The 64,406-nt window shown below is 36.2% G+C and overlaps 3 protein-coding genes across 4 annotated transcripts; 2 read left to right on the top strand and 1 right to left on the bottom strand.

The window, feature by feature from the left end:
* Positions 1 to 4,666: 4,666 nt before the first annotated feature.
* Positions 4,667 to 13,287, bottom strand: LOC115429777 (alpha-N-acetylgalactosaminide alpha-2,6-sialyltransferase 3-like). Of its 2 annotated transcripts, none has more exons than XM_030149490.1 (5): positions 12,933 to 13,287; positions 12,641 to 12,787; positions 7,578 to 7,990; positions 7,371 to 7,478; positions 4,667 to 5,191 (listed from the first exon to the last, which is right to left on the bottom strand). In XM_030149490.1, exons 1-5 carry the CDS (start codon positions 12,942 to 12,944, stop codon positions 5,005 to 5,007), a joined length of 867 nt encoding a protein of 288 aa, XP_030005350.1. In that variant the 5' UTR covers positions 12,945 to 13,287; the 3' UTR covers positions 4,667 to 5,004. The 2 variants fall into 2 exon arrangements, with proteins under 2 accessions (XP_030005350.1, XP_030005351.1); XM_030149491.1 differs by having other exon boundaries at positions 7,578 to 7,987.
* A 3,974-nt stretch (positions 13,288 to 17,261) lies between these two features.
* LOC115429779 (mitoguardin 2-like) lies at positions 17,262 to 27,469 on the top strand. Its single transcript, XM_030149492.1, is given in 18 exon segments — positions 17,262 to 17,361; positions 18,156 to 18,418; positions 18,593 to 18,803; positions 19,382 to 19,497; positions 19,619 to 19,739; positions 19,830 to 19,967; positions 20,190 to 20,351; positions 20,546 to 20,652; positions 20,804 to 20,916; positions 21,025 to 21,097; positions 21,513 to 21,599; positions 21,969 to 22,067; positions 23,128 to 23,262; positions 23,356 to 23,409; positions 23,508 to 23,565; positions 23,568 to 23,623; positions 23,728 to 23,755; positions 23,758 to 27,469. Coding segments are annotated over 17 exon segments (1,824 nt in total). The 5' UTR covers positions 17,262 to 17,361; positions 18,156 to 18,322; the 3' UTR covers positions 23,928 to 27,469.
* Positions 27,470 to 32,171: 4,702 nt separating this feature from the next.
* dolpp1 (dolichyldiphosphatase 1) lies at positions 32,172 to 38,154 on the top strand. The gene is made up of 8 exons (XM_030150412.1): positions 32,172 to 32,282; positions 32,993 to 33,093; positions 33,238 to 33,322; positions 33,630 to 33,729; positions 34,562 to 34,660; positions 35,457 to 35,585; positions 35,728 to 35,817; positions 36,746 to 38,154. Exons 1-8 carry the CDS (start codon positions 32,207 to 32,209, stop codon positions 36,780 to 36,782), a joined length of 717 nt encoding a protein of 238 aa, XP_030006272.1. The 5' UTR covers positions 32,172 to 32,206; the 3' UTR covers positions 36,783 to 38,154.
* The last annotated feature ends 26,252 nt before the right edge of the window (positions 38,155 to 64,406 follow it).

Here is a 64,406-nt window from a genome sequence, read left to right as displayed (position 1 = left end):
AGGTCTGAACCCAGGCCAAGTCCAGCAGCACCAAAAAGACACAGGTCATGGAGACACGGGGACAGACAGGAGGACACCTTACCGAGGACTCTGGGATATGCACGGACAAAGGATGATATGAGCAAAAAAGTTCTCACCATTTTCATGTCAGTCAGTATAAATATGACATTATTATTTATTTCTGTCCCGTTTAGTGGAAGATTTTAGGTTGGAATTGAAAACTGAAGAAACCATTTCATGTCTGCAGGACTAAAATGAAGTATGATATGCAACAAAAACACGAAAAAATAGATAAATAAAATAAAGTGAGCAACAAAACAAAACTGTAGTAAAGTATGAAACACAATGAAAATGGAGTAAAATATTGTAACAACATGCAAACGTAGAGAAAATTCAGTTCTGCATGAAAATTGAAGAAACCATTTCATGTCTAGTGGACTAAAATGATGTATGATATGCAACAAAAACGTTGAAAAATAAAATAAAATGAGCAACAAAACAAAATTGGAATAAAATATGAAACACAATGAAAATGGAGTAAAATATATAACAGAGAAAAACATAAAGAAAAATTGAGTTCTGCATGAAAATTGAAGAAACCAGGCAGTTATGTGTGGAGGACAAAAATTAATTAGCCTCTTTAACATGCAACAAAATGGAAAAATAAAATAAAATGCAGAACAAAACAAAATTGGAATAAAACATGAAACACAATGAAAATGGAGTAAAATATATAACAAGAGAAAAACATAAAGAAAATTCAGTTCTGCATGAAAATTGAAGAAACCAGGCAGTTAAATGTGCAGGACAAAATTAAGTAGCTTCTTTAATATGCAACAAAATGGAAAAAAAAAGCAGAACAAACCAAAAATGGAGTAAAGAAAAAAAGAAAGAAAAATTAAGTTTGCATGAAAATTGAAGAAACTGGGCAGTTAAATGAGGAGGACAAAAATTAAGTTTAATATGCAACAAAATGGAAAATAAAAAAATAAATAAAATGAGCAACAAGACAAAACTGTAGTAAAATATGAAATGCAATGAAAATGGAATAAAATATATAACAACATGCAGACATATAGAAAATTCAGTTCTGCCTGAAAATTGAAGAAATCAGGCAGTTACATGTGGAGGACAAAAATTTAGTAGCCTCTTTAATATGCAACAAAATGGAAAAACTAAAATATAATAAAAATGCAGAACAAAACATAAATGGAGTAAAATATGAAACACCATGAAATAAATTAAAATATGTAACAAGAGAAAAACATAAAGAAAATTCAGTTCTACATGAAAATTGAAGAAATCAGGGAGTTATGTGTGGAGAACAAAAATTAAGTACCCTGTGCAACAAAATGGAAAAAATAAAATAAAATAAAGCAAAATGCAGAGCAAAACAAAAAATGGAGAAAGATATGTAACGAGATAAACATAAAGAAAATTGAGTTCTGCATGAAAATTGAAGAAACCAGAGTTGTGTATAGAGGACAAACATAATATAAAATACACAACAAAAGAGAAAAAGAGTATCACAAATGATTTTATTTTCCATGTGAGACCCAATATTAAATAAACTAAGAAATAAAATAAATTTAATTTCTAAGAACTCTTGTCATTTAAAAGAAGCGTCAATCAAATTTATAACCTGCATTGATACTAAACACTACAGTACCCATGAGTCTCAGCTGCTGTTGCCATAGAGAAGGGGTCTGAAACTGTTACTTGTTGGACCAAGCTGAAGGTGTTGTAGAACTACAACAGTATGAAGCTGCATACAACTGTGGATGCTGAAATGCATCTGGGAGCTGTAGTCAAACAAGGTCGTAATAATTTGTTGGCAACTGTCTGAATTAACTTGTTTCTGGAGCTGAAAACCTGACACTAAAAACTCAGCTAGAACTAGTTAATCTGTCAGACGGCACAAATAAATGAAAATAATAGCAATATAAAAGTAAAGACAGACAGATTTTTTTTAACGGCACATTTATTCATGTTGACACCAATCTCACAAGTTATGACCAGTGGTCAAGTTACATTCAAGTTTTTACTTTGGACAGTTGACAATTTAAAGTGAACAAAAAGTCATGAAAAAGAAATGTTCAGATAATTCAGATGAGTCATATTTGAAATGCCCATTTACCATAGAAATACTTTGACACAGTAGTTTGCTTTATAGTGCAAATACTATTACAGTCTTGGAGTCTTACTCACAACAGAGGCGCAAAAACAAAAGGCAGCATGCAGCACTTGTAAACAGGCAGCAAATATAAAGGGTAAACATAGACAGGGTCTCAGTTTATTCATTTTTTTGTTTGTTTTGTTCGCACTGAACATAAAAAAAGAACCTAAGGCCACATTTAGACTGCTGGCAAAGTGGCCCGCATTTCAATTTTTTTCATCATGTGACTGAAATCAGTTTTTATTTTTTTCATGACAACGTGAACAGCACAAAAGGCATGACGTCTGATCTTTTCAGTTCCGATTGGGACATTTCTATATGCGGTCATAAAACAGACCACAGATCAGAGTTTTTGTAACAGAAACCACTTAGAATCTTTCGACCCTTCAGTACACACTGAGGGCTGTTTTCTACCTGATCTGTAGCAGAAACCAGATATGTTCCAAACATTTGCAAAAATACTACTAGAGCTGAAATGATTAATGGACTCAAAGTGGTCCAAAAAAATCATTAAACCACAATTCTCCAGAATCAAAGCTTTGTTTCCTTCATTTCTCTGCTGTTAAACATTGGTTCCACTGTTGTGTTTCACACAGATGCTTATTGTGACGCACAAAGAAGCTTCAATTCAGGAAAACTGCAATAGAATATGTCCCTTCAATCAATTCAAGTTGATTAATCGAATCATGAATTTTTGCATTCGCTTCTAGCACCTAATCGATTAATCGGTTTCAGCTCTAAATACAACTACTAGTGTTTGCTTACTTGACTATTTGCACTAAAGTATCTTAGAAATACCAAAAAGCAAAAGCTAAGATGTACAGTCGACTCTCGTTAAACCGCCCGCCGTTATACCGCCATTTTCGCTCACCGCCGACCAAAACCATTGCACAAAAATCCCCAATGCATTATCCATTAGCTACCGCCATTTCCGCCTATCGCCATCCGCCAGCCCAGTTCCATGCACAAACAACACTTATACCATTGATTTCCCGACCGTTATACCGCCAGCGTGATTGCCATCGAGTACACATAAATTTTAACAATGCACTGAAACAAACGCGCCAGACGCTGATCGCGACAGGCTACAAGTAGGTCTATGGAACAGCCACCGTTCATTTATCGCAGAACACTCAGTAGGTCAGGATGTCGGGAAGAGGACGTGGGATTAAGCCAAAGCTTCAAAATGATGGGGTGTCATTTCCCGACACGGTATAATAATGCTTAAAATGTTTCCCCCACTTTAAATGATCCCTTACAACATAACAGAATCAAGATTTATTTAGAAACGCAATTAGAACGGGTTAACGGAGGCAGCATAGACATCATATAGTAAAGACATGCACATTATGGACGCAACCCGTTGTAACGCCATTTTCGCTATACTGCCAATTTGGCCGTGAACGGAAGTTGGCGGTATAACGAGAGTAGACTGTATAATAATTTCCTCCAGAAAGTAATGCAACTAGTACACAGAGCAGGGTCACCAACCCTGGTCCTCAAGAGACACTATCCTGCATGTTTTAGAAGTTTCCCTCTTCCAGCACACCCGACAGGTCGTTATCAGGCTTCTGCAGTGCTTGATAAGAGGCTTATCATTTGAATCAGGTGTAAAACATGTAGGATAGTGTCTCTTGAGGACCAGGGTTGGTGACCCCTGCCACAGAGAACTGCCAGTGACAGACAGCAGTATTTTTGCACATGTATTGAACACTTTGGGTTTCTGGTATGGACTGAGTAGTGGCAACAAATGTGAAACATTCAAGTTAACAAAATAATAGTTCAAATGATATGAAATATGCAGCACCAGTATAACAATGTGTTAGCAAGGATGTTAATTTGACAGCAGCTCAACACAGTGAGGCAACAACAAAAACAATGCAAGGGAAAAAAAAAATCTAACAAAACAAAAAGTGCTCTTGGATAAGACTTGAGTTCAGTAAAAATCTTTCCATTAATTAAAAGTGACCGTTGGACAAAAAGAGGAGCAAATGAAATGAGTGTAATAGTGTGACTGAAACACTGAAGCATAAAATAAAACACTGTGCAGGATAAAATGTAGGCACCGTTATACAGAATAGAGCCCGACTGATTAATCAATTATAGCATTTCACCAATTAATCAACATCGGCCAATATGTAGCCGATATATTCACTTTTTTTTGCTGTGTGGAGATTCTGTCGCTCGCTGCTCCTGTGTGTGTGTGTGCTGCCCGGAGAATAAGAGGAACTTTAAAGCGAGTTAGTTTCACTTTCACTCCTGCTCGAACAATGACGCTATCAACCCCCCACACACACTCACATAATCATAATCACGATATCGGCTAATTATCAGATATCGGCCGATATATTGGATATCGGCTTTTTTTTTAGCCCCAGTATTGGTATCGGCATTGGCCCCAAAAATCCCATATCAGTCGGCTCTAATACAGAAATTAAAAGTTACCAGCTTTAGCATAAACTAGTTTTAGTGTGGCTAAATCTTTCTTTTTTTAACCAGTGTCTATTCTGACACATGGCTCTACATAATGGAAACATTCAGTAATACTGTGAAAACATTAACATGTTGCCAGTGAAAGGCTGCTTAAGTCAGATCTCCTCAGCATATAATCAAAAGCATACTTTGTGTCTGTGTTTGCACTTAACTTCATCCAGCGTCACCACTGGACACCTTTGCACACCAACACTGATCAGCTGCTTTAAAACCCAGCCAAAAAGCAGGTCTCCATCAGTAACAGTGGGATGAAGAAGTGTATACTCAGTCAAAACAAAAAGTATTCAGCAAAAAAGAAAAAGAAAAAAAAAGCACAAGGTCAAGAATCTCCTCCTTCAAAGGCTCCACGAGGGGTGTTTGAAGTCCATCTTGTGACGTGTTGCCCATCTGGCATAGATCGCCTTCTCTGTGATAAAGCGATGACCCCCGCGTTGTGTGTGTTCGTGGACGTTGTACATCCTGCACTCCTTGACTCGGTTGTGCTCGTAGTAATGGTAAGGAACGGTGCTATGATTGGCTTGACTAAGTGAAAAGGAGAAGACAGCAGCGGAAATAGGTTAAGAGTCATCAACATAATAAGTTGTGAGAGCAGAAAAATAAGTGCAGCAGCTTAAGCCTTTATCGGTAAGTGACTGTTTTTGGTAATTTCCGCATACATTACAAGACAGTGACAGTAGCAGTTCCAGTGAGTCAACAATCTCAGGTCCAATGTGGTCTCCAGGGTCTGTAAGGTCCACCTCCGCATGAACAGTGAGTGGACCTGCTTTCTTAGGTACCATGAAGTAATGGTACTAATGTAAGGAATGACGTTCAAAGGGATCATGTGGATGTGGACACGGGTCTGGATCAGCACTTATGTTGGTCTAATGTTCTAAAATACATGATCCTTTCACCTTGCATATGTTTTTCTTGTATTTTTTATAAATACTCTTGGATTTTTTTTTTTTGCCACTTACAGATAAGAAACCAAATATGGTAACTTCATTGACCTTGATTTTCTATATAATACAAAATATTGAAAAATTTCACAAAAGTAATAAAGTCTTGTTATGTCCTCCAATAACTTATTATAGCATAATATACTTGCATCTATCTGTTTTACAACATTAATCAAATTAATTGATACACTTTGTTTTATATAATTAATTTGTAGTCTTGTTTACAATACAGGCTAAACTTCTCTATTTGGATATGAGCATTGTTGTGGCAGGATGGTAAGATTCAAATAAGAAACTAAATCTACATTATTGTCATGTGTATGTATCTGCATGTATCTGATTTCTGTAGCCCTTTGTGCTCTTCACCTAAAGACTGTAGCCAACTGGAGGGATTGCATACACTGCCCCCCCCACCAGAACAAATATAATTCCCTGCATTTGTAAAATATGTAAAAATTCAAAACGTGGGATGTGTAAAGCCAAAACTGAAAGCCAAAAGAAAAACTGATGAGGATGTAAGAACTAGCATTTTTGCCACTTATGAGTAAGGAACCAAATATGGGAACTTCATTGACCTTGATTTTCTACATCAGGGGTGTCAAACTCATTTTAGTTCAGGGGCCACATTAAGCCAAATTTGATCTGAAGTGGGCCGGACCAGTGAAATATTAACATAATGATATATAAAAAAATGTCAACTCCAAACTTTCCTCTATGTTTTAGAGCAAAAAAAAGTAAAATTACGCGATGAAAAGGTTTACATTTACCAACTATCCTTTAAAACAATGTGAATAACATGAACAAACTGAAATTTCTTCAGAAAACTAAGTGTAATTTTAACAATATTATGTCTCAGTTTATCATTTACACATGTACATTACAGCTTACAGATCACAGTGGATCTACAAGTACACAAACATTTAATAACAGGCAAAAATTTGTTAAAATTACACTTCAGACATTTCAAAATGTTCATATTTGTTGAGGTTATTCATATTTTTGTGAAATGTTAGTTTGTTTTAATGTAAATACAGTAAAATGGCATGAAAATGTTTACATTTACAACGTGAAAAATTTGGAGTTGTGAGTATTTATAGATCACTATGATAGTATTTTACTGATCTGACGCACTGGAGATTAAATTGGTCTGTATGTGGAACCTGAACTAAAATGATTAATATCGTCAGTGTAATTTTTGCATTTCACAAATTCATTCCAGGGACCAAACTGGACCCTTTGGCGGGCCGGATTTGGCCCCTGGGCCGCAAGTTTGACACCTGTGTTCTGCATAATAAAAAATGTTATAACATTTTCACAAAAGTCTTGTTATGTCCTCCAATAACACAGTAAGGTTCAGAATTTCAGAGTATTTCTATGAGTGCCCTATAAAGGGTTAAATAATTACTAGCGTGTTGACCCGTGAGGATGCACAGGTTCTAGTCTGGTGGTAGTTTTTATGCTGTTGTGTATTCATGCATGCTGTACCGCATTTGTGCAGCAGTCATCGCCAAAGAGTTGTGGCTATAGCAGCATGATTATAAGGCTATTGTATTCCAAAATTAATAATATCTCCCAAATTATTGGTCCTATAAACTTGCCGTTTCGCTCGTCTGTTCGTTGACCAAAAATACATAAATATGCCAAATTGCAGCAGTCAGCTCTTTCCAGATTTTGTGTGAATCCCCAGACACACACACACACACACACACAGAGGCCACTTTGCTTTTATAATATAGATAGTGTCATAATTTCAAGGGGCTCACCTGCAGTAGTTGTCATCTATCATCCCGTAAACATGGATGCTGTCACACATATCCATAAGCAGAATCATTGTGAAGAATCCTGTGCTGAGAAAGGCCCCCGACTTCATTCTGTACGACAAACATCAGATATTTTGGCTTGAGGGTTCATTTCAATTTACACACATGTAATAAAAGGCCTTGTACGCACACCGTTTACTCATTCTGTACCTGTTTTTTCCAGTTTCATTCTGAAACACAAGATCGCAGTACTGAACTTTCTCTCTGGTCACAGCATAGATTCTGACATTTGGATACTTCTTGGCTACCTTCAGGAGACTATTGAAAATGCGTCCTTTCCCATCCTGCCTCATGTTCCTCTCAGGACCCCAGACTACATACGTAGTGTCTGCGGATTGCTGGAAATAGTAGTACTCATTTTTTAGCAGCAGAGGAACGCTGGTGTGAGACACAACCCGTAAACTGGTGCGACTCCCTACGTCTTTCTCGTAGCCTTTTGTGGGTGCGTTGTTCATCCGGATCACACATTCAATATTGTCAATCTCCTCTCCAACACCAGCTCCTAGCATCTGTCCGGAACTGGAGATCAAGGCACACTGGTTGCAGTGCATGTCCAAGAACTGCTGCAAAGAGACAAAATGTGTGTTCATGCATTGTTACATGTCAGACTTGTATACTCAATCGTATGCTTTTAAATAACATCCAAAAAACACGGACACCATTAACTATTTGTAGACAACAACACTGATATATGTTTATCTATAAAGCTCTGCTGGGTAAACTCCCAGAATACCTCAGAACCCTTCTTCCTGTTAGCTCTAGTACAGGGGTGTCAAACTCTAATTTAGTTCAGGGGCCACTTTCACCCCAGTATGATCTCAAATGGGCCGGACCAGTAAAATTGTAACAGTGAAAAAAATTAAATTACATTATGATAATGTTACATCTGGGTCAAGTCACGTGGTTATGTAGGGAGTGCCCGACTACATTTTATGCTGTAATTCAAAAAGTATTTAAGCTAGAGACATGAATAAAACATCATTTTAAAGCTATTAACCCTTTCATGCATAATGGTCACTACAGTGTACGGTTATTCTGCAGCTGTTCTCTTGTATGATCATGGATTTTGTTGTTTCAGTTCCATATCAGCCAACACTGTGGACGCTTATGCATCATCCCATACACTGCAATTCATTCCATTACTGTAACTTTGCTGTTCTTGATAAACCTGATCTGCAGTGACATGTTTTAGGGTAAATCAATTGTTAATTGTTAGACTGTATTTAAACATTTTGTTTTGCTTTTTAAACAAAAAGCTTTTTGTTTTTTTTTGCATATTATCTCTGTGAAGTGAATAATACCTAGTATTAGAATATGTTAAAATGTAAGAAAACATCAGATTAGCAGCATTAAAAATGTTTTAATTTCATTGTTTCCATATGACTTTCTGCTATTGGGCTTTATATGTATGTGTCTTCGTTTCAAAAATTAAATGCATGGTGTACCTGAGTGGACATTTTTGGAACTAGATGAAAAAAAAAATAGTCGATCACATTGTTTTTTTTTTTTTTTTTCATGCCAAAGGAAAAATAAAAACACTCAAGAAAAAAAATCTTGACTAAGGTTCTCATAATTCATGCATGAAAGGGTTAAATAGTACTTGAAGCTCATAAAAAGAAACAAAAGATAGAGTGCCATCTTTTGCCATAAAAATTTGAAAAACTGCATGGTTATGTAGGGAACAAAAATTAACATCTAAATTTTCCTTTTTTTCTAAACGTTTTAAAAGTGCGGTTGCAAGTGTCTCCTAACTATGAAAATTTGCTGAGATGTTCTTTAAGGTGTCTATTTTGATAAACTGTGGATGCATTTTTTAATTTTTTAAACATAACTATGACTTATGGCAAGAGTTTTGAAGAATGGAATGGTTATGTAGGGAATTAGGAATTTCGTTTATGTAGGGAAAGAAAAGACAGGTATACAGTTTCAATAGTTTATTCAAGCACTTAGTAACAAATTTATACATTTTTATACATATTTATGACTAGGTATACAAAAGATACATATTAGCTGTAGAAAGTGATTCATTAAGCACATTTAGTGTACATTTAATGCTCAGTAAAGTCTGATCTACATCGTTTCATTAAAAATCTGAATAACATGAACAACTTGAAATGTCTTAAGAAAAACAAATGCAATTTTAACAACATTCTGCCTCAGTTTATCAGTTTATCATTTACACATGTGCATTACAACTGACATTACAATTACAAATACACCAAACATATAGTACCAGGTACAATATTGGTAAAATTGCATTTATTTCTCTTAAGACATTTCAGGTTGTTCATATTTGTTGAGGTTATTCACGTTTTTTGTAAAAGGATAGTTTGTTAATGTAAACATTTTCATGTAATTTTACTTTTTTTCCACTTAAACAAAGATAAAATCTGTAGTTGTCATTATTTGTAAGTTATTGTGACATTATTTTACTGATCTGACCCAACTGAGATCTGTATGTAGAACCTGAATTAAAATGATTTTTACACCAGATTGTTAATATCTTCAGTGTAATTTTTGCATTTCACTACCTCATCCTACTGGACTGTAGGACTGGACCCTTTGGCGGGCCGGATTTGGCCCCCGAGCCACATATTTGACACCTGTGCTCTAGTAGTTTTCATCCATGTTCTTCCAAGTGGTTGCTTTTGACTGTTCCCCGAGTTCTGACGGACTTTGGAAAAACTGCATTTTCCTGCCATGCACCATGGTCAGGGAATAATCTTCAAAAACTCTTAAACTACAAACATTCATCTTTGTTAATGATTTTAAAAGTATCATGGAGAATGCTGAGAAGGAGGAATGTCACTGTTTTTCTCGAGATCATTATGGTTGAATAATTGTTCATCTGTTTTATTGTTCATTGTGTATCATGTAGCCTATGTGTTTTATATACTTCTGACTTTCATGGCTACTACCTTGACCAGGTCTCCCTTGCAAAAGAGTTTTCTAATCTCAATGGGACTTCCTGATTAAATAAAGGTAAATAAAATAACATTTGGTTTTGTTATTATAGCATAATATACTTACATCTATCTTTGTTTACAACAATCAAATTAATTGATAGACTTTTTTTAACTTAATTTGTCGTGTGTTGTTAACAATGCAGACTAGACTTCTCTATTTGGACATGGATATTGTTGTGTTAGCATGGTAAGATTCAAATAAAAAACTAAATCTACATTATTGTCATGTGCATGTGTCTGCACAGCCTAATTTCTGGAGCCCTTTGTGCTCTTCACATCAAGACTGTAGCCAGCCGGACAACTGAACAAATATAATTCCCTGCATTTGTAAAATATGTAAAATTCATAGCATAGGACATGTAAAGCCAAAACTGAAAGCCAAATGAAAAACTGATGAGGATGTAACAACTGCTGTTATTTTTTTGCCACCTATGAGTAAGGAACCAAATATGGTAACTTCATTGACCTTGATTTTCTACATAATTTCACAAATTTCACAAAAGTAATAAAATCTTGTTATGTCCTCCAATAACACACTAAGGTTGAAATTCCGAATGTCAGAGTATTTCTATGAGTGCCCTATAAAGGGTTAAGTTATAATAGTGTCATAATAAAGCGGCTCACCTGCATCGGCCACACACTGGTCCCCCCACTAGAACAAATCTAACTCCCTGCATTTGTAAAATATGTAAAAACTCATACTGTGGGACGTGTAAAGCCAAAAGAAAAACTGACGAGCATGTAAGAACTCCTGTCATCTCAACGGAGCATCATTCATAATTATCAAATGAGTCTAAATACTACAGCACCCATGAGCCTCAGCTGCTGTTACCATGGTGAAGAGGCATCAAACTGCTTTGACTAGATGAGAGTTTGTTGGAACAGGAGAATATGAAGCACTGTGATTGAATGTTTGCTTGAAATGCATCTTGGGACTTGTAGTCTAATGTGGCTTTTAAACATTTGATGATAACTGACTCACAGTGTTAACCTGAAAACTCAACACTGAAACGAATCAGTCCCTCAGATTAAAATAAATTAACTAAACTAAACTGAGTAGAAATAAACAATGGCCTGTTTTAAAATTTCTGACAATTTGTTTACTTTAGAAAAAATATTTTTTTCAGAATAGAATAGAATAGAATCAGGTTATTCCACGTCTATGGAATGACCTGCCTCTACACTTATGGTCCACGGACTCTGTAGAGAGCTTTAAAAAACACCTCAAAACCCTCCTGTTCAAAAAGGCTTTTAGTTTCCCACCTGACCCAGGGCCACCACAAACTGATTACACTTTATGTATTCATCATAAAGTACTCCATGTGTTGTCCCCCCCAGTCTCTCTATCGCTCTCTCTTTTCTCCTCCTTTACTCTCCCTCTTTAACCCCAACTGGCCAAGGCAGACGGCCATCCTTCAGGAGTCTGGGTCTGCTCGAGGTTTCTGCCTGTTGTAGGGAAGTTTTTCCTCGCCACTGTCACCAGTCATAAGTGTTTGCTCCTGGAGCATTCTGTTGGGTTTCTGTAAATTGGCTTAAAATTTGATTTGATTTGATCTATCTCCCCTTTATGTGAAGCACTTTGTAACATATTGTTTTAACCCTTTCATGCATGAATTATGAGAACCTTAGTTGAGTTTTTTTGTTTGTTTTTTTTGAGTGTTTTTATTCCTCCTTAGGCATGAAAAAAAAAAAAAAAAAACAGTGAGATTGAGGGTTTTTTTTTTCACAGATTTACAAAAATGTCCACTCAGCTACACCATGAATTTTATTCTTGAAGCAAAGAAACATGTATTTAAAACCCAATATCATAAAGTGATATGAAAACAGTGAAATGAAACCATGTTTAATGCAGCTAATCTGATGTTTTCTCACATTTTAACATATTCTAATACTAGTTATTACTCACTTCATGGAGATAATATGCAAAAAACAACAATTAACAATTGATTTCCACTCAAGAACAGCAAAGTTACAGTAATGGTATGAATTGCAGTTCATGAGATGATGTCCACTGTGTTGGCTGATATGGAACTAAAACAACAAAACCCATGAATATACAAGAGAGTAACTGTCCACTGTAGTGACCACTATGCATGAAAGGGTTAAAAAGTGCTATATAAATAAAGCTCTACTTACTTACTTACTTATTTCTATATTATTATGTTATTATTTTACTGGTTCAGCCCAGTTTAGCTGAATGTGGAAGTGAACTAAAATGCTGGTCTCCCAGGGTCAGCCTTGGCTCACCTGCTCCATCCTCGGCTCTGTGATCCTCTCATAGCCGCTCAGGCCGGTGCTGTGCGCAGCTGGAGCCGAACTGTCCCGTCTGATCACATGTCCGAACCACAGGAGGAGACTGAGGCTCAGGCTGAGCAGACAGACCCACAGGAGCCTCTACACCCACCGGAAAGAGCAGGGACAGAACCGTGTCAGGGCTGATCAGCGGATAACGGACATTATGTACACACATGTGGAGGCTGGGTAAACAACAACAACAACAACACACGCACAGTACATCAAATAACGGACCCGCTGTTACCTGTGATTTCATATCAAGGCCTTTGTGCAGTGCCCTGGTTCAGTGAACCCCACTTCCAAACTGCCTGAACACCACCACGGTCGATTCATGATCAGCAGATTTCATTCTCCTCCACTTCTGCTGTTAGTTTTCCCACAGATCCTTCAGTCAAACACGGATCCTCTCCATCTCCACACAGGCAACAGGTCCGTACTGTTCCGGTCTCATCCAAATTATGTTGGAGTGAATTTATCGAGAAATCTCCTCCGATATGTACTGTTATCTCTCCAGATTTGTTGACACAGTGGCCTACTATCGCTCTGCAGCCACTATCCGCTCCATCAACCTACGCTCCCCCTCATGTTCAGACACTACTACACTTCCGGTTTGTATTTTTCATAGTAAAAGTATCACAGCGGCACAAAAAAATAAGAATGTGAAAGATAGATGCCTCAGAAAAGCTGAAGTAAACTCAATCACTTCAGTGCAAACGGAAAAACAATCCTCTAGTGATGTGACGTTCACGAACGAATCGAATCTTTTGAACGGCTCTTTGAAATGAACGATGGGAACCGAGTCTTTGTAAAGAGCCGTTCATTTTTAATTTTTAATTTATTTATTTTTTAAAGAGGGAGTGTCTGATTGCCTGCCAATTTACCAACATACTGTTCTTCATTCATTATCTGAACCTGCTTTATCCTCACTAGGGTCACGGGGGTTGCTTGGAGCCTATCCCAGCTACATAGGGGCGAAGGCGTACCCCACCAACATCAGTGCATTCTATGCCCACACAACCGCCTCCACCAATGTCTCTGCCTCCGACCGCTTTGCTGCCTCAAATTTTGGGAAAGAACGTTTTGTCAAGCTCCTAGACCAGTTGCACAACCCCTTGACCATTGATCTCTCTACATATAGGAATCACTTTCCTGCCAGCAGCAAGGAGCAGCTGCAGGATTTGAAATCCACTGTTGATCTTCTAACCAGCATCACCTTCTTCAGGATGAAGGTCCAGGAGTTACAGTCTCTGCCCAGAGCCAGCCAGGTGGTGAGGGACTGCGTCAAGGCCTGTCTCAACTCCACATATGATTACATATTCAATAACTACTGGACTGGACGTTTTGCCAGTTCATTGCAGGGCTGACATGTAGAGACAAACAATCACTCTCACGTTCAATGTATGGGCAATTTAGATTAACCAATGAACCTATGCACCCGGCCTCAGTACTACCCGGAGAGAACCTATGCAAACACGGGGAGAACATGCAAACTCCACACAGAAAGGTCCCACCCGTCGACTGGTGTTGGAATTGAACCCACGACCTTCTTGCTGTGAGGCACGAGTGCTAACCACTGCACCACCGTGTCACCCCATACTGTTCTTGTTCTGAGAATTGCACTATAGTTCAGGTATTTAAGTAATTGCAGTGATTAATCAGTGTTGTGTTTTGTGCAGTTTTTTCCGTTTGTTTACACACATTTATTGTTCTTGTTTTGAGGAGAATAAAATGTTATTTCATAAGAAAATGTTTTATTTTCTTCTTCATTTTTAGGCTACAGACTAGTCCACATAATGTACCATGATGTTTTTGGTCCAATTCCAGCATTTGCCTAATGTCACCTCTCATGTCATGGATTTAGCCCACACATTTTAACTAGCTATTTTTTTTTTTTATGGTAAGATAATATTACTGCCGCGCCAATTAAACACCTTTAAAATGTAATGTCAATCACCACATGTAGCCTGTTTAGTCATGAAAACATTGGTGTTTCAAAATAATGCAAAAAACATAAAAGAGCCAGTCTTTCGAATGGCTCTTTTCAGTGAACAGCTCCTGATTGAACGGCTCCCTTCAAAGAGCCAAAAGTACCATCACTACAATCCTCTAAGTCACAGGTGTCAAACATGTGGCTTGGGGGCCAAAACTGGCCCGCCAAAGGTTCCAATCTGGCCCGCGGGATGAATTTGCAAAGTGCAAGTTAGGGCATCTCAAAAATGATATCATAATAACCTATAAATAATGACAACACCATTTTTTTACTCCTTGATTTTAGTGCAAAAAACATTATATTATGAAAATATTTACATTAAGAAACTATACTTCAACAATAAAATGTGAATAACCTGAACAAATATGAACAACCTGAAATGTCTAAAGAAAATTAAGTTCAATTTAACAATATTCTGCCTGTTACTAAACGTTTTGTGGCTTTGTAGATTTCATCTGTAATGCACATGTATAAATGATAAGTCGAGGCATAAAATTGATCAAATTATACTTATATTTCTTAACAAATTTCATTTTTTTCCAGGTTATTCACATCCTTTTTGTTTGGATAATTTGTAAATATAAATATTGGCATAACTGAACGTTTCTTTTTTTTTTGCACTAAAACAATTTGGAGTTGTCATTATTTATTGGCTATTATGCTATTATTTGACTGATCCGGCCCACTTCAGATTAAATTGGACTGAATGTGGCCCCCGGAAGAAAATGAGTTTGACACCCCTGCTCTAAGTGCACACAGTGTCTGTACTGAGGTAATGAACTGTCTACGTATTATATTCTGAAAAATAAAAATACACAAACTGGAAACCGCTGTTCCGTGTTATTATAAAGAGTATTTGTCTCTCCTGTGGGTAAATACTATATTCATACTTGTAAGTGGAAAAACACAAACCCCTCCTTTAACTTGTTTGTGTGTGATGTTGTTAAATATTACAAATCTCTTGAGTATATTGTAAATATGTCCAAAAAAAGCCATAAAAGTTTATTTTAGTTTATCTAAGTTCTTGCTGTTTTAATTGTATCTTGCCTTAGTCCTTTGTGCTCTATTGTCCAGTCAGATTTATTTATTTGTTTTTCTTTCTGTTTCAGTATTTTCATTCCAATTCAAATGTCTTAATCTTTTTTGTTTATTTTGTTTCAGATAGTTGTAATAGTTGTGTTTAACCATTCCACCACCAAATGCATTTCTATATAACTCTTCTGTAATATTTTTCCCATTCTTGTTATGTAAATTTGCTTTGTGCCAATAATAATAATAATAGTAATAAAATGTTTTTGTTGCTTTCAAGCTCTACTTGTAAAACTATCAAAATTTCATTTCATTTCATTTATTAATTCCAGTCTAAATGATTGAAAAGGAGCAGGATGAAGAAAACTTATAATACCTGCCCCTTTCTTGAAACATCTGCATACATCAGATACATTGCCATTATAGCTATTACAGTAAACAGTTTACATGATAGTCAAAGAAAAAAAAAAAGAAATCCAAAATCTGTAAGTAAAATTATTTCATTACATGCTTTTATAAAGCTTCTCTATTCTCTCCTTATATAACCTCTTAAACTGAAAAAAAATATTTGTACAGCTCTTCTATTCCATTGCCAAAGAATTCCACATTCTGACACCCACAACAGAAATATACATTTGCTTTACATTAGTCCTTACCCTTTGCTGTTCAAAATATGAAGTCCTGTAAAATAATATAGCCGTTGTACAGTGTGGTGCTGTAATGCAGTGGAGATAAGTGCTTTTTCATTGAAGTCAATGTCACGATGGCACAGTGAAAGGCTTACATTCTAAACCACTGCTGAATAAAACTCTAAATACTAAAGTACCAAAAAGTAGAAGTGCCTGCTGAGGCCTATTTCACATTAACACATATTCCACTTATTACTGGTGCATCAGTGGATCGTTTTAGACGTTGCCCCTGGTAATTGTGGGTAGCTTCATCTATTAAAAATAAAAAATGTAAAATAAACAAATAAATTAATTAATTAAAAAAAAAATAGTTGAAGAGTTTTTTTTTTTTGTATTCACAACACGAGTGTACAAAGCAACTAAAACTACATCTATTTGCAGTCATTCTAATGGAGCACAAAGTACAATACTTTTTCCAAAAATGTGGTAGTGTAGTAATTCAGTTTAAGTCAAAATATCCCAAAATAATAAAAGAAATGAAAGTGAAGAAGCTAGTCAGATGTGTAAATAATCCAATAATGTAAAACATTTTAATAGAGGCAGCAGAAGTCTGTGTGCACAATCCTGACCAAACTTTCACTTTCTAGGATCAAAAAGTGGCTGTACAGGAACCTGATATTTAGTCAGATTTAATCTGATGCAAATACTTACATGACTAACTTAATTTTCTTTTAAATATATCATTATTTTAAACCTTGTGTCAACTTTCTCTTCTGTATCCGGTCAGGTACAGTGCTTTATGATCTTCGACCTGATTGGACCTTTAACACCATTCTCCCGCCTACCTTCATTCCAATTGGCTAACAAATGAAACAGCCTTCCATGCGCCGTCAGTCATTGGTCAATGGCGGTGTCAATATTCTACGTTAATAAAACACCGCCCCCCAGCCAAACGCTAGTGTGTGGTTTATCACTGTCTGTGACACGGGAATGTCCTTTCCTGACGCCTTGGATGCCGACGGTAAGTACGTATGTTGGGGATTATGCTATTAGTTGTGTCGGTGATGAGATTTGTACTGCGTGTCTGTAGCCCGTTAGGTGTCACCTTTAAAAGCTTATGTCCTGTTGACCCGGTGATGTTGTGATGCGATGCTGGCAGATCAGACAGTGCTAGGCTAGCTACTGCGCTAGCTAATGTTAACTGGCTCGACTGTGAGGACTGTTGCCTGTTTTTTTTCTGTTAAATTTGGCCAGTCATTAACAAAAATGTCACAGACTTCAGACTTGCTTTACAATTATGATGCAAAAATTAGTAAAATGTTGACAGGGTCCATTCAGGGCCTTAACTGCTAACCAGTTAGCTTGCTGTGTCCTGTATAGAGTCAGGTCTGTTTCAAGCCACAGCTTATTTCTCATTATTAATTTTGTCCCGTCTGTAAGAAAGAGTAATTCCTTTTGTCACATGTTAGCATAATCTGTAAAGTTAGGTTAGGCATTTTGGGATGAAGTAAGTCTACCACGCTAGCTGTAGTTCACCTGCTGCCTGTCATTTTCTGTAGTTGTGGATAGGCTCCACTTCTGGCTACATACCAGACTGTGCAGATAGTTAAGAAGCTGGCAGCTAGTCAAGTTGCTCTACTACTTAACAGTTAATGCAAGCTTAAACCATGAACGTTTGCAGTGTAATTAAATACCTAAAGGGGTTTCACCAAAAGTCAACTGTAGAACTGTCTGGTAATAGTGTGTATAGCTGTGGTCCTTTGACGTAGAAATGAAGAGTATGCTAAGGTGATTTACAAAATGTTTGTCTTATCTGTAGGACAATAAAACTTCAGTGAGGCATTGGATCAATGTGGAGTACAAGTTCAGGAGTGAATGAGGGCAGACAGCTCCTCAGCAAGCCCTGAGCTGGCTGACCTCAGAACAGAAAGAACGCCTTTTTGTAGCTGAACAAAAGTCAAGGAGCTTGGATTTCTGATTCCTGAGATGTCCATGAAACGAGCAGACGGGATGTCCATCGCTCAGGCTTTGGCCATGACTGTAGCAGAGATACCGGTGTTTCTCTATTCCACCTTTGGACAGGTAAACCTCTGTGCTCATGCACCGTTAAGTTTTGCATCTTGTAACATTTGCATGTAGCCCATGGATAGACAGATGGACATACATACAAATACAAATAAAAGGAACATGTTTTGACTAAATTCTTATGTTGATAGTCATCCTTACCTCTATTCTCACTGTTTCTCCTGCTTTCAGTCTATATTTTCTCAGCTACGGCTTACTCCAAGCCTAAAGAAGGTGCTGTTTGCCACAGCGCTGGGCAGTGTGGCACTGGCTTTGACAGCTCATCAGTTGAAGAGGCGAGGGAGAAAAAGAAAACAGACAACTCGGGGGAAGGATGGCCAGAAGACTGTAGGAATTCCTGAGGTGCTGATTAAAACAGGAAGGCCTTCATCACTAAAGAGAGGTGTGCATACCATCATTTAACACCAGCCACATTAGAACAGTAGTGGAATCTTAGTGTGACTTTATAGGTTGAGACATATCATTCATCTTTAGCTCAGTAAACTCCTTAAAGCACCTCTTGGATCAACAAACTCATGAAAAGTTGTCTTTTCAGAGGTATGTAACTGTAGCAGAAAAGAGGTGCTTTGAGGATATGATGATCCTACAAAATCTTATACATTGCTGTAATGCAAATAGTATATGAAGTATAAGTATACAAAACAGTTATAAAAAGCCCAACCTTAAACATCTACAGTAGTAAAATGCTACATACATAGTAATGCAATATAGATGAGATGAAAGATGATGAGCTTTAGATGATTTAATGATGTAGAATAATGTGTAATGGCTTAATCAACATCAGCATCAGAATGGGAAGGTTCAAAATGATTTTAAAACAAAGTCAAATAACTCAGTTCACTGCCAAGGAAAGATGATTTATTGTCGCTTCTACCATTGCTTTGGACATATTGTAAATATAATGTACTGTTACAGCTCTTAAAAAAACATGCTAACAAGAGAATGTCTTCCTCTGTATAGGGCCACTCACAGGGCGACAGATGATGAGTCCTAGCACTCGGAGCAATGACACCATGAGTGGGATTTCTTCCCTGGCACCGAGTAAACATTCAAGTTCCTCACACAGCCTGGCATCTGTTAGTTCTAAAAGTTTTTTTTCCATATTTTTTTGTTGTTAGATTGTATTATACCCCTGGTAAAATTTTTGATGGATGTTGGAACTGTGTTTTGTTCATTTGTTTGTTTTGTCTGGAGCAGATGCGGGTTCCAAGCTCTCCAAATCAGTCTGCAAATCCATCTACACCCTGGGAGGCAGAACCGGTCGTAGAAGAGTCGGGGGCTGTAGAAGACGCAAATGCAGAGAATCTTTATCTAATGGGTAAGCAGACACGTACTGTAAAGTCACACTTGCCCTTGTTCAGTTCTGGCTTGTCAGTATGGTCAGATTACAGCATTATTTTTCCAAAAGGGATGGAGCTGTTTGAGGAAGCTTTGCAAAAATGGGAACAGGCTCTGAACATACGGCACCACACTCACTCGTCCTCCAGCAACAGCCTTGCATTGCAGGGGCAATGTGTGCAGATGTTTCCAAGGTAACTGTTGTATAGTAACAGACTCCTAGAAAGAATATGACTACTGTTTAGTCCATGTACAGAATTATACAAGTACAATATTAGTGCATTTGGCATGTTTATATAGTAATTGAATCATGTATATAAATAATAATAATGGATTGGATTTTATATAGTGCTTTTCTAGACACCCAAAGCGCTTTACATTATTGATCCATTATTCATTCGCTCGCCCATTCCCCCTAAAATGATATTAGAACATCTCAGATCCCTTGTATTGTTTTTCCCTCTTCGCTTATAGGTTGAAGACCGTAATAAAGTCTTTGCTGAGAAGTTAGAAACCCTACTGCACAGGGCATATCATCTACAGGAGGATTTTGGCAGTAGCATCCCAACAGACAGCGTACTGGCAGACTTTGGTAAGACAGCAGGTTTTCTTAGTGGATACAGGAAACTCAGACACAAGAACCGTGAAGAGGAAAGAAATTCTGATCATTGACTTACGTTGGAGGGAGAACTAGAGAGAGCTGCATGGCAAAAAGAACTTGAAAACTTGTGATTTTCATTCTTGCACAAGGTGTCAGTTTGTTTGTGGTGTGTGTTCATTTGGCAGAAAGTGAAGGAACCCTTATCCTGCCTCAAGTGGAGAGTTTCCACAGACTGCAAGATGATGATGCTACTACTGTTACCTCTGACGACTCCTTCTTCTCGGCTGCAGAGGTTAGATAAGATCACTGATTTCCAGACCCTACTAGAGTTTCTGTATTGGAAATATACTAATAATATACTGAAATGTCTTACAGATGCAAATGCTGTTTTTGTGTAGTACATGAACTGTGCACAAAGATCTGTGTGTTTTATGTCTGTGTAGTTGTTTGATGCCATGACTCTAGATGAGGTCTACCAGCCACTGAGGCCGGCAGCGCTTTATGAGGAGGCCTTGGCTCTAGTGCATGAGAGTAAAGTAGCCTACAGGTCTCTAAGGTAACTAAAGCATAAAGTCTTCATCCAGATACTAAAGTCTACAGATCTGAAATACTCCAAGAGCAGCAGAAGGTTTTATTAAGTTTTATACTCCTCTCCCTTCACCAGGACTGAATTACTTGAATGTTATAGTGACCAAGATTTCCTTGCCAAGCTTCACTGTGTGAGACAAGCATTCCAGGTTTGTTCGACCTTTTTGTTTGCATTGCGAAAATGACTGTGATAAGATGTCCTTTTGTGAGTTAATGTGGAAACCTACCTGAAAAAGGAAGGGTCAATCCTCTTGCTTTAAAATATTTTATTCTTGACCCTTGATTGGTGCAAAACTGTCTTCATCTGCACAGTATTTTACAGCACTAGTAATTACATATAAAATATCTATTGCATGCTGCCATGATTGCAAACATTTGGGTGACCTCTTAATGAAAGCACTGTCTGCAGCCCAAATCTCAGAAATACTTTATAAAAAATGTTCCCTGAAGGATTGTTACTAAAGAGTAAGAAGGTCATTCAGGACGTGGTTTTCATCATCTAACAGTGTGATAAAGAAACATATTCAGACTTTAGTAGAAATCCGTAATTTTTTTTTCTTACAGGTTCTGTTATTGGATGAAACTCACCGTACATTCTTCATGGAGACTGGAAAGCAGATGATTGCTGGGTTGATGGTCAAAGCAAACAAGGTAAAACATCAGTTTACCTTAACCACTGCACAGTAAATTGAATTGCAATGTTGTACTGTTCAATACAATCACAAAGGACTGCAAGGTCATACGTTTGTTTGATATTTGCAGAGTAAAGCTCTGTCCTTTCCTACATTTTAACACCACATTTTTATTCATTTTGGTTGTATGTTTATAAAATTTTAGATTCAGTGTTTCAGAATCCATTTCAAAATGGGCCCTCATCTGTGCATTTTTCTTATTAACCATACAAATGGATGTGGATTATATAGTATATGTAATGACTGTAATCATACATTTTAATTCAAACAAACGGGACACCCTTTAACATGTTCCTTATTGATCCTTTTGTTTTTTCCTTTAACACAGAGTCCAAAAGCCTTCCTAGAGAGTTATGAGGACATGCTGCTGTACACTCAGAGAGAGGAAACCTGGCCCATCACTAAGATGGAGCTGGACGGCCGAGGGGTGAGTAATGTTCTCGTCATTTGGTTTTTCAGCTTGTTGCCTGTGCTTTGCTGAATGCATGTCACTAATGATTAAATTAAAATCTGTAAAACTAACTGAAACCTTGCAAAGGTTTTCTTCTAATTTGTTGATATTACTCATCAGCCCAATGGCATACATGTCGATCAGTTTATTTGTGGGCATGCTCTTACACAAATTCAAAATGCCTAGTTACTAGCCTGAATTAAATTTTAATTGATGTCCAGCCAACAGTTGGGTCATGCTGTACATAACCAAGTACAGTGGTACCTTGACTTAGGAGTGCACCAACTTACAAGTTTTCCAAGTTACAAGCCGTCACTTACGTGATTTATTTATTTATTTTTATTTTTTTGCTTTGAGTTGTGAGTCAAAATCCTAGTTATGAGCGAGCTTCAGATACACTGCTGCTAGTCATCGTAGCCAATAAAAAGGAAAATGTTGGAGCACAGCTAGTAGGCATCCTGGTGCCAGATCCTCCATGTCTCTGCTCATCATCTTGAGGAGTACTGACGGGTTCCTCCTGTCAACCCCATTTTTATATATCCTACCAGGCAGCTCCGGGGCTACATGAGGCTCTTTCATCTTTCTGCTGAGGCTTCCTGTGGCGTTGGAAAATTACTGAGTATTTAGTTTAAACTTATATTATTTTAGTTTGTTAGTTTTTTAGTTTTAGTTTTTGATATTAGGTTCAATTAGATATTACAGGTATTCTCTCCTGCCACACAACAAAGTTCGGTCGCTGTCCAGAGTGGAGGTGCTGAAACGCTTTGCCGTGTATCTGGAAGAGGTGAAAAGAGGTCGTCCAGAACATATATAGATTAGAAATATGTTTTGGATATGCCAGACATTATCTTGACATATTTTGACTTACGGGGCTGGAATGGATTTGTTGCATTTTAATTTATTTCAATGCGAATACTGATTTGATATACGAGCAAATTGAGTTATGAGCTCAGTCATGGAACGAAGTAAACTCGTAAGTCAAGGTACCGTTGTAGTAAATTAAACCGTTCCTTTTGATATAACTCTATCTCTGCAGGTGGTGTGCATGAACTTCTTTGACATAGTCTTGGACTTTATCCTGATGGATGCATTTGAAGACCTGGAGAGCCCCCCATCCTCTGTGGTAGCTGTGTTAAGGAACCGCTGGTTGTCTGACAGCTTTAAAGAGACGGTTAGTTAAAATACACCCATTCACACAGAAATACCTTTATCACATTGGGGTTTGTTCCAAGCTCCTATACTTACAGTTCTGTTATTTCGTTAGGCTCTGGCCACTGCGTGTTGGTCTGTCTTAAAAGCCAAGAGGCGTCTTCTCATGGTGAGCTTCAACAAAATTTAAAACTGAACAGTTCATTTGTTTCTCCAAATGTGTTTTTTTTTTTTTTCAACATTTGTTTCTCTTCATACTCCTGCTAGGTCCCTGATGGTTTTATCTCCCACTTCTATGCCATATCAGAACATGTGAGCCCAGTTTTAGCTTTGGGTTTTTAGGACCGAGGCAGCACTTAAGTGAAGTGTGCACTATCTTCAAGGTGAGGCATGCAGTTCCAGTGTAATTCATTAACGGTCCATATAAATTACACTTGAAAGAAAAAAGAAAATAACCAATCATCTCTCTTTTTTTTCTCATCTGCAGCAACAAATCGTTCAGTACCTTAAGGATATGTTGATCATGACAAAGTCCGCTTCACCTCTACTCAGTGTCTGGCTGAGGACATCCTGAACCTGTCCCACCGCCGCAGTGAGATTCTGCTGGGGTATCTGGGAATCGATGGTCTTCTAGAGCTTAACGGAGCCCTGCCCAGAGACACAGAGGGATCCTCAGGGCTCCACTAGGATGACTGGTGTCCACATGGCCAGTTGTTTGGGCTCGTGCAAACTGAAAACATGGGTGGGGGGTGACAAGAAGGCGGGGAAAGGCACGGATGTTGCAGCAGTAGCATCCTTTTATGAACGGAGTGAACCATGTTCCTGTGGCACACAGAGTACCAGCATCAATCCTTCATCTGTCATCTGCTGTTTCCAAGGATAACGTATTTTCATCAGACCCACAGTGTCACTGGTAAAGGAGACAAACTCTCAGATAACACCCCTCGCTTGCTCTCTTATTATTGGCTGCTGCGTTGAGAGCGCCTATTGTATTTGTGTAATTTCAGGCGTGTTGGGACTTGTCTGTCTTGCTGGTTAACACTGATACTTCTTAAAATCATACCTATCGTACACTGACAGATCACTGGGCTTTCTACGCTAAACACCACATTAGTCGAGTTGCCTCAGAATCAGAACCTTCCATTTATCACCTCTGCAACCCGGTTGAATACCACAGTCTTCATTATTCTGAGTGTGGAGGTGATATTTGTGCATTTGTATATTTTATATGAAAGGGGGAAGGATATTTATTAAATTCATTATCATTTTTGTGAGTGTTGGCCAACTGAAGACTTTTGGTGCTCGATGAAGGAAATTATGTATTTGACTGGCGATTTTAATTCTGATTTTGATTTAACTATTCAGTGTGTAATATTTAGGAGGATCTAGTTGCAGAAATTGAAAATAATACTCATAAATATGTTTTTATTAGTGTATAATCACTTGAAAATAAGAACTGCTGAGAATGAGCTGTTGATATTCACTTTTCATGGAGTCCTCAATGTACTGTTTCTTCAGCAGCTCATAATTCCTCTTCATCTTAACATTTTCCAGCAGGTGTGATCGTGTATTAAGGTGCATTACTCTCACCTAATATGAGTGTGGACCAGAGTCAATAACCCCTTAAGTCACTTTCACTTTGGAAAATGTTTAAAGAAACAGCAGCACTTTTTTTCACTTAACTTGAGGTGGTTTTTGCCTTTATTTTCATGAAAGTAAATGCACATAGAGGAAATTGAAACACTTTTTTTTCTGATGAATTCTGATGTAGCAAACAACTCAAGTGATTGACCAGCTGACTGATCAACTGTTTGCTACATCATCCCAGGTAGTCTGGAAAAAGTGGAAAACATGTCATGTGGGACTGATGAAGAAACCAAATTATTCCAGCATTCATGGAAAAGGGGCATCATAGCTATTTTAGACAGAAAACAACTAAATGTTCTGTCTCCACTGTCTATTAGATCCAAGTGTGATATAAACCAACAGTGCCACCTGCTGGTGACACATCAGCCTACTTGGCTCTCAAACCAGGTTATAGTAATGCATTATTTCCATTTTTAGTTTTTGCAACTTTTCAAAACTTTAGTAGATGAGTGATTTGTCTCTATAGAACAGGGTATGTATAGATGTAATCTTCAGTTTTACCACTAGATGCCACTAAATATCACACTGAATCTTTCATCAGGCAGTTCAAGGGTTATAATTCCCATTCCTCTGATCCTCAAACTACAGTTACTGCCCCTTTCTTGATTTTTTTTTTTTTTTAACTTGAATTGCAAAGCGTTTGCTCACTTCAGTGTTAAAACATCTTCACAGAGATGACAGTAATACAAGTTCTAGACTCATCCACAGTTATAAAAGCCGTGACAATGAGTATATAATGGGTAACGCATTACCCTGTGAGGCTTTAAACAGCAAATACCATTCTTACAGTGCTGTTTCAGCCCAGTTGCTTTAATTTTTTAATCACATTATACAACTTTATAAGACTTGATTCAAATATTAGAGTAAATCTTTTAGGCAGAATAATCTAAATACAGACTACTAAGTCTGCTCGCACTCTATACCCAGTGACTTCTAGAGCATCAGTGGGTATAACGGGATATAAGACAATGCTTTCTGTTGAGTTTCTGTTCATTTTCTTTGATTATGGACACATGGGCATTTTTCATCACAGTACTGACAGAATTGAAGAGCGTCCCAACAGTAACTGAAACGGTGCCATGTAGTCATAGCAAGGATGTTTTTTTTTTTTTTTTCATTTTTCTGATTACATGAAGTGCTATTGTGAGGTGGGACACTGTACAGCCAGACTGTAACTTGCGTAGTAAGTGCACTGATTACCTCTGAGCCAAGATAAGTGGAGTTTTGTTCATTTGTTTTCTCGGCAGCATAAACAAAGATGACTACTGTACAGGCGTATTTTAAGCGATACAGGAAATGTCCAAAGTGGATCGTCTTAATGAAATAAGGAATATTTGTCCTTGACAAAAGCAGACGTTAATACTATATGTATGTGCAGTTCAAGGCATTTTGAATCTAGTCGCTGTGCATGCAAACAGACAGAGGACTGCTTTTTGTTACCCAGAATCCTACAGATGTGTTCTGTGATCTTGATAGGCTTGCTCATGTTACAACACGTCTCTGACATGCAGAACATTTATTTATTTCTCTTTCTTTTTCTTTTTGTTTTTGGCGCTATAGGAATATTTTTGTCAAAGATGATCCAAGTCCAACAGTAAAAAAAAAAACAAAAAGAAAAGGGCCTTTACAGAAACTACCAATGTGCAGCTTTATTTTTTTAAGCAATTTGCACTTTATCAGAAACTACAGATACAGGAATGTCCCAGACCCCTTTCTTTTCTTCTCTTTCTTTTTTTTAAATAAGCCATTTGACTGTACAATCACTGTTATCATTATTTGACTGATGTATTATTCATAGTAGAGAACTTTAAAAAATGTACAGAAGAGAAACTTATCTTTCCCAGATCACTATAATACTTAAATAGTTTTATTCTGATAACTATCACAGGTCTTTGTTATATCCGTCATCATTTCAGGTTCAAATGTAATGTTACTGCTTTGTGGTCCAACCCCGATGAACTGCTTTTAATCCTTTTTCACCTGTGTTTTAGTCCTGTTAGTGTAGAGCTTCAAGCATATATGCAACAGTATGTGTCTTGCAGGTTGATGCAACTATTTCTAATAGCAAAATGCTGATAATAGTTAATCTTGAGTTTTAAATTGGTCTGCTTTTGTATGTATGATGTCCTGTGATCAGAAAAAGGAACTCCCTCCATCAGACTTTGCATCACTGCATGTTTAAAAGTGTAGATTCTCTGAAAAGCATCAAACAATATAGCCCTAAAGCATTTAGACGCAAGCTCAGCCCCAGCTAGAATCTAAATAAATCCCAATTAGAAACACTTTTAAAGGAAATATTTCGGGATTTAATCATTTCAACCTGTATGTTATCAAGGCATTGACTCTCTTTCTTAGCGTAATTTCAATAGGTTAGAGTTTTTCAGGGATCTCAGATGGCCAAAATGAAGAAAGGATTTTTTGTGAAGGTTTTTTGCTGTACATTACAAGTGTCCTACTCATGCCTTTTGTCTCTTTTCTATTGTGGATTTATGCCAGCACAAACTGTACGATGATTTGATTTTTCCATATAAAATGTTATTTTTTGTTATTAAAATCTGTTCATTATGCCTTTTCCCAAATCACGATGTGTTTCTTTGTTTTATTTTCAACCCAGGAATTAAACTTTCCTTCTGGACAAAATTATTTTGTTACCGCAGTAGAGTAATATTTAATAAGTGATCATTAAGTAAAAGCGCAGTGTGACATTAAAGAGTGTATATTGGTGAGTAAAATGGAGAAACTGCCTTTTTATTTTCATGAATAACAATGGTCAACAACAAATTTATTGTTTAAGTTTTTTGAGCTGATTTGGGATAATTTTGGTGTGCTGAATCCAAAAATCACATTAATTTTGCTCAATCAGGTCAACTTTCTGAACTATGCTACATATTGGCTTTTTAACATTTTTGCTTACATTTATGGGCATTTTCACATCATATGATACAAAATTCTTTCATATTTCTTGCAATAAATGAGTTCTGAAGATTTTGCTTTTGACAATTTATGATTGTTTTTTTTAATATTACAGGTGAATGAAATGGCTTCGACTAGAAGATCTTGCAAAAATAAGCCTGATGTATTCTGCTACATCTGCAGTGAATACATAATAAATAATAAATACATCCTGTTAGAAAATGATTTTTTTTTCTCTTAAAACCTATTTTGGGTGAGAACTATATAAAAAATCAGCTGATAAAGTCACAAAAATGTAATCAATTTTGTGAGGAGATCAAATTTTTCAAAATCAAATTAGCAAAAAAACCCTGAACTGATTGAGAAAAACAGATGTCATTTTTGGATTTAGCGGTGCAAAATGGTCCTAATTCAGTTGAAAAAACCTAGACAACTTGCAAAAAACTTTTTTTTTGTAACCCAGTGTAATTAAATGTTGGCTGTAATATCAGTATTGTCCACAAGGGGGCAAACACCCTGCACTACATTATATTAATCTCTGCCATTATAATTCTTTCATTAGCACACATTGAAAGCCTTTCCTTTGAATATCTGGCTCGTTAAGGAAACAACTTTGCTCCTGCATTCATACTTCACTTTGCACCTGAAGATAAGGGTCATATTGGATTTTTTTTGGGTTGTTTTTTTAATATTTGGCTGCTTTTTAACCATACATTGACAAAGTACAGAAAGGCATGAAGACAGTGGGTCAGTCACTGAAAACTAGCAGCGGTTGCTCATTATTCTGTCTTTGTAACAATGTCTTATGTGCAGAATATTTAATCAAAAACATACTGTAGGCCTATATATTAAGTAGTCCCACCATATGCACATGTGACTGTACTTCAGAGGGAATTTCTCATTTTATATTTATAGAAGTGCATGAAGCACTCTGACATGAAAGATACACACCTCAGCCATTTCATCCTCTTATGCCTATAGTTATAGATGGCGGTAGTTCAGGTTCTGCTGTTTACTTTGTGCATCCTGTTTTGCAGGTTTGCTCACTTCCTACTCATCACTAACTTAATGTGAGCTAGACAGAACCCAGTGGACGTATGTTTTTTGTGCTGTGTTTGTTGGTCGGTACCCAGGCTCTGTCACTTCTACTTGCTCTGAGTTGTTCTGCTCTCTGCTGGATTGTCCAAAACTTTGGGTCAGGATCCAAACTGGGTCACTGACCTCTTTTTATTGGGTTCCCAGCTGGTAGAACAGAATGAAAAACAAAGCTATGATATGACATCACCTTTGTCTAATTCTTTTTTGCTAAACTGGATTGTTCAGTTGTTCACTCTTTTACAGTTGAGGGAATGAAAACATGATGATGCTTGAGGTCTGTGACTGCCTCATGAAAGCCATTAATAAACGCAGAGGAGATACTGAATGTATGCCAGGTGGACAGGGAGTGAACAAAGTGGACAGTATTGAAGCAAGTTAAATTCATTTTTCCTGAGCAAAGAGAAGCTTCACAGTGGAGAACTAAATATATTGTTTTTTGTATGTATGTTATCATTATTAGACTGTTGACCAGTGGTGTTAACATTACTCATCAGTATAGGCTGCGACTGGCAAGTGTCCCATTTATAACTCATCTAGACTGAGCTGAGAAAAACCTTTTCTTTCATTCATTTTAATGCTCTTTTGAAAATAAAAAGTGTGTGTGTGAGAGAGAGAGAGAGTTTTTTTTCCTTTAAGACTTTATGTTTCAATTTTCAAATAAGCCTCTGAATCAGCATAGGACTTATGAACTAGTCCAAGGCAGAACAACACACAAACATCAAAGCCCATCTACTCACCCACCCAAAGGCTCAAAGAGAAGGTAAATAAATAAAATAAAATAAAATAAAATAAAATAAAATAAAATAAAATAAAATAAAATAAAATAAAGAGAAAAAGGGGCACAAAGTTAGACTGTCTTTTATCACGAAAAAAAAAAAAGATTAAAGTCTGATGTATAATGGTTGTGTTAATAGTCTGTTTTTGTAGACAGTTATATGATATGATGGCTGAAATTAAAAAAAAGAAGGAATGAAGAAGTCTGCTGGAAGGAGATAGCTTGAGTGTGTGTGAATTTTGACCAACTTTTTTAAACATACTTTTTTCTGTTAACAAGGCAAGGTTAAATTCTGTTTTTATGTGAACAAGAATTTTTTTTTTTTTTTTTTTTTTACTTTAGTTTATTAATTCAGTTATATTGTATTTTTAGTTGTTTTTTTCTTTTTTTTTTTCTCTGTGTATTGTTCATTTCCAGGGAGGTATTCATATAAGCCGTTTTTGGATTCTATCCTCTCCTGCACAATGATGTTACTTGTTTGAATGTTTTTTTTTTTTGTTTTTTTTTTTTTAATGTTTTGCTGTTTTATGATGTGATAAATAAATAAATAAATAATAAAGAGAAAAGAGGACACACTTTTAGACTCTCTTTTATCACAAAAAAAGAAAAAAAAAATGAAAAATTACAGTCTGATGCATAATGGTTGCGTTAATAGTCTGTTTTTGTAAACAGTTATATGGTATGATGACTGAAATTAAAAAAAGAAGAAATGAAGAAGTCTGCTGGAAGGAGATACCTTAAATGTGTGTGAATTTTGACCAAGTTTTTTAAACATACTTTTTTTCTGTTAACAAGGCAAGGTTAAATTCTGTTTTTATGAGAACAAGAATTTTTATTTATTTATTTTATTTTTTAACTTTAGTTTATTAATTCAGTTACATTGTATTTTTAATTTGTTTTTCTTTCTTTTTTTTTTTTTTTCTCATTGTGTTGTTCATTTCCAGGGAGGTATTCATATAAGCCTTTTTTGGCTTCTAACCTCCAACAAACCCTGAAAATTTCATCAAAATCTGTCCATAACTTTTTGAGTTATGTTGCACACTAACGGACAGACAAACAGACAGACAAACAAACAAACAAACCCTGGCAAAAACATAACCTCCTTGGCGTGGGGGGGCCCACGGGGGGGGGGGGCACTGATCAGCCTTGGCGGAGGTCTGCGCTCTCCGAGTGCTTTTCTAGTTAATTCTTTTTTCCTTGTTGTTTCTTTTTTTTTTCTCACTGTATTGTTCATTTCCAGGGAGGTATTCATATAAGCCTTTTTTGGCTTCTAACCTCTCCTGCACAATGATGTTACTTGTTTGACTGTTGTTTTTTTTTTTTTTTTGCTGTTTTATGATGTGATAAATAAATAAATAAATAATAAAGAGAAAAGAGGACACACTTTTAGACTCTCTTTTATCACAAAAAAAGAAAAAAAAATGAAAAATTACAGTCTGATGCATAATGGTTGCGTTAATAGTCTGTTTTTGTAAACAGTTATATGGTATGATGACTGAAATTAAAAAAAGAAGAAATGAAGAAGTCTGCTGGAAGGAGATACCTTAAATGTGTGTGAATTTTGACCAAGTTTTTTAAACATACTTTTTTTCTGTTAACAAGGCAAGGTTAAATTCTGTTTTTATGAGAACAAGAATTTTTATTTATTTATTTTTATTTTTTAACTTTAGTTTATTAATTCAGTTACATTGTATTTTTAATTTGTTTTTCTTTCTTTTTTTTTTTTTTTTCTCATTGTGTTGTTCATTTCCAGGGAGGTATTCATATAAGCCTTTTTTGGCTTCTAACCTCCAACAAACCCTGAAAATTTCATCAAAATCTGTCCATAACTTTTTGAGTTATGTTGCACACTAACGGACAGACAAACAGACAGACAAACAAACAAACCCTGGCAAAAACATAACCTCCTTGGCGTGGGGGGGGCCCACGGGGGGGGGGGGGGGGGGGGCACTGATCAGCCTTGGCGGAGGTCTGCGCTCTCCGAGTGCTTTTCTAGTTAATTCTTTTTTCCTTGTTGTTTCTTTTTTTTTTTCTCACTGTATTGTTCATTTCCAGGGAGGTATTCATATAAGCCTTTTTTGGCTTCTAACCTCTCCTGCACAATGATGTTACTTGTTTGACTGTTGTTTTTGTTTTTTTTTTTTTGTTTTTTTTTTTGCTGTTTTATGATGTGATAAATAAATAAATAAATAAATAAATAAATAAATAAATAAATTCAAATCTGATCAGGAAAGTCTCTAAATAGTGAGTATCAAAAATGCAAAAGACCAAAATTAATTGACGGATCATGAAAAATCCAATTTATTGAATGAAGCACAGTTCGCTCCTTTAATATTGAATGCTGGACTTTTGCCTCTGTTTTCTTCATTCAATATTTCTTCTCTATGGGCCAAACATCTCATCGGCTCCGCGTGTCTGTGATTGGTCGGTCGCTCTGCTGCCGGGGCCGGTTTGAACACCCAGCTCCGCTCACCATTGGTCAGACACGTGTCTGGGGCGGGGCACTGGGGCAGCCCGGTTGTGTCCGGGTAAGATGGCGATGCAAGAGCAGTGCTCGGCACCACCTCAATGGCGGTCCATATCTCTGACACACGTAGAGTTTGCCGAGGGTAAGTCAATTTAACATAGTTGTCAAAGTACCTGAACTCTACTAATCATCGGACGTTTTCTCATTTCGAATAGTACGTGTGTTTTGTCGCTACTGAATGTACACGGCCGTCGGCGATATTGCCAAATTGTGAGCTCCGGCAAAACGCGTTGCACAGCAGGGAATGTAACCCGGGCTGCTAAATTGTGAGACAGCGACGCATGCGCACTCGCCTACAATGGCCACAATGAAGGCTAGCTAGCCTACTAGCAGTCTCAATTCCGTCAATATTTTTGTCACTTAAGAGCTAGTAAATATCATATGTCCTGCTAAAAATATTAGACGAAATTTTAAACAGGCGGGGAAGCAAAATGGTATTCAAGACTGTACTGAAACTATCTAGCAGTTTCACCTGAAAGGAATGGAGTCAATGCTATAGCTAACGATCTAGTTAGCTCGTTGGCCTGTTAATGATTTGTCCAACTAGGGTAAAACACATAGCAGTGAGCAGGATTCAGATTAATTAAATAAATTATATTGTCCATTAATATAGCTTGGGGTAGAGAGCCTTGCCTATACTGCACCACCTCACTACGTTTAGCTATAGTTAAATATTTGACGCGTCCGGGTTGTATATTTCACATGCTAGGTGATGTTTGGACTTAAATATTAGCTGATACCAGGGCTTATGGTGTCTGTCCCATTAACGCCTGTGTTGTGTCCCTGTTTTAGGTGATCTCACAGGGCAAGTACTGGCTTACATCACTCTCCTGCCCATAGCGATTCTTGTGGGTTTTGTTACTCTCATAGTGTTTAAACGGGAACTGCACACGGTAAGTTATGCACTTTCTTAACAGGGTTTTCAGAAACGGGGTCACATTTAGTGACAGGACATAATGATTTCTGTGACTCCTGGTGGTTAATCACGGATGATGTTGAATCAGGTGAGTTTGAAGTGTTGTTGACCTGTTTTCCAGATATCATTCTTTGGTGGGATCGTCCTAAATGAAGGGGTGAACTGGGTGCTGAAGCACATCCTCAGAGAGCCTCGCCCATGTGCAGGTGAGAGCAGGAACAAGCAGTTCACTGAAACACAGACTTGAGTAGGTCTGGCTGTTTGCCAAGGTCATTACTGTTAGCAGGATATCTTTTAACACACCGTAACAGTTGTTCAGATGCAGGAAATCTCTTATCTGACTGATCATAATGTCTTTGGGTTGTGCTGTGATTAAAGCTATTCTATTGTTATGCATCTAAAACTATTATCTTGTTGAAATTTTGTGTTTTCTTACACAAAAACAAAGAGTAGAGTGAGCATCTGTATTTTAAATGAATATTCAAGTCTGTAAATGTTCCTGTCTTTCTGCAGGGGCTCATTCATCTGTTCCCACAGAGTATGGGATGCCCTCCAGTCATTCCCAGCTTATCTGGTTCTTTGTTGTTTACTTCTTTCTTTTCCTTTATTTAAGGTGAGTTGTTTTTCTTTTTCTTTCTGCTTGGGGACATTTAAGGGTAGGAAGGTACAGCTCTCAAATTCTCAGAAGGACAACAAAGTGCAGTAATCTATACAGTAGAAACTCTCCATTGTCTCAGTAACATTACGCTTTGTCCACATTGTGAGGGGTTTGTGCTACATTTACACCTAGTGTCCACGCTACTCTAGCCTTTTAATCGACCTGAAACTGAAACGCTTCCTGGCCCCATTTTATTTTCAAAACTTTGGGGTTTGTTATAATGTGGACTAACAGAAACAAAGGCTTTGGGGAATTATGATTTGCTCACCAACTCTCCAGAATTGAATTGGAAAATCCAAATGTAGATCATCAGTAAATACATACCTTTCCCTGATTTTTTTTTTTTTTTTTGCAACAACTTTCATGTGCCTTTTCTCTGGAATGAAACAAAATGTCAGCCTTGACTACCAGCCATTAATTTGTCATGGAAACTGAATTACAGGCAATTCTGTTGTCTCTGTTAACAGCTGTTTTGCAGTTAAATTCTGCATTTTTTCATGCTACAACTAAGTATGTTCACAGCAGGCACGCTATTTCAGCAAATTAGCAAAAGTTGTCCAGTGGTGTTATCTACCTTCTTGGTCATGCATTGTGTGTTACAGGTGTGTTAGAATGACTATACAACTTTTGCTAAAATTCTTGCGTGGACATTATTTTAACATGAAAACCTATTACAGGAATGTCTTTGCAGTTCCTATGCTTTATCAGTTCTGAGATTTTTATTTATTTTTTTTCAACACATGACATTGATGCCATAGTGCAGACTCATGTTTTCCTATCTTTTCAGAATGCATCAAACAAACAATGCTCGATGTGTGGACCTACTATGGAGACACATACTGTCCATCATCCTGTTGGGCATTGCCTTATCAGTCTCATACAGCAGGTAAGGGACAGACTTCTGCTCTAAAATCTGCTGCAGTTAAAGAATAGATTAATCCTCTGAGTTCTAAAATTAGGCCGTATGTTCATTATTTTCCAGGAGAATGAAGGGTACAGGTCTGGTCATTATAAATAGTTCATTCTCATCCTGTACCGCGCTCATTATGTGAATACATCATAAACACTTCAGCTGTTTGTAAAATAGGTGGAATATAATGACGTGGATATTTTGTCATTAAAACAACAATGATGATGTGTCGACAGACGCATTGCTTTTGTGAATGTGAACATAATGAAATATTTTGCGTGTAAAGAGCATTTTTTCCCCCTGGAGATAATTGCGCAAAAGGAGGTAAAATATTAGTTACGGGTTCATCAGGTGGGTTAAAACTCAACTCCCAGCAAATGATGAAGTTATTATGGAACTTTTTGTTGCCATATTCTCATATCTGTCAAAATCTGTCACAGTTAGGAGCTTGTTACTGCCTTTGAATACTTAAAAATGTGCAGTTATTGTATAGAAATTTATGAAGCATTTATATCAAACATCCTGGAATGTCAACCAAGTCATTTGCGATAATTGGAAAATGCAAATGTTGTGCGTAATGCCTTTAATCCAGAAAAAATGCATCTCCTGTGTTTGCCTGTATGGGCAGTGTGGCAGCAGCAGTAGTGACATTTGATTGAACGCATCATCTACCTGTGTATGTCTCTGACTTTTTTTGTGTGTACTTATTGTTGTAAGCGTGTTGTATTGTTGGTGTTTGGTTCAGCACTGTGTTGTTCCTCATTACTTTCAGGGTCTACCTGTTGTATCACACCTGGAGCCAGGTTTTCTATGGCGGAGTGGCTGGTAGTACGATCGGTATAATCTGGTTCTTCTTCACACAAGAGGTGCTGACACCATTATTCCCCAAAATAGCAGCGTGGTAAGAACTGTTCTCATTTCACTGCTTCTTTCTCATGTCACTGGGGAAGATAATTTCATTCACTGTCTGAATTCTTCTATAACTGTCTTATCACACGTTTACTAATCTTTCCTTATTTTTTCTATCCCATGACCTTTGAAAGGCCAATATCAGAGTACTTCCTGGTGCGAGACACAAGCCTGATCCCCAACATCTTATGGTTCGAGTACACAGTGACCAGATCAGAGGCAAGGTAAGAGGACACCTGTCATTCAGTAGTAAATACTAAATATTAGTTTGAAAATAATTTTAATACATTATTTCAGGGTCACTATTTGGCAGGGCAGATTCTGTTACAAGAGTGCACTTTGTCACTCAGCATGTTATACCATTTCCTAACTTAGGTATTATTATTTATAACCTTCAAAAGGGAACTCACAACCATAGCTATGAACCTTGTTCGTGTTTGCACAGCCACTGCTCTCATGATGTTTATTACACAATAGTAGTGGATCCATGATCAGTCGAGTTATGAAGCAGAATACTCATGTTCATTTACCGCTCATTAGGGTGCTAATTGCTAGCATGCTAAGTGTTTCTAGAATATACATTGTTTATAACAGAGCTGAAATTATCCATCATTTCTTGTCAATGCTCATTTATTGTCAGCAACATCACTGGAGAAATACAGGAAAATACTAAGATCAAATAAGTACTAACTGAATTTACACAGAACTTGAATGTGAATGACAAGTGGTGGCACATGATCAGACAGGACACCCATTTGTACATTTTTGTAAATACATTAATTTGATGTTAAATTAAATTTGAATATTTCTGATGATGATAGTAAATTGTAGCAACCTAGTAATAAATGTCAAATGAAGTTGAGAAGCTTAAATACTGTTGATAAAGGACAGATCAGTAACCCATCTGATCTGAGTTCACAGTGACGTTCACATGAACTCACTATTTGGCAACAAACAGGTCACAATAATCCTTGTTCTGTAATGCGTTATGATATCTTACTAATGTGCATAAAGTCTATATAATTCATCTGTTAAATTATAACATTTTAAACTTCTAAAGTCATTCTAAAAATCATCTTATTGTAAATTAGTACCATAACAGGTTTTAGGCTGTTTTTTTGCCTAATCCAGGTATTGTCTTCTTTTTCTTAGGAACAGACAAAGAAAGCTTGGAACAAAACTTCAGTGATCTGCACAGTACTCTTGTGAAACTGAGTTTAGGACCACACACATGCACATACACATTCATGCACACAAAACACAAATGTTAATAAAAAAAAAAATAAACAAAAAAAAACATTGAAAAACACACTGGAGATCCATCTTTTGGACTGACGTGGTTGCAAGGAGTAAAGGGCAAAACCGTTTACAGGTGGCGAAAGAGTGCCTGGACCTGGCCCGGAGCCTATAGCCTGAGCAAGTCCGTCCACACGCCTCTCCTTCTTGTACAGCTTGCCCAAAATGCTCTCCAATGCATGCAAGACTGTGCAAGAGGCATACTATTTAATGATAGATTAATATATATATTTTAACTATAAACGCACGCTGACAGTAACAGTGTACTGTAAGAGATTCAAAAGGCCCAAAAGGAGGCCTTGGTCAAGTTTTAAAACAAATTGGTGGGCGTCCTTACAGCATGTACTTAGTGATTCCTTTTTTTAAAATCTTCTGATGGATAGCAGGTGGGAAGGTGTGGGGACGGGGGGGTTGGTTATGGTTAGGATTAGGGTTATGTGGAATTAACCATCTTTTTTCATTGTTATATAACGAATAAAGAACAATTTCTTAAATTGGTTATTATGTAATATACGTGAAAATTTGCACTTTGTGAAATTTGCAAGTAAGGAAACAACTAACACTAGTTAAATGTTAAGACCCTGCCCCCGGTTTCCCCCATCAGTCTTTGCTTTGTGTCTATGACTGTCAGTCCTAATATATTAGACTCCAAAGCTAATTTGCAAGCAGTGTAAATTTAATGTACCTTATAAACTATTGAGCGTTGAGGCTGTGTTTTCCGCTCCTATCCATTGAGAGACTGACTCATAGCAGCGGGTTTCAGTTGTTTTTGTTGCTGAACACACTATGGACTGAGACGGTGTTTTCTTATTGCCTCACATACAGTAGCAGCCTGGGAACAGAATTCTGGGAAACAGTTATATCTCTTTGTTTTTTTTTTTCTGTCTCTCACTGTTTAGTATCTTATCTTGTTTTCTGCTGTTGCAGAGAACGTTTTCTTTTTACCTGCATTTTCCAAGACAACATTCCATATCATTTAGTGAGACAAAATACATAATGACCGCTGAGGAATTATGTTTTCTTTTTGTATTGTTTTTGAAGAAAAGAAAAGAAAAAAAAATCCTCGGGTCAGTCGTAGCATGTGATTATGCTTAATTCCTCATGGCCCACGGCAGCTAATGATGAAAGCTGTCAAGTGGGGATCTGAAGCTGATTTAAAACTGTCATATCATTAGCTCCACAAAGGGAAGTAGTTCTCTTAGAATTTGTTTTTTCCATGTGTAACCTATGTCAGGCTGAATAAAGATGTGTTTATGTACAAAAAATGGGTCAAGTGTCATCTTTTGTGGCTGCATCTTTCTGCTTTCAAAGTATTACTGTAGCTATTGAGCAATTACTGTATGTGATAGTAGGGATTATATCTTTTATACGTCAGTAAGATGCATTGTAGAAACTGCATAATTTGTAAATGAATAAAACAGGTTAAAGATTGTTCAAACATGAAGTTACGTTGAACATGTGAACTAAGTCATTTGTAGATTCAATTTTCACCATTTTAAGAAGGAAAAAAAAATCAATAGTAGATGTAAATATGGTAAGCTGAAAAAAATCTATTTTACCAACTTTAAAGTCAGTTACTTAGAATTTCTAATTTTGCATTTTTCACAATACTATTTTCTTGTGCAACCTGATTTGATTTAACTGAAAAGTTAATTTAAAAACTACTAAAAAGATGGCGCTGATGAACAAAATGAAGTAAATGTACAAAAAAAAAGTATGTACATTAATTTTTGATCTCTAACTTCGGTACATCTATGTTAATATGCCAGGACTTGGTAAATCTAAATAATGTTTGTAGACAATGGACATCTTGACAATTTTTGAGAAAACATGCAATTAACTTTTTAAAATACATTTTAATGAATGATTTGGAACTTTACATCTACTCAATAATATTAGATGTTGCCGTTTCCATTATTTTAAAGTCAATAACAATTACTTTTGTAGAGTGTATGTGTGTTTAAACACTACAGTTCTTCACCGAATTACTGTATTAAAATATAAACTGTGATTTTATATTGACAAATTAGAGATGTATTTGAAACTGAGAGTTAGTGGTGTACAAAAGAAAAGACAAACTGCAGGTAAAATACATTTTGTACACTAATGCAGCAGATAGACCATGTGATATTATTGACATAGATGTCAAGAGTCCATCTCAAAAGTATTGTGGTAATCTGTAATCTGTAATTAGTAATTGTTAGTTAGTTATTGTGTTTTGTCATTTAGTTGCACTATTATGGTTCAGGTGTGTGTGAGTGAGATGGGAGGAGTCAGTGAGAAGGAGAGTGAGTGGAAGTTGGAGAGTTGAGAGTGTGTCTCTGAGAGTAGCCGTGTTTAAGTTCAGTAAACTTCCTGAACGTCACTCCTGGCTTCATCCTCGTGTGAAACTCTCCGGGGTGTTACAGTATGTTCAAGAGAATGTCTTACATGTTTGCTGACTACATAAGTTAGAGCAGGTGACAAAAAACAGCCAATCACCATCATGCATTTGTGACCCCAGTGACTCCTTTTGACTTCTAGATGATAAAAGATCTGCTTCATTTATTAAACAATCCATCCCCTCTTTAATTTACTTCACAGATCTTTCCTCAGGATACACACCACACGATTCCTGAACAGTTTTTACCCCACAGCCATAACTACACTGAACAGTGAACTGAACCACTAAAGTACAGACATTTTTATTTGCGCTATTTGGTTGCTGCATACATTGGTACTGATGTGTGTGTGACGTACTGAGTGATGTGTGATGTGACTGTGTGATGAATGAAGGAATGTGGATGTGTGAGTAAATGAATGGATGTTGATGTGTGAGTGATGCAGATTTTTCTTTTCATTATATTTTTATAGTTACTGTTATTTATGAGTCTGCATCCTGATAGTGCACCTAAATTTCAATGTACATTTTGTGTAATGACAATAAAGTATCTTATCTTACCTTATCTTGTCATACTTTCTCTTCTCTTCTCTTCTCTTCTCTTCTCTTCTCTTCTCTTCTCTTCTCTTCTCTTCTCTTCTCTTCTCTTCTCTTCTCTTCTCTTCTCTTCTCTTCTCTTCTCTTCTCTTCTCTTCTCTTCTCTTCTCTTCTCTTCTCTTCTCTTCTCTTCTCTTCTCTTCTCTTCTCTTCTCTTCTCTTCTCTTCTCTTCTCTTCTCTTCCCTTCTCTTCCCTTCCCTTCCCTTACCTTACCTTACCTTACCTTACCTTACCTTACCCACACCCTCACCCACACCCATTGCCAGGTACAACTGATGGAAACCTTCACCTATTTCCGTCTTTCCAAGCATCTTTTCCTTATCTGTACACTTACACATGACTTCTTTTGTCCATGCGAATCAACAGTATGGGTTTGATCACACATACATCTTTATTCAACTAAAAATATCAGTTCTCACTGTGCACTAATGTTAAATTTGGATGTAGTCAAATGTATATTGTGGAGATATAAAATAATCAAATTCAACAGTACACATTTTTAACTTTAGCTCTGCATAACGCTGAGAAATCCTGCAAAGTGCACGAATATTGAACCCATCACAGCACTGACATCCACTGGAGGAAGCTTGTTCGTGCAAGATGTGAAGCTTAATGTGGTGCAAACTGAAATCATAAAATAAAACTAGAAAAGCACTGAAATTTTCATCCAAATCTGTCCATAACTTTTTGAGTTATTTTGCTACCAAACAAACACACAAAGCAAGGTGATCACCATACCTCCTTGCGGCGGTAACTACTGCTTCATATCTGTATAATATATTAAGCTGTCAACTATTATCAGAATGTAATGTGTTGCCTTTAGATTAATTAATATGTGACTACATTAGTGGTAGTGTAGTACATAGAAATGATTTTGAATCTAAGACTTAAATATGAGATGTTCTGTGTTGTGTTCTTATTTATAAACATTTTATTAAGTAGATTTTCAGGTAGCTGTACTTTATTTATTTTTGTGGGCTTTTTTTTGCCCTTCTATCCATATTTTAGCGAACATATATATATTTATTTCTTCTTAATTTTTCAAAAACACTCTTGTTACTTAAGTTTTTACACATTTATCATTGCTATGATTGTTTTGAGGCTGTTTCTAATGACAATACTCAACATCAAGACTGATTTCAGCCTACATGGATGTGGCAGTAGTACATGATGAAAAAGATCATCCCTTGGGTGTATCACAAAAAATGACCAAACATAAGACAAAAGTCCCTTAAAAGACACACCAAGATGTAACAGACAGTAAATGGAGACTGAATGTATTGAGTTATTCACAGTTTTTTTTTTTTTTTTTAGTTTTTTTTTTTATTTTATTTGATTTGAAGTTAGAACAGTTTCAAAGTCTTCACTTCACATAAATATTACACAAGGGTCAGTTTACATTGCACACAGACTGACTTTTTACCTTATACTTTGATTACATTTAGTACTTTTTCACTTTTACTGCAAAAATAAGTTAAATCCCTATTTCTGCTTTCATCAGTTTTCTTCTATATGAGTATCTTCTCGTCTACTTGAGGGAGTTTTATGAATGACTTTTGCCACCTGTGTCCATGAACACAATATCATCATTTACTATGGACATTACATTTACTAAAATAAGTAAACATACAATATTAAGGTATTGCTTTTCTTAAGGTACTACTTAAAATGTTATAATTTATCAGAAATGTAGTTCAACAATTTTGTGGATGGAGATATTATAAGATCATTAATCATAATATCACAGACTGTTTTCAGACTGCAGGAAAAAGTGCAAGTGACTGATCTTTTTACTCATATAAAACAGAGTCAATCCACCTGCAATGTGATCTTTTCAAACCACTTAAACATGTGGTCCTGAATCAGATACAGATCTGATCCTCTGCAACTATGCAAAGCCTGAACAGTCAAATCCAGATTTATGCTACTTTCATGTCATTTTAAATGGAGATTTGTCACAATTCTGCAAGAAAAGTAGTCAGTCACATGCTATAAATAAGTACAAATACAACATATTAAATTAAACATTAAAAATAGGTTCGTATAGGTTAATTCTTTTGTTAATACCCCTGACCATGGCACTCCTAATGCTAATGCTAATGCTAGGTACTATGTGTGTATTAGGATGGGTAAAATGCAGATCATATTTCCCAGAAGATATAATAAACTAAAATAACCTTTAATTTTTAACCATTATCCAAAACTAACTCAATTTTTCAATTTTGATTTGTGCCTCTTCCATGTTGGTCCTAAATCCGGTACAGATCTGATCTTTTGCAACGTGGCCTCAATCTGAGCAGTCAGATCAGATGTGACTTTCACATCTTCAGATTAAGATTCAGAGGGGAGTCCGTCAAATACTATAAAGTAACTCAAATGAAATAAACCTCAAACAGGCACAATGATAAAATGAACCCAATAAATGTCATATAATAGTAAAGCCCTAACTGTGACCATTTTACTGCACAGTGGCTACTTGATAGTACTTACATACTTTTACTTGAAAGTGAGATTTAAATGTACAACTTTTACTGGAGTATTTTGGATAAATACTTCTATTGAAGGAAGTTATCTGAGTACTTAACACCACAGTTTTAGTGCATGTAGCTCAGCTCAGGACCAGGACCAGGACCACACATGAATCTGATGTTGGCCACATTAACCCATAAAGACCCAGTGCTGCTTTTGTGGCAGTTTCCAAATAAATTTTTCTCTATGTTTAACTTTTCTTAAGTGATTTATTATAATTTATTATGATATTATCTGCAGTATTTTGCATTTTTTCAGTGAATATCATGTATTTTCCTGTATTTAATTAACTGAAAGTGTAGATGTTCATAAAAGCTCAGATAAATGCAGAGGGTTATTATATCAGAAACAGAGAAAACTGAAGAAAAAGTGACATTTTCATCAAAATCTATCAGTAACTGAACATAAACCAATTGTTTCTATCCACTGTCATCTATCAAACTCCATGGGTTTTATTGGTGACTCAATGTTGTAGAAGATGACAGTGTTTCCACTTTCACTACGGAGCCTCTGAACGTCCAAATGGGTCATATCTGATGACCATCAAAAGATGACAAACTGTATTTTACTCATATTATTTACATGTGTTGATATGATCAGTGGATCGACAGGTATTAAACAGTTTAGATCAGTAGATAGTTTTGGTTGGCAGTGGCTGTTTGGGTCTTTATGGATTTAAAAAAAAAAAAAAAGCAAACAATCAAAGAAAGAAATCAGATCTGAGCCTTTAGTCCAAATGGAGCATAAACGCAGACAAAGAGTAGAAAGGTTTTGTTGAGTAACCTCAGGACTGGTTTCAAAACACAAATACTTGTTACTGATAGTATCATGATCAGTTAAATACACAGTTCAGAGTCTAACAGAGGCCCTGTCATCCTCCTCAGACAGAGATGATTCTAAGAGTAGAAGACACCACTTCCATCAACACATACTTGTACTTTTATCTCGGCATCTTAATGACTTCATTGCATGGTGCAGTTCACCTGAATCACATCTGCATTCATTATTGACTGATGTACTCAGGTGATTGGAATACATTTGAAGGGACTCGTAAACGTAGTAAGTGAATCCAAGAATTAAACTTTGTTCAACCAGTAGTGTTGGATTTAATTGGTTCTCCAGGGAACCAATTAAATCTCTAATCAAACAGCAGCCCTTGTTTGATTAACAAGCTGAAGCTGCTGTCCTGCTTTGACTCCTCCAGTCGACTTGTTTATTTGCATTCGATATGTGTCGTGTAATCCTCTTATAGGTTTCATTACTCACATCAACACACACGATGACCATTTTTCCATTAGTTCTCACATTTGTGTTTTTTCCCCTTTTTCTGAGGCTCTAGATGAGAAATAAAACACTTTTGTGACTTTTTTCCTGGCTTTTTTTGTGTGTTGGATTGTGTTTATTCTGATTTGTAATTTGTATTAAAATCTGGGCACAAAGAGCTTAACCAATAAAGACCCAGTGCTATTTTTGTGGCAGTTCCCAAATGAATTTTTCTGTATATTTAACCTTTCTTAAGTGATTTATCACCATTTATTAACATATTATCCTCTGTATTTTGTGTTTTTTCAGTAAAAATCATGTATTTTCCTATATTTAAGTTACTGATCATGTAGACGTTCATTAAAACTCAGATTAAAGTTGAGGGTTATTATATCAGAAACAGACAAAACTGAGAAAAAAGTGACTTTTTCATTAAAACACATCATGCTGTTTATGTCTATGCTGACGTCAGCACATGCACAGACGTGATGACATCAGCTGGATCGATGCCAAAATAATCTATAATACATGCGAGGGGTGCGATTTTTTGTGCCTGGCACCACTTGTTCTCTTTATTTAACCTTTCTTAAGTGATTTATCACCGTGTTTTATAACATTAATCTCTGAATTTTGTGTTTTTTCAGTGAAAATCAGGTATTTTTCTATATTTAATTAACTGATGATGTAGATGCTCCAATTAAAGTTGATGGTTATTATATCAGAAACAGAGAAAATTGAAGAAAACGTGACTTTTTCATTAAAATATATCATTAACTGAACATAAAATAAGTGTGTCCATCCACTGTCATGGATCCAACTCCATGGCTTTTACTGGTGAATCAGTGTTGTAGAAGATGACAGTGTTTCCACTGTAACTATGGAACCTCTGAACGTCCAGATGGGTCATATCTGATGACCATGAACAAAATGACAAACTGTATTTACACCAATTATTTACATGGATTGATAGGATTAGTGGATCAACAGGTATTAAACAGTTTGTATCAATCATATTTGGGTCTTTATGGGTTAAAAATGTGTCTATGTTGATGATACGATAGTGTCAGAATCATTCAAGCCAGTCCAGTTTGTACTTATCTTGGGTTAGATTGTTTTTTTTCTTTTTTTTTTTTTAAATACTGCTGCATATATGGTAAACTTTCAATGTTTATAAAATGTCCTTGAAGCAATTATAAGCAGTAATGTCTGAAAGTGTAAATGACATGGTAGTTTCTGAATGCACTGTAGAAAAATAATGATGTAAGATGGCACTACATTTGAGATTTGGATGGAAATTCTTCAATCGGCTTGATGTTAGAGAGTGAATTACAGCTTCGGTCACATTTGTAAAAGAAATGTCTTTTTTAATAAACGATTACAGCCCAGATGTTGTAATGTGTAAAGCAGAAAATCATAAGAGGATGCATTTTTTTTGGACTAACAACTTGTTTAATTCTTGGGTCCGCTCTAAAATGTAGCCATAATTGATCTTTTTAGGTTCTTTTTTTTCTTCTTCTTCTTGTTTTTTTGATGGCATCCACCTAAAAATTTATTACAACAAACACTGAAGTTGTCAGATTTTACTGACTGGCAAATGTCTGCCAACAGACACTGGCAAGTATTTCAGAGCAAAATCTCACAGGACATCGACAGCAGCTTTGAGTGTGTTCGCGCTTAGACATGGAAACTGTTCAACAGCTCTGCTCAGCCTAGTTTTAGAGAAAAAAAAAATACACTGTGGAGCTGTAGGTCTTTTACTACATTCACATACTGTTGTGTAAATGCACAGACTATTAAATCACAAATACTTCCTGCAAGACGAGTTCATCCACAAGGTTAAAAATGAAGTGATGTTAACCAGCTGTCTTACCACCTGTTTTTGATATATTACATTTATTGACATGCATATTAAATCCATTGGAAATTTTAAAACAATTGGATGCATTTGAAGAGCACAGATCACATGGATGAACCCACAAAGACCCAAACATCCACTGTCAACCACAGTCACCTACTGATCTAAAATGTTTAAAACCTGTTCATCCACTAATCCTATCAGCACATGTAAATAATTGGTGTAAATTGCAGTTCGTCGTCTTTTCATGGTCATCCGATATGACCCATTTGGACGTTCAGATACTCCGTAGTTACCATGGAAACACAGTCATCTTCTACAACATTGATTCACCAGTAAAAGCCATGGAGTTGGATCAATGACAGTGGATGGACACACTCGGCTAATGTTTAGTGAATGATATTATTTATTGAAAAAGTCACTTTTTCTTCAGATTTCTCTCTTTCTGATATAATAACCCTAAACTTTGTAATGTAATTTCCTGTAATTTCCATGTAAATCTATAATTTCCCAGTTTGGGATAAATGACGTACATCTATCCATCTAACTTTAATCAGAGCATCTACATCATCAGTTAATTAAATATAAGAAAATACCTGATTTTCACTGAAAAAACACAAAATGCAGAGGATAATAACATACCATACCATACCATACCATACCATACCATACCATACCATACCATACCATACCATACCATACCATACCATACCAACTTTATTTATAATGCACTTGAAGAACTTTACAGCTGGCCAAAGTGCCGTACACGAAACATATACTCAGTGCCAATGAAATCACAACACTTGAATGTGTTTTATATTTCCTGAGCTGCATCAATATGTTTAAGTTTCACCTGTATAAGATAATCCCAGACAATTTCTTAACAACCTGAGACGGGTTGTGCTATTGTCACGCTTGAATGAACTTGTCTGCATTCATAAGACTTGTTTTTCTCATTGCTCAGCAATGAACTGCTCAACTTAAGGAACTGTGGTCAGTTAAGGAGTGGTCATGTTCTGTATATAAAGGCAAGCTGAAAAGCACCAAAATCATTTGCAATAACTCAGCGATGCCTAGACTGACACGTGACCAAAGATGCCATGCTATGGGGCTCCTGGAGGCTGGAATCTCTGCTCGGCAGGTGGCGCGCCGTTTTGGATGCAATGTGTCCACCATAGTCAGGATGCAACAGAGGGATGAAGAAACTGGCTCAACTGCAGACAGACCTGGCCCTGGACGAGCACATGTGACCACGCCACAGCAGGACCGCTACATTGAGCTGCAGCACCTCCAGGACCGCTTTGTGACTTTTGGTTTTGGGGGTCCTTAAGTTTCTTTCTTTATCCTTATTTTTTGTCAACAAATTTGGATGTGATTTTTTATTTTTACTGTATTGAAATGGCCTATGATTAATTCCAAAGAGCCTATGGAAAAAAAATCCTCATCGATTTAAAAAAATATAAGAATCTTCAAGTGTTGTGTTTTCATTGGCACTGAGTATAAAACAAGGGATTAAATAAGTAAATACATAGAAACAGTGATAACACAGGGTGCAAAGTGGGCTAAGAACAACAAAATACAACTATCATAAAAATAAAGACAAATTAAAATCTGATAAAAACAGCATAAAAAATATAAAAAAGAAACATGTCACTCACTGATTAAAAGCCAATGAGAAAAAGTGCGTTTTTAGATGTGATTTAAAGACAAGCAGAGACTAAGCCTGTTGAACATCTGATGGCAACTGGTTCCACAGCTTTGGGGCGGAAACAGAAAAGGCATGGTCCCCACGAAGCTACCTTTTAGTTTTTGGAACCACAAGCTGCAGCTGATCTGCTGACCTGAGAGCACGAGGGGGGGCGTAGGGGTGGATCAGGTCAGACAGGTAAGAGGGGGCAAGACCATTCAAACATTTAAAAGCAAATAGAAGAATTTTAAAATCAACTCTAAAACGCACTGGCAACAAATGGAGTGAAGCTAAAACCGGTGTGATATGCTCATGTTTCCGTGTCCCTGTTAAAAGCCGAGCTGCAGCATTTTGAACAAGCTGCAGTCGGGAAAGTGCATTTTCACTCAACCCAGCATAAAGTGCATTACAATAGTCAAGTCTAGCAGTTACAAAAGCATGGATCACAGTTTCAAACAGATCCCTAGGCAGAATTTATTTTACTTTTGCAAGCTGTCTTACGTGAAAGAAACTAGACTTGACCACACCACTAATTTTCGGTCGAGTTTAAGATTGGGGTCCATTTTAACTCCCAAATGTTAATGATAATGTTATAATGAATGGTGATAAATCCCTTTAGCCCTATCAGCGGGCCAAAAAAATGATATTAATATTCATCTACTATAAAAATACAATAAATCAGGACAATGAATGTTTTTTTCAACTTTTGCTGAAAGTTTAGACCCTAATGTTAATAAAAGTACATCAAAAGTGTATTTTAGTGCAAACTTTAATGTTCAAACATGATTTTTAATCTTTGTGGGGTGAAATATACGCTATTAAAAATCTCCGACACAAACAATTAATTTATGCATATCATCGTCAATCCAGCCAGAAAAAAAACAGACGAGGATAAAAAATTCTAATTTCTCTTTTATTTTTTTTTACAGTTTACTCAGGCATAGTAATAGATACAATATTTTAGACAATGGGAATAGATTCTGTGAGGTCTCTAAATATCCATAGACACCAAGAACATCCATATGAACCTTATTATTGTAAAGTAATTCTTCATTTACTTTGGGTATGTCTTTTTAGGCGTTTTTCCCCTGAAAATATGGTCAGGGTTAAACAGGTTAAGAAAGGTTAAATAAAGAGAACAAGTGGTGCCAGGCACAACAAACCCCGCCCCTCGCATGTATTGTAGCTTATTTTGACATCGATTCAGCTGATGTCATCATGTCTATACACGTGCTGATGTCAGCATAGATGCAGACAGTATCGACAAATTTCAGCCATTATAAGTAAATGGGAAAAAAAAAAAAAGATTTTAAAAATTCATAAAATTTCTAACTTTGACCTACTTTTCTCATAATGTAATCACATTTATTCTGGGTCACTGGCAATCTATTAACCCAGTTTGGTATGAATTCAACCAATAGTTTTGCTGGTAAAGTGTTAAAAAACAAAGAAACAAACAAACTGAACCAAAAGCAGTAGTTAAAAGGGGTTAAAATTAATTGGTGTTTTGCTGATGCGTCAGGACTCAATTTCACCACTAGATGGCAGCCAGTTTACATCTGAAAAGTGTAAAGAGAAGAGCACAGATTAGTTTAGTGACACATTAATCACATTAATACTGTAAGGTTTTGTGTAACTCATACCCTCAACACCAGACATCTTACACATCTGAACACCATCTGGTTATCAGAAACCTCATCAAATATTCATGTTTTCAGCTAAACGGAGCACAACATAATTATTGAACTGCCCATTAGAGAGTTGTCATGTGCTGCTTATCAACAGGTTAGATGTGAATACAACTGGGGAGTTAATTAAATGGTCCTACAAACTAAAATCAATTATGTATATTATTTATATATAGGGTTCACAAAGTCCTGAAAAAGCTGGAAAAGTCATGGAAAAAAAAGAGTAAATAAATGATGATGATGATGATGATGATGATGATGATAGTTTCTCACCTTTTGGTAAAATTAGCTGTCTGGTTTTATCAAAATAAGTCGAAGTTTTTTTTCTTTTTCCATTTTTCCTGACGTAAAAATCAACTTGACAACCAATTTTAAAGTTGATATTTGACACATTTTCTTTAGTTTCAGGAGTAGCCTTGACCCCAGAATCTACTAGTATTAAAATTCATAAAACAAGAGAGTGAACCTGTCAGATTTAGACACTGCTGAGAAAAGTTAAACAGGGGGTCAATCTTGGAGTTTTTCTATGGTTTGTGAAGTGTTTGGGTGCTGCAATTATTTTTGTTGCCATTATTTGGCTAAAAACTGTGTATTTTTTATATAATTATGAATCTATATTATACTACATTATTACAATCCTTTGAAAAGTGCTCATTAGCTTAATAGATTCTTCATATTTTAATTAAATTTGAAAGCAATAAAATAGGGACCGATCTGAATATTCACATTAACTAAAATCCATTAATGTTTGTGTCCCTAAAAGTTGTGAAATATTAAGAAACGTATATTATTGATCATTGAAAAAGCATGAAGAGTTGTCTATAAATATGTGTGGGAAGTGTGTTTAGAGCAAGGGTGTCAAACTCATCTTAGGTCAGGGGCCACATAAAGCCCAAAATGACCTGAAGTGGCTCGGATCACTAAAATAATAACATAAGAATATATGAATAACATCAATTCCAAAATTTGTATGTCTAACTTCTGTGTTTTAGAGTGGAAAAAAAGTAAAATTATATTATCAAAATGTTTTACATCTACAAACTGTCCTCTTAAAAAAATGTGAAAAACATGAACCAAAACAAAAGTAAATTTATGAAGGAAAAAAAAAGTGCAATTTTAACAATTTATGCCATTATTTGGCCTCAGCTTCTCATTTTCACATTTATTACAACGTACAGATCACAGTGGATCTACAAATACACAAAACATTTAATAACAGGGAGAATATTCATGCAACTACACTTAATTCTCTTCAGACATTTCAGATTGTTCATATTAGTTCAGGTTGTTCACATTTTTTGTAAAAGGCTAGTCTGTAAATGTAAAAAATTTTGTGTTATTTTCGTTTTTTTTTTTTTTACAATAAAAAAAAGAGAAAAAAATTGTGGTTTTCATTATTTATAGGTTATTATGATTGTATTTTACTGGTCTGACCCACTTTAGATCGAACTGACCTAAAATTATTTTAACATCCTTGATTGTGAATTTCTTTAGTGTAAGTTTTGCATTTCACTAATTCATCCCACGGGCCGGATTGGACCCTTTTGGCGGGCCGGTTTTGGCCCCCGGGCTGCATGTTTGAGACCCCTGGTTTAGAGGCTGTTGTAAAGCAAATGAAAGAAGGAAATCACACAGAATTAAAGACCCATAACGTCAATCAGATGTTGAATGAATTCTCTGAATAGGAGCTCCAAAAAAAACAAAAAAAAACCAAAAAACAAAAATGTGTTTTTTTTGAGATCTCATTGACCTTGATCTTTGACCTTCGGCCACCAAACTCTAACCAGTTCATCCTTGAGCTCAGCTAAATGTTATTGCCAAATCTATAGTATTTAATGACTTTAAGCTCAACCTTAATATGCATATTTATTCTTAAATGCAGCTAAAATGAAAATATGAAAAACAGCGTGTGTGTTCTTAAATGTTACGATAAAGAGGAGTAAAGTAGTCTTTTATGTATGAAGTAGAAGTTGTACCTTTAATCCTATTAGTCTAATGCTGCCTAAAACCATTTAAAAGAACCCAACACACAAAGTAAAACTGTCATAGCATTTGTTTTAATATACTTTTAACAGGAGGAAGCAGAGTTGTGAGAAAAATAGTGCAGTCTCATAGCAAAAGCAGACACAAATCACATGTTGACACGTTCTGCTGTGTTTTATGAAGAAACAGATGCGTAATGGCCTTGGTTTAACACAGGACAAGATGAATGTAAAGGTGCCGTTTTATGAGAACAATACACTGAACATAAACAGATACTTATTCAGCATATTACTAGCTGCAGGGGGAAAAAAAGCAATAACTAAACGATGGATGACACAAGAAGAACTGACAATAAATAATTGGATAGACAGAACCATGTGAATTTATAGGATGGAAAGAATAACCTTTACTGTAAATTTGAAGATGGATTTTTTTTTGTGCAACACTGGGAGGGATGGGTGAGATATGTGAAGCCTTTGAGATCGGATTTTGCTGAGATGAATGCATGAATATGAGCCCAAAATCCTCTGAAGGAAAAATGTTTATGTGTTTTTATTTATCTTTATTTATACATTGATTCTTTACTTTGAGATCCTGTATGCCAGGACCATGATGAGCTGCTGTAAATGTTTTTGTTTTGTTTTTTTACACCTACTCTCTGGATATGTATAGTTTGTGTATTTGTACATTTTTTTCAATGTGTGAAAAAAAATCTGAATTCTTTCAATAAAAAGAGAATTAAAAAAAAAAAAAGAAGTAGAAGAATACACTGAATCCTGTGCAGCTTGGTGGATCTTTCTGAGTAGAGTTTATAAATGTAGTTTATATATTTTAGATTAGACAGAAAACCAGGTGTCCCAACAGTAAATGTGTTTTGTTTTCAGTCAGACTTCAGTAGGATTTTGAGTTTCTGGGGGATTTCGCATTCTTTTCAGCCAAACAGGACACATTTAATTATATCTAACCACCACATGATGAGTCTTTCATCCAAAACAGCAAAATAAACACAGTTCATCTGCTCCTTAGTCTGACTCTACATCTTCCTTTGAGTACGAGACAAAGGACACACAGTCCTATTGCTGAGCGTGCACCTGTGTTGATAAACTTAGTAACCATGACAGAGCTTTGCTTTGTGCAGCCAAAAAGATGAATTCCTTGCACTGCATAAGTCACATGACATGTATTTTGAGGCAAGTAGAGCATGTAGGATAGCACTGAGCTGTGTAACATAATGTAACATGAAAAAATCAGTTAAACCCTTCTATAACACATTGTAAAAGTACTACAATCAGTAGCTACTACCCAACATGCAGGAATAGTGTATATTGCATATAATGTATGTATATGTACTATATGAAAGGCTTATAACCAAAGGGCCGAAGTGGCATTTGACCAGGGTTACACACACAAAATTTGATTTGATTTGATTCAGTGATTTATTCTGAACATGCAATGAAAATTAACACATATGTGAACTAGCAAAACATACATAATAATACAAATATCAAGAATCATAACAATTTTAGGCAGAAGAACAGCACAATAGTTCTATTTACATGCCCGAAAAGGGGTGGAAAGAAGTGCAACTTATTTAACCCTTTCATGCATGAATTATGAAAACCTTAATTGAGTTTTTTTCCTGAGTGTTTTTATTCCTCTTTAGGCATGAAAAAAAAAACAATGTGATTACCTCTGCCAAGGAGGTTATGTTTTTGCCAGGGTTTGTCTGTCTGTCTGTCTGTCTGTTTGTCTGTCTGTTAGTGTGCAACATAACTCAAAAAGTTATGGACAGATTTGGATGAAATTTTCAGGGTTTGTTGGAAATGGGATAAGGAAGAAATGATTAAATTTTGGTGGTGATCGGGGGTGGGGGGGCCCACGGGGGGGGCGCAGACCAGAAAATTTCATCAAAATCTGTCCATAACTTTTTGAGTTATGTTGCACACTAACGGACAGACAAACAGACAGACAAACAAACAAACAAACAAACCCTGGCAAAAACATAACCTCCTTGGCGTGGGGGGGGCCCACGGGGGGGGCCACTGATCAGCCTTGGCGGAGGTCTGCGTTCTCCGAGTGCTTCTAGTTGAAATTTTTTTTATGAACCTATTTTTCATGGTGTTACAAAAATGTCCAGTCAGCTGGACACCAATTTTTGAAGCAAAAAAACATGTATGTAAAACCCATCATCAGAAAGTGATAAACTGCGTGAAAACTATGAAATAAAAACATTTTTCATGCAGCTAATCTGATGTTTTCTCACATTTTAACATACTCTAATACCAGTTATTACTAACTTCATGCAAACAATATGCAAAAAAAACCCTTTTTGATTAAGAAAACTGTTGATTACAGGCTAATAACAATTAGCAACTGATTTAACACATGTTACAAAGTTACAGTAATGGTATGAATTACAATGTATTATGGGATGATGCATAAGCGTCCACTGTGCCAGCTGATATGGAACTAAAACAACAAAACCCATGAATATATAAGAGAAGAGAACTGTCCATTGTAGTGACCAGTATGCATGAAAGGGTAAATCTCACCCCCCTCCCGAAAATATTATTAATAATAATATTCATTCACTCATTCATCCATATACACATACACATATTTATACATATACATATACACACAACATACAAGTACACATAAACGCATACAAATACACATATAATCTTTTACCCATGTGTTTCTTTGTAGGGGTGTGTATTGGTAATAATCTGGTGATACGATACAAATCACAATACTAGGATCACGATACGATATATCACAATATGTCATGATACTGTTAAAAAGGCAATTTTTTGTTTGCTTCTTTTTTTAAATCATTATTTCCTTGAAGAATTGAATGACACCAGAAATATGCACAAATACTTAACACATTTTTATTTGATCAGAACAGGATCTAATGCTATATCACAACATTTTCCTGTGTTCAAACTTAAATTAAGTTTTACAGACATTACAGTTTAAGATCCTGTTCAAATGTTCATATTCTACTAGTTCAGAACTAACATCAGAACATTATTTTTGTGCAATCCCAACAAAGGAACTAACATTATTTAATAAAAGAGTGTTAAATAATAATAAATAAAATAGAAACAAAAAAGAAAAACAAAAATGAACCTCCACCATATCTGCATTTGAATAAATACCTAAAAATATCAATACACTACTTTTAATATCGATACAGTATTGTGAAATGAAATATCGTGATATATTGCAGAACTGATATTTTCTGACACCCCTATTTCTTAGTTGTGCTGGTAAATAAATAAACAAATAATAACTAACCCAAAGAAGGAAATATATACATAAACAACAGTGAACATGTAAAGAAAATGCCCATGGTTGATATGACAGTGTGTGCCGACTTCAAGCTGTAATCATATAATTTTACAAATACATGAATAACAGTGTACTTAATGATTAATATTTTCATTTATCACCCCCAAAAAAAACTATGTTTATAAATTGGGAAAAGAGTCAAAGGCATCTTTTTCGCCCCAATGTTTCACTCCATTCTGAATATAAAACAGGAGCATCTGGTGACAGTACAAAGCATTAGATTAATGTGATTAGAGACTAAAAGAAACACCAACCCATTGTGATAAAATAAAAAAATAAAAAAAATCACTTGAAGAACTCCTTACATCAGGTACTTCAGTGAATGATAGTCATCTGAGACTGTTAGCCATCTGTGTGACTGAGAAGATCCTACAGGTGTCTTTTTTTTTTTTTTTTTTCATAATAATACAAAATTAACAGTAATTTTCATTATTTTAATGATACATGATTTTTATTCAGTATTTAATAAGGTACTACAAGTGAGTCTGCTTATGACCTTTTGGCACCAGATGGCTCAGTGTTTTAAACACTAAGTTCGTTGGTGTTTGATTAATAACTATAAAATGACTGATAGCTCATTTATGTACTTTTGGCAGAATAATGAGCTCATCAAGAGCTTTTTTTTTACACAGATAAATATATATATAAATATGCAGTACATTTCCATTTCAGCCAAAATGTCACTTATGCCCATCTGGTTCTGAGCCCTTGATATAATATAATTTAATTTGTATCCTAATTAATGTCCTTTTTTATGTCCTTAATGTCAGTAGCTCCACTCCAGACCTTTGCTTGTTTTTCTGCAGATTCTCCACCAGAGGGCAGCACACACTGACCTGCTCTTACTTACTTGATGGTTGAAGTTATCATTGGTTGGTTCAAGGACAAAGCAGGCATTTAGAGGACAAAGATGATTAAAACTCACACTGTGAACACTCATCTGGCTTTGTGTGTCTTTTTTGAAGTGTTATGTAGAGTAAAAGTCAACTCATACTTTTTCTAACCTTGTGATTGATATAATTAGACAAAATGTAATAGATGATATCAGACTTGGATTGAGTGCAGAACATCTAAATGATATCTCTGTTAAGTTTTAACACCCTGTGTGTTGAGATTCAAGATATTCGGAAGTTTTTCAATTTTTTTCCCCCTGCTTTTATCTTTATTTAGACATAACGAGAATAAGTGAAGGGAACAGCAGTGCGAGTGTCTGTCAGGTCCTGATCCTGGACCAGCTGGTGAACTCATGCGTCTATTTTTACACAATATGGAAGTTGCACTAATCTTAATTTCAGAGGATAAAACACTGACACAGTTCTTCAGCTGTGGCCCGGCACTATTTATATCAACCATTGTGCCCACACTAAATATGTTTAACATCTGCCTCTGTACACCTGCTTTTTGTGACATCGCTTGTTTTTCTGAGTTTTACTTTCATATGTGTCACTTTTACATTTCAGAAGGCGCTCTAAACGGACTGTAATGCTGCAGATTAGTGTGAAAACTGCACTGCGGTACGATTGAAGCACATCACTGGTGTCAGTTGATAAGAGAGCCGAGAAAATCAACTTTCCACAACTACTTCATTAACCCATAAAGACCCAGTGCTACTTTTGTGGCAGTTTCCAAATGAATGTTTCTCTCTATGAAACCTTCCTTAAGTGATTTATCTTGATTTATTACTTTATTATCCTCCGTATTTTGTATTTTATCTGTGAAAATCAGGTATTTTCCTGTATTTAACCCATAAGGACCCAGTGCTACTTTTGCGCCAGTTCCCATATGAATTTTCCTTTAGATTTAACCTTTTGTTAAATGATTTATTACCATTTTCTATGCCATTATCTTCTGTATTTTGTATTTTATTTGTGAAAAATAAGTATTTTCCTGTATTTAACCCATAAAGACCCCGTGCTACTTTTGTGCCGGTCCCTAAATTAATTTTCCTCTAGATTTAACCTTTCTTAAATGATTTATTACCATTTTCTATAACATTATCCTCCGTATTTTGCATTTTAGTTGTGAAAATCAAGTATTTTCCAATATTTAACCCATAGGGACCCAGTGCTACTTTTTAGCCAGTTCCCAGATGAATTTTCCTCTAGATTTAACCTTTTGTTAAATGATTTATTACCATTTTCTATAACATTTTCCTCTGTATTTTGTATTTTATCTGTGAAAATCATGTATTTTCCTGTATTTAACCCATAAAGACCCGCTGCTACTTTTGTGCCAGTCCCCATATGAATTTTCCTCTAGATTTAACCTTTCTTAAATGATTTATTACCATTTTCTATAACATTATCCTCCATATTTTGCATTTTATTTGTGAAAATCAAGTATTTTCCAATATTTAACCCATAAGGACCCAGTGCTACTTTTGTGCTAGTTGCCAAATGAATTTTATTCTAGATTTAACCTTTCTTAAATTATTCATTACCCTTTTCTATAACATTTTCCTCTGTATTTTGCTTTTTTTCAGTGAAAATCATGTATTTTCCTGTATTTAATTTCTTGATCATGTAGATGTTGGTGGAAGCTCATATTAAAGTTGAGGGTTATTATTTAAAAAACAGTGAAAACTGAAAAAAAAAAGTGAATTTGTAAGCAAAAATATCAATAACTGAAGGCCAAATTAAGCATCTCCATCTACTGTCATTGATCCAACTCCATGGGTTTTACCAGTGAATCAATGTTGTAGAAGATGACGGTGTTTTCATGTTCACTATGGAGCCTCTGAACGTTCAAATGGGTCATATCTGATGACCATGAAAAGACCACAAACTGTATTTAACACCAGTTATTTACATGTATTGATAGGATTGGTGGTTCAGAAGTTATTAAACATATTAGATCAGTAGATGTTTTGGTTGCCAGTGACTATTTAGGTCTTTATAGGTTAATTCACTGATCATGTAGATGTTCATAAAAGCTCAGATTAAAGTTGAGGGTTATTATATTAGAAACAGAAGAAGTGACTTTTTCAGTAAAATATACCAATAACTGAACATAAACCCAGTGTGTCCATCCACTGTCATTGATCCAACTCCATGGGTTTTACTGGTGAATCAATGTTGTAGAAGATGACGTTGTTTCCATGTTCACTACGGAGCCTCTAAACGTCCAAATGGGTCATAGCTGATGACTGTGAAAAGACGACAAACTGCATTTTACACCAATTGTTTACATGTTTTGATAGGATTAGTTGATCATCAGGTATTAAATAGTTTAGATCAGTAGATGGTTTTGGTCACCAGTGGCTGTTTGGGTTTTTATGGGTTAAATAAATTCTGCACAACTAAAGTCAAGAATACTTTGCAATTAATCCATCTTCTGATATTAGTCTGGCACTTAAATCCTTATCTATGGCATCCTCATGCATTCCTCAAAGTTTTGTCCTCTTTCCCTTTTTTCCAGTTCTTTTCCGCTGCTTTCTTCTACCACACACTTCCCTCCTTTCCCAGCAGCCGCAGGCCAACTCTTTTCCTTCAACTATCTTTAGTTTCCTCACCATTTCCTGCAGCTTTTTCCACTTAATTTTCTACCAACGCTTTCCTTATTTCACAACAAAACCCTTTTTTCCGCATTCTTGCAGCATCCAGTGTCAAGGAACATTTTCAGGTGATGGTTTCTCTTACATCCAAACCCACGTGCCTATATTTGTGTTTTTGCGTCTCCAGATCATATCCATAATGTAACTATTAATGCATTCACCTTTCCATTTTCTGCAGTGGCTCTCCCATCAGTTTTTCTATTATATAGAGGATCACATTTGTGGAATTATTCCATTCACCCTGCAAAAGAATCTAAATCCCTCAATAAATATAAATGCAGATTTAAGACCCTTCTGGTGAATAATGATGCTTGAACACACACAACACACCCTGCTATGGCCGTCCCCTTTCTCCTCTTCTTTCTCAGACAACACATATAGCTTTTTTCACTCATGTTATTAATTTAAATGATTGAAACGTAGCTGTACCAAACTCTTCCTCATGTCACATCACTCCCAAACTGTGAAAAGATCTTGCTTTGGGACATCATCCAAGAGCTGCAGTGTTCCTGGACCTCCCTCATCTTCATAATCCTCACAGTCTGAATGGATAGATTGTGATCCTCCTTAATGTTCCTGCATGCTGTCACCTGTTCAGACTTCTGCTCCGTCTTAATGGGGATGTTGAAGTCTCCTCCTATATTGCTTTGTATTGTTGCACTTGGGGGAAATCTTCTCAAAGAAACTTCGCTGCCATGGTCTGTTGAAAGTGGACGATAATTTTAGCTCCTTGGATTGGGAAAATCTGGAAATAATGAAACAATAACAGCAGTTAAATAAAAACAAGAACCAGAAAGATAATCCAATTTCAGTGCTGACAGTTGTATCATGAGGATCCTGTTATTTTAGTTTATGTTGCTGTAATGACAAAAATCAAGTAATTTTACATTAATACAGTATAAAGATAAGAAACACACTCGTGCCTTAGCTTAGTGTAGCCTAGATTAATCAGATGTCATGTATTTCTGGAGGTGACCCTCAAACATACTTTGTAAATTTGCAATCATTAAATTCACCAATCAAACACATGCTGCAAGAGCAACCACACTGTAGACTGTGGAAAAAGCTCTGAAATTAAACTGTAATGCAAAGTCAACATCATTAAATTATGCATTACACAGGTGTGTATCATCATTACACTGTAAAGGTAGCAAGGTTATAATAGTTTTAGATTTTTCATTATAGTTTAGTTTTACTTAGTTTTGACTTTTTTTTTCTCTAATTCAGTTAGTTTTAATTCATTTTCAGAGCAGGTTTGCTAGTTTTTATTAATTGTCATTTTTTTTTTCTAAATGCTTAGTTATAGTTTAGTTTTAGTATTAATTTTAGTTTTGTTGTATCTTTTATCGTCTTCACCGTCGTATTCAAATAAATCCCAGACAGGACTCTGCTGCTTTCTCCCAACTTTAGTCTCCATGCTTCCAGGCAGAATGGGGACCAGAGGACGATTCTAAACCACAAATGACGGACCGTGAAGTACTGTATGGTGCCGCTAGCTAAAATTGTTAGAGCGAAATAAATCACTTTCGTATCAATCCGACATTGACAAAGAAGAAAATGAAGGGAATTTTATCCATAATTTTTTAGAAGTTTTAGTTAGTTTTGTAAACACACAATAGTTTCAGTTAGTTATTGTTTTTTTTCTTTTAATTATAGTCTTTATTTATTTCAGTTAACGAAAATGTTTTTTCAACTCTAGTTTTCGTCATTTTGTTAGTTTTCGTTAACGATAATAACCTTGAAACGTAGTAAAGTAGTGCAGTTAAGAAATTAAAGGATTGCTTTATTTGTGTGTCATTCGCTCCTTTGCTACTGGGCTTAAAGGTTCAGTGTGTACGATTTACTGACATCTAACCCTAATGTTACACTACAAACTGCTCCAAAATGCTCTGAACTTCTCTTTTAAAATATTACTTTTGCAGAAATCTCCCTGGTGTCATTGATTTTATTTAGACTCTCTAATGAGTGTTCTGATCCATACTGAAATTATTCCTGTCATAAAGCTGCAGGAGCCAAAATCAAAAGGAAAAAAATAAATAAATTCTGTGTTTTCATGTTGAAATACAGAGTAGAGCAGCAGAATTTTGTCAAGGCTGCATTTGATCAGTATTTAAGCATTGATCATATATTTAATCCAGTGGTTCCAAACCTTTTTTTGACCCATGACGCCATTTTAACATCACAAATTTCTGGCATTCCCAGACATTCAAAACAGAATTTTTTTTTGCTAAAATTACTTTGTTTTTGATCATCTGATAGTTCGCTATACTGTGTTGCAAACAAATGTTAAACAAATGTTTAGATGACTTTTAGGCTAGATAATCCTACTATAAAAGAGATTCTGTGTCCGACACGTGTCCGACGTGTGTCCTTATGTTTGTCTCAATGTTGCAGCACAGGAGGGCGTATGGGTGCAATGCCGCTAGTGTGTACACACACACACACACACACACACACACACACACACACACACACACACACATATATATATATGTATACATATATATATATATATATATATATATATATATATATATATATATATATATATATATATATATATATGTGTATATATATACACACACACACACACACACACATATATATATGTATATATCTGTGTATGAATATGTATTTATATATATGTGTTATTGTATTATGTGTTTATGTAAATCATATTATATTTGTTCATAATAATATAAAGCCAGAAAGCTAATTATTTACTAGTAAGTATCAGTCATATTATGGCATAGTGTACAGATATGATTAGACTAGGAAGGTTATTATTGTTATTAATTGTATAAGGAGAAGGGGTGGGAGTTTATAAGTTGTACTTCTTCTCACTCCTTTTCGAATGTGTATTATATGTCTTATGTTTAAGTGTTTTATTTATTTATTTTCTTCTGTTTGACATTCATGTTTGAAATAAATACATCGATCAATCAATCAATCAATCAATCAATCAATCAGTCAATCAATATATAATGCACCTTTTTGATTTCTGCTTCTCAGTTTCTCTTGGAGATGTCTTAGTGGGGCCAGACGGGCAAAGAAATTTTTCCATTCTCTGTTCAGTCCAGACTGTAACTGTGTCCGGGCAGGTTGAAGCGTAGTAATGCACACAGTCACATGATTGGGTCAATCAAGATATGCCCTCTCAGATATTATATCCTGCATTTTATTTGAACTTGATTTTTATAAGGAAATGTGTGTGGTATTTTAATTATAATGAAATATGTATTGAATCATTGAAAATATTTCTTATTTGGATTTTTTCTTTTTATCAATTACTAGACATTTCAGGCGACACCATGTGGGGCCGTGACCTCAAAGATGATAAACACTTATTTAATCCTTCACCCTCCTTTAACCTGTTAAAAATGCTTATGATTAGCTATAGTGTTTGTGTCACGGTGTATGTTTTATGTACAGGCCTGAAAACACAAGCAAGGTGCAGTTGTTTCATGTCTTCTCAAATCATTTGAATTACAATGTGTAGAAAGGTAATTATGCAATTATAAAACCAGTTTGATTTGGGAGAAATATACACTGTAAAAAAAATCCTGTTTTTTTTACGGAAAAAAACTGGCAGCTGTGGTTACCAGAACAATACTGTAAAAAAAAACACATCCAACTGTAAACATATTTACAGAGTAACATGTAGATTTAATATTTTAAACATGTAGATTTAACTGGTAAATGGGCTGCACTTATTTAGCGCATTTTATTCACCCTCATGGTGCCCAAAGCACTTTACAAAGCCACCAGGTCCTACTGGGAGCAATTTAGGGTTCAGTGTCTTCTATGAACACTTGGACATATGGACAGTCAGAGCCAGGATTTGAACCACCAATCCTTTGGTTATTGGACAAGCCGCTCTACCAACTCTACCAACCCATTAATTTACAAATTTAAAATGTTAAATTGTAAATGTTTACTTTTTTAAAATAACTTTTTATTAAAAAAAAAATAATAATAAAGCAAATATTTTCTGTGATTCTTCAGAATGTATGTCCAGATTTTATTAATAATAATAATAATAATAATAATAATAATAATAATAATAATAATAATAATAATAATGGATTGGATTTATGTAGCGCTTTTCTAGACACCCAAAGCGCTTTACATTATTAACCCATTATTCATTCACTCTCACATATACACTCTGGTGGTGGTAAACTACATTTGTATCCACAGCTGCCCTGGGACAGGCTGACAGAAGCGTGGCTGCCAATTTGCGTCTACGACCCCTCCGACCACCACCAAACATTCATACACCAGTGTGGGTGGCACTGGAGGGAGGGAGGATGAAGTGTCTTGCCCAAGGACACAACGGACTGACTAGGACAGACAGGGATTCAAACCGCCAACCCTTCAGTTACTGGATGACCTGCTCTACCACCTGAGCCACAGCTGCCCCATTTTGATCAATAAAGTTGAAGGATAAAAAAAAAAATAATCAAAAAACTTCTGACTTAGAAAACCGATATGACGCTGACCCGAACACAAACTCTCCAACTCCCAATGACAGACATCACAGTACCTCTACGGCATTTTACAATAACTTAGCCCTCAGTTTGCTCTGTGGCTAATATGTTCATTTACTTAGACCCCATTCTATTGCGTCACGCTCTTAGAATCTGTCACTGCCTTTTTTGCAATCTCCAGGGCGCTGTCTTCTGCCATCTGGCCTCTCTCCCACACAGTCCAGATTTGTGAAGTGCAACTCTGACTGTTGTCTTTCCAGAGAAAAAAAAAAAAATCTCATGTAGCAGCTAAGGAAGGCTGTAGCTCAGCGTGATGGGTCCTTGAATCTTGGTCACTGTCCCGACTGGAATTCACTGTTTTCCTGTCGCTTGATTTGTGGTTGGATGTCCAGCTCTGGTAAGAACACTGAACTCTGGCCACTTCTACATTCTCAGTGTGCCCATGAGGCCCCAAGAGTTTTTAAGAGAGTGCTTTTTTATTTGGCAAAATGACATGAAGGAAATACAACCGAGGCACAACCCAGACTCAGCATGTGTCTTGTGTAGTACATAAATATTACGCAATTGTCATGAGATACAGTTTTCATGAAGTGCTGCATTGAGCTAAACAGTGAGTTATTCCTAAGAAGCTCCTTGTCATGCTTTGTGTTTAACTGTGCAGTGATGGACAGCAGTGATCCGTTTGAGAGCTGCAGGGAGCTTAGTCCACATGCTTTCCTGATTTTCTGAGTTTTGTGACAGCATCATGAATATTTGCTTATACTAGACAACCTTCACTACTGCGACACTTTTGGGGTTTTTCATGTTTGAACGTTTCCTGATGCTCATTAAATTCTAACAGCCCTAAAGTTTGTGCCGCTTCAATGCAAGAGCAAAACCAACAGCTGGATAAGCAGCAGCAGTCGATAACTTTCCAATAATAATTACTGCACTAATTCATCCTCATGGTTATTTCTTTGTTGACCAAAACTTTTGCTATATTAACACTTTTTAATCAACTTTACAGTTTTTCATAGCTTTGTAGTCAAGACCACCTGAACCAGTGGTTTCCACCCTTATTACCTCTGCCAAGGAGGTTATGTTTTTGTCGGCGCTGGTTTGTCTGTCTGTTTGTGTGCAAGATAACTCAAAAAGTTATGGATGGATTTGGATGAAATTTCAGGAAATGTTGATACTGGGACGAGGAACAAATTATTAAATTTTGGTGGTGACTGGGGTGGGGGGAGGGCCACGGGGGCTCACTGATCTGCCTTGGCGGAGGTCTGCGCTGTCTGTTCTAGAAAAGCACTCGTAGAGCGCAGACCTCCGCCAAGGCAGATCAGTGAGCCCCCATGGCCCCCCCACCCCAATCATCTGCCTTGGTGGAAGTCTGCGCTCTCCAAGTGCTTCTAGTTTTATTTGTGACCGTATTTTAACATCACAAATTTCTGACGACCCCAGACATTCAAAACAGACTTTTTTTTTTTTTTTTTTCCGGGCGACACGGTGGTGCGGTGGTTAGCACTTGTGCCTCACAGCAAGAAGGTCCTGGGTTTGATTCCAACACCAGTCGACGGGGGGTGGGACCTTTCTGTGTGGAGCTTGCATGTTCTCCCCGTGTCTGCGTGGGTTCTCTCCGGGTACTCCGGCTTCCTCCCACCATCCAAAGACATGCACTAATAGGTTAATTGGTTAATCTAAATTGCCCATAGGTGGGAATGTGAGAGTGATTGTTTGTCTCTATATGTTCAGCCCTGCGATGAACTGGCGACTTTGTCCAAGGTGTACCCCGCCTTCACCCCTATGTAGCTGGGATAGGCTCCAAGTGACCCCTGTGACCCTAGTGAGGATAAAGCGGGTTCAGAAAATGAATTAATTAATTTGTTTTTGATCCTGTAATAGTTTGCTATACTATGTTGCAAATAAACATTAATTTTAGACGACATTTAGTCTATATAATGTATATTATTCTGGACGGAGGTAGTAAAGCCAGGCGTAGATTACTGCACAAAGGGAGAATTTGATTTTCCTTGGTCAGGATATGTACAGTCAGTCCAGCTTAGATTTACAAGGCTGACAATTAATACTGAACAAACAAGAACTCAAACTATGAATTATGAAAGAGCTGCAGCATCTGAAACTGACCACAATGAAC

Source organism: Sphaeramia orbicularis, chromosome 12, assembly GCF_902148855.1.
Source record: "Sphaeramia orbicularis chromosome 12, fSphaOr1.1, whole genome shotgun sequence".
In the NCBI taxonomy this organism is placed as follows: domain Eukaryota; kingdom Metazoa; phylum Chordata; class Actinopteri; order Kurtiformes; family Apogonidae; genus Sphaeramia; species Sphaeramia orbicularis.
Note: the sequence above shows the minus strand (reverse complement) of the source record. Positions and strands in the feature narration are given on the sequence as shown.

Excerpts from the sequence above, each read along its gene's own strand:
- LOC115429777 (XM_030149490.1), bottom strand. Across the intron at positions 7,991-12,640 it reads CAGAGCCGAGGATGGAGCAG|CAGTTCTTGGACATGCACTG; the intron begins GTGAGCCAAGGC and ends GTCTCTTTGCAG. Across the intron at positions 7,479-7,577 it reads AATGAAACTGGAAAAAACAG|AATGAAGTCGGGGGCCTTTC; the intron begins GTACAGAATGAG and ends TTTGTCGTACAG.
- dolpp1 (XM_030150412.1), top strand. The coding sequence starts at position 32,207 with ATGGCGATGCAAGAGCAGTGCTCGGCACCACCTCAATGGCGGTCCATA. Across the intron at positions 33,323-33,629 it reads AGAGCCTCGCCCATGTGCAG|GGGCTCATTCATCTGTTCCC; the intron begins GTGAGAGCAGGA and ends GTCTTTCTGCAG. Across the intron at positions 33,730-34,561 it reads TTTCTTTTCCTTTATTTAAG|AATGCATCAAACAAACAATG; the intron begins GTGAGTTGTTTT and ends CTATCTTTTCAG.